At 36.6% G+C, this 72089-nt stretch overlaps 5 protein-coding genes across 7 annotated transcripts; 4 read left to right on the top strand and 1 right to left on the bottom strand.

Moving 5' to 3' along the window:
- Nucleotides 1–22590: 22590 nt before the first annotated feature.
- LOC132602437 (uncharacterized) lies at nt 22591–23985 on the top strand. Its single transcript, XM_060315290.1, has one exon. The coding sequence runs from the start codon at nt 22921–22923 to the stop codon at nt 23644–23646; it is 726 nt and encodes a 241-aa protein (XP_060171273.1). The 5' UTR covers nt 22591–22920; the 3' UTR covers nt 23647–23985.
- Nucleotides 23986–24558: 573 nt separating this feature from the next.
- LOC132602436 (uncharacterized) lies at nt 24559–28382 on the top strand. Of its 3 annotated transcripts, XM_060315288.1 has the most exons (9): nt 24560–24935; nt 25312–25426; nt 25577–25658; nt 25761–25806; nt 26205–26259; nt 26357–26454; nt 27029–27083; nt 27185–27275; nt 27397–28382. In XM_060315288.1, exons 1-9 carry the CDS (start codon nt 24597–24599, stop codon nt 27398–27400), a joined length of 885 nt encoding a protein of 294 aa, XP_060171271.1. In that variant the 5' UTR covers nt 24560–24596; the 3' UTR covers nt 27401–28382. The 3 variants fall into 3 exon arrangements, with proteins under 3 accessions (XP_060171270.1, XP_060171271.1, XP_060171272.1); XM_060315287.1 differs by having other exon boundaries at nt 24559–24935; nt 27185–28379; XM_060315289.1 differs by lacking the exons at nt 27029–27083; nt 27397–28382 and having other exon boundaries at nt 24561–24935; nt 27185–27288.
- Nucleotides 28383–29616: 1234 nt separating this feature from the next.
- LOC132601750 (uncharacterized) lies at nt 29617–30616 on the top strand. Its single transcript, XM_060314816.1, has 2 exons — nt 29617–29955; nt 30539–30616. The coding sequence occupies exons 1-2, from the start codon at nt 29617–29619 to the stop codon at nt 30614–30616; spliced, it is 417 nt and encodes a 138-aa protein (XP_060170799.1).
- Nucleotides 30617–45853: 15237 nt separating this feature from the next.
- LOC132602435 (uncharacterized) lies at nt 45854–48090 on the top strand. The gene is made up of 6 exons (XM_060315286.1): nt 45854–46215; nt 46621–46735; nt 46932–47013; nt 47105–47150; nt 47467–47560; nt 47669–48090. The coding sequence occupies exons 1-6, from the start codon at nt 45877–45879 to the stop codon at nt 47851–47853; spliced, it is 861 nt and encodes a 286-aa protein (XP_060171269.1). The 5' UTR covers nt 45854–45876; the 3' UTR covers nt 47854–48090.
- Nucleotides 48091–49376: 1286 nt separating this feature from the next.
- LOC132602434 (1-aminocyclopropane-1-carboxylate synthase-like) lies at nt 49377–52007 on the bottom strand. Its single transcript, XM_060315285.1, has 4 exons — nt 51836–52007; nt 51365–51496; nt 51096–51256; nt 49377–50446 (listed from the first exon to the last, which is right to left on the bottom strand). The coding sequence occupies exons 1-4, from the start codon at nt 52004–52006 to the stop codon at nt 49519–49521; spliced, it is 1392 nt and encodes a 463-aa protein (XP_060171268.1). The 5' UTR covers nt 52007; the 3' UTR covers nt 49377–49518.
- Between the last annotated feature and the right edge of the window lie 20082 nt (nt 52008–72089).

Below are 72089 nucleotides of genomic sequence, written 5' to 3'. Positions count from 1 at the left end.
TTACTATAATGTACTAAACTATATTTTGAGCCATACGTACCACTTTGAGAACATCTTTGTGAAATGAACTTCCGTACTAACAAATTATTCGACTACTTTGACTAATGAGATGACTTATGATGTAATCAAGTTTTGAAAAACTATTTTGTATACAAATTGCATTGTTTGCTCACGACTCCGCTCGTGCCCTTATTATGACTTCGTTCACCGGTTCCCGGGCCGGTTATGATTCGTGCGCATTATGATAAATTCGGCCGTATGCTGTGTTACGGTTCCCGAGACCTCGCCATAGGGCCGGGTTCCGTTTGGTGTTATGCTGTGATATGGCTGGTGATATGATATGCTGACATGTGGGTGTTCGGGGATGTACGGAGATTTGAACCTTCTGGTGTTATGCTGTGTGTGGCACCAGTGTCGGAGTGGTGACCACGTTCCTGAGCTCTGCATGATTTTGTTTGCATTATGTATATATGATTTTGATATAGATTATGATATACTGTTCAATATTCCCTCTTTTGTATCCTGTTTATTTTCAGTTGTGGCTCATATTTCTGTACTCTATGCTTTACATACTCAGTACATCTTTCGTACTGACCCCCTTTCTTCGGGGGGCTGCGTTTCATGCCCGCAGGTACAGACACTGGTGATCCACCACTGTAGGCTCCACTTTTTGCTATTTCGGAGTACTCCCTTTTGATCCGGAGTCCACTTTTGGTACATATATCTTTTGCTATGTATATATTTTTTTTTGTATATCTGACTATTTGGGTACGGCGGGGCCCTGTCCCGTCATATGATTCTGTCGGTATGTTTAGAGGTCTGTGGACATGTTTGTGGGTTAGGGTCTTTCTGTATGGATATGTGTATATGTTGTTTGGGCGATCCCATACGCCGAGGCGGCCGGTCCGCATATGTTTATACGTTGCTTTGTTAGCCCTGTGTGGCCTTTGTTGGTGTTTGCTGTGTACAGGGTTATTCTGGATAGTCCGAAAAACAAAGGAAACTCTGCTCAAATTTTTCTGGAAATTATCTAAATTTAGAATTTAGCCTTGTTGGCTTCTGCTACATACTTGAATGCATTTGATAGAGGGGTTTGGGTGCCCAGATCGGGCACTAGTCACGGCCTACGGGGTTGGGTCGTGACAGTCCTAGACTGGAGGATCACCAAACTGTGTGTCTGTACCTGCGGGCATGAAACGCAGCCCCCGAAGAAAGGGGGTCAGTACGAAATATGTACTGAGTATGCAAAGCAGAATGTACAGAAAGCAAATCTGAGATATAAACGAAATGGAAGTATCAAACATAAGTGCAAATCCAACATATCAAAATTTGTTTACTTTCAAAAACATGTAAGTCATGCATCGGGTACAGAAGAATATGGTCGCCCACCCGTCGATGGCGCCATAACACAGCATAACACCAGAAAGTCTCAAATCTCCGTATCCCCGTCATATATCACGTCACAACATAACGCCATACACAGCATAACACCACAATATAGGTGGAACCCGACCCTCTTTTGCGAGTAGCTCGGTGAACCATAAACACAGCATAACTCGGGAGTATATCACAATGCGCAGGACAACAGAACCGGCCCGGGACTCGGCGAAGGGATAACAGAATGCACGAGTAGAGTCGTGAGTAGTCATATGCACAAAATTATTATCACAAACTCAAACATAAGTAAAAATGATCATATTCGAAATTGGAATAATAGTCATACCAAATTCTTTCAAAAGTTCTCCGAATCGCACAAGGAAAGTCGCGGGACCCACGAACGGGTATTGACCCGAGTCGGGCCCGCCTATGGAAATCATACTCATTATACATCATGCAAACTCTTATGGAAATGTTGGAACAATCAGAGCCTTTATGCGAAAGATAACGTACAATAAACCTTAAATCAGCCCCTACCATTCCAACATCATTTTTGAGTCATTAAATGCTCAATTCCAACTAAAATTCATAACGACGACAATTAAAACGCTAAGCGATAGTAATGCGATCTTCGACATATTATAGGACTCACATTCGTCCACACTACACATATACATATGTTAATGGTCCTCATATATAAAGATTGCATTAAATGCACCAAGTTCTCCAAATCAGTCCACACATTTATCATATCAAACTTGGGACATTAAACTCTCATTTCCAACATAAAAGTCATCACAATAACCATTACGACGCTAAGCGATATTAATTCATTCTTTGCCACACATTGGGACCATGTATACGGCCACACCCACATCTGTACATATACACATTTAGATGGTTCTAGTCTATCTCTTCACCCTACAACAATCAACAAGCTACAAGGAACTAATTTATCAACTCAATCACACAACACACTCATACCCCTCACACGGCCCACATACCAAACACAAGACCCAACTTCAACATTCCATATTTCATGATTTTTATCCATTTTAGCATACTACAATACACATACAACATTTATAACTCAAAAACAAGATTAGAACTCACCTTTCTTCTTCAATCCACCAATAGGCTAGGGTTTGCAAATCTCTTAAATGAAAGACTTGATCGCTCCAACGATGCTTCCACGTTACTTAGGGACCTCTAATTAGTGGGTTAACACCAAGGAAATAATTTTTGAGAAGCTAAAAATGGGGGTTGGTTTTCTCCCTCTTTGGCCGAGAGCCTCTATGGCTTCAACTCTTGCTCCTCTTTTTTTTTTTTCTAAGTGTTAAGTGAAGAGAAAGAATGCTTGGTCCTCTTTTAATTCTATAAGTGGTGTCCAAGTGTTCATGGCCCACACAATGTGTTGGACCATTTAAAATTGGCCACACAATGTGTGGGACCACTTAAGGCTACACGGCCACAAGCCCCTTGAGTGCAAGGTTTTTTTAAATTCCAAATTCTATGAATTGTGGTCCCAAATTTTTTCTAAGTGTTCAATACCAACAATTTCATATATAACTTATGTCTCAAAATAAAATCAGTTGGTCAAAAGTCCCGACTTCAAATCCCGGATTAGTCTTGGCCTTAAATTATCATAGTTAATCCGGGTTGTCCCAATGTATAAAAATACGGGACGTAACATTTCAAGTGACGAAGTATTAATTGAGGTCCAAGTAACGTGCTGTTGTGGTTATAGTATTGTCTTGCGGCGGAATTGGCTTGGATTCAAGGTGAATATTGGAGATATTATCATCCTAACAAGGAAAAGGTATGAATCTCTCCTTATTGGTATTAATTTCGGCTTCTTTATGAAAATAAAGTTATTAAATAGTCGTATCACAAGTTGGTTAGTTGAGAAATTTAGAAAACATCGTGTGGGATGTTTTAGATTATATATTGGTATGGATAATGGTGTTGATGATGTTGGTATAGTTGTTGTTGATTGGTTGTTGATATTACGATTTCGGGCTAGACATATAAACGGGGGAGATGCTGCTCGAATTTCGGCAGATTATAAATGGATTTATTTGAAGGACTAAGACAAGCGTATAACGATGAGTCTAACGATCGTGTGAATCCTCTTAAATGTAGACTCACGAATTCGGACGATTAAGTGTGGATAACTGGAGGTTGAACAGGTATGTTAAGGCTAGTCCCTTTCTTCTAAAGGCATGATTCCTTTCTTATGGATCCAATAGATGTTTTCCAAATGTCCCATGATCCCTTTATGTGAATCCATAAATGTTTTCCAAGAATATTCTTATTCCCAAAAGCTAGAAATTCATGATCCATAGAGTTTATGATTCAAAGGCATGACTTCTTTCTTGATAATCCATAAATAGTTTTCAAAATGTCCCTATTTTCCGAGTCAAAGATTTATGATTCTATAAGCTTTTATGACAACAACAACGGACATGTTTTTACAATATGAATGACGATGTTAAAGATGAGAATGTTTCTATGATGATTATGATGATGATGATTTTAATTCTAGAAATTCCAAAGCTTATGATGTTAATACTATTATGAGATTATGTAGATTATTTCATGATTTTTTCTCGATTTTATTCATTGTTGTTGATCTCACCTTATAATAATTGTTCCTTCAAGGTGAGATATAGCGATGATGATAATTCCATAATGAAAATCGGAGGTTACCGACCTTACGTCACTCCGAAGTATTTACAGCTTTTATTTAGCTCTCATGCATACTTATTATATATATATATCTATATATATATATATATGTATGTATGTATGTATTTTACTACACCGAGCCGCGCTATAGTCGGCCGGGTACGGCACCTATTGTGCAACCACTGATCAGTTGGTATTACACACCGAGTCCCGAAAGGGTCGGGTACGTTACACACCGAGTCCTGAAAAGGCCGGGTACGTTATGATGATGATATTATATATATGTATGTAAGAAAAGGTTTTTTTTTAAAGGCTAAGCATGCATGGCATCCGCCTTATGAGGCATCCAGATGTAAAGGTTATCTCTTTTATTCCATGTTACCTTTCATGTCTATATTATGTTGTTATTCATGCCTTACATACTCAGTACATTATTCGTACTGACGTCCCTTCTTGTGGACGCTGCGCTCATGCCCGCAGGTAGACAGGGAGACGGATCAGACCCGTAGGTCTTCTATCAGCGGAGTCTCAGGAGCACTCCACTTTCTTCGGAGCTGCAGTCTATTTGGTATTGTCCTTATGATCATTTGTATTTCATGTAGAGGCTCGTAGACATGTGTGTACAGTTAGATGTTTTGTAGCTCCACCGGTTCATATTATGGTATAATATATTGGCGGCCTTGTCGGCCTTATTTGAGCTCTTGATACTTTATTGTTAGCCTTGTCGGCTTTATGATATACGCTGTATTGTGACGACCTTGTCGGTCCGCATATGTACATATGTGCTGAATGACTGGATATTCCTATGTTGGGCCTCTTCTGCGTGCAGGTGTTTTTTTTTTTTTTTTTTAAGTTATGGTTATAATGTTCAAAGTAACGAATAAGTCAGGTTGTTCCCGGCCTACGGGTCGGAGCCCGTCATACTTCTGGTAGGGGTGTGACCAGTGGCGGACCTAGTAAGAGCCCAGGGGGTTCATCCGAACCCCCTTCGGCAAAAAATTGCACTGTATATACAAGGTGAAAATTATTTTTTATGCATATATAGTAGACGTTGAACCCCCTTAGCTTCTTCATTTATGACTTCTTTATATTTTTGAACCCCCTTGGCATAAATCCTGGCTCCGCCACTGGGTGTGACATACCCTTATAAAGATATGTACAAATAATACTTAATACTTATCAATTAGAGGATATGCAGATTTTACTTTTTCATATTATGCTAGCTGTCATGGGTGGCGGATGGATTGCATAATGAGGTTTCACATAATTTTTAATGACTATGATAAATTTATTGAGAAGCCATGTCATAGTTAAAATTTTGGTTCTCAAGGGGCAACAAAAGTTATAATTAATTTTCCAACCTCAAAAGGAATAAATAAATTAACTATATTTTGAGTAGAGGATGAGACAATAACTTAACATTTGTTTTATACTTATAATGCAGGATTCACGAGGGTTAAAGTTTTTTGAGAATCTCATTGACAATTTTTCGTGCTCTTATATTTCCAGGAGCAAGGTTGCAGGATCAGTGAGTACAAGATTATTCACATTTAAATATTGTTATTGAAATGTCAAAAAAGAATAATAGGGAACTGTCAATATGAATATTTGATATATTATAAGGACCGCATAAGAAAAATGCTATACCAATCAGTTGATTGTTTATAGCTACAAATCATAATAGTAATCGGCGATCAAGTCATTCGAAATGTGCTCACTATTCATTTTTCAACTTGTACTTTCCTTTCAAATTTTCAATTACTCATCGATTACATATTTTGATATTATCTATATTGTTTTCAAAAGCTTTGTACGGATTATCATGAGACACACGTGCAATGTACGTGTCCAAAAACTAGTATCATTATACATATACGATTATTTATGGGTTAAGAATATGATTATTTATTTTTGAGATTAAATTGTGATACTAGAAGTTGGATGGGGGATATTCGAATAGAATTAATTGGATTAATATACTCAAATTCTGTCAGGTAGGTCTGCATGTGTAGCAGTGCAGTGTGCACAATAGGAGATGTATTGTTCTAGGTCGCCCTTCCCATTAGTCCGTTATAGCTTTGGTGGCTACTAGTCAGTAGACAATCAATCTACTAGGACTAAAGCTTCAAATAACCTAAACAGAGTACTGGTAATTCGTCACATTATGCTATGATGGTGTTTATAATCATATCTTGCAATTGTTGAATCGAAGATGCTATAGAAGCATATTTGTTTGTGTTTTGAGTATTCAATGACTTGTCAGGGAGATTCACTTGCGAGAGCAATGGATTAGGGACAAATTGGCAGTATCGATAATAAATGACTGAAATTATGACATAGCTATTACAGGTGTTTTCTAGCCATGTCATAACATATGTGTGATCAAAAAAGTTTTTCATAAGAGTGAAACGCGAAGTTTAAAGTTAATTGTTTTCAAACATAGAAATGTGACGTTCTTTTAGGGAATGGACTAATACGGAAATAGCACAAACCAAATTGGAATGAAGGGGGTACCATTTTTATGCTATCCAGTAAGTATTGAATCTAGCTATTACAGGTGTTTTCTAGGTACTATAAATTCTGATGCTCCGAGGGGATATCTTCGTGATCAAGGTGCAACATCATCAATTTAGCTCGTCAACTGGTTGGTTAATTCCAACGATAGGGAGAATAAGAGTATTTTTTCTGCAACAATTACTTTTTGATCTGGAGTGATTTGTTTGAAGGAATTAAGATTTTGATCATAATGATATATAGAGCAAAATGGTTACACATGATTCATGTAGTCGATTCCATCTTTTGTTGGGATCGAGGTATAAATCATTGATACCAATGATAGCTCATAATTTACAGTTCAATAAAAGGAGAATAAGAAACTGAACAATCAATATCTTTAGCCTTGAGGTTTTCCTAATGGAATGGTGTTATGGTGATGATTTGAAGAGGTTCCCGATAGCATGGAAGTAATGGAGTGGAAAGTGTTTATGGGAATCGCGATTTTATCTGCCCTCTTCTTGGTAAAGGGCTTGTGCTCCTCGAACTCTCAGTTTCTGCTGCAGTTACTCTAGTCATTTCCTGATTCACTATTTAAGGCCAAATGATATAATTATTGGTGCTTTAATGACACTGATGCAATTTTTGAATTTGGAAAAGGCTCAGTATACGAATTGTTGCTTTAGTTTAAGGAAGTTTGGTGCTTTATATTGCAGAGACTAGACTGAAAACTGAGGAAGGGAAAACAGTGATCTGGATGAATTTAATTATGAATGTGGTTTTTAACAATTGCTTAGTTTTTAACTTGTGGGCAAATAGAATTTGTCTGGTTATTTATTTACTCCTTGTTTATACTTGTTCTAGTGTTAATATTATATAAAGGTTTCTAAGTTTAATTGAACTTGTTGTTTTTATTATACATACATGAAAATATTTAAAATGTACGCATCTAATAAGATCACACTCATTCTGAATACGATGACACTAAATTCTTGATCCACCTGTATGTACAAGCTTGATAGGTATACGGAGGTTGTTTTTGTATGCCTTGTGGCGCATCATATGTACACAAAGCATGCGACATACACTAAGAATAATGTAGCTAACATTTGGCGGTTCTGGACTTTCCAGACACTTTTGACAACTAGCCTTATCAATTTTAAGCAAGAATTTGATAGCTTTAGGAGCAGTTCTTCATTTTATATGTCTGACATAAGATGAAGACGGCATAGCCAAGAAGCTTCATACCAGTTATCACCAAAGAATTGTTATTTTGGATTTCAAATAGCAACCTGAATTTTCTTAGCCATGGAGACCTTTTTTGGTGGATCTTCAATTTGAGAGGTAGAGTCAAAAGTGGTTTAAGTATTTACCTGTGGAAGAGAGCTCTCTTCAATTAAATTGCTATTGTATACACTATACGGTAATTTCAACGATGTGCAGTCATCAATTTTCCAACCCTGGATTAAAGGCTTGCAGACAGTAAGTGTACATCAGCGGTAAACACTTACATATCCAGTGTTTACATCAATTTAATAAATATATAACACGTGTTAGTACACAATTTTATTGCTAGACTATAGTTAATTAATACTTAAAGTGTGTGTTAAAACCTGTCATGTATCTATTGGATTGGTGTAAACACCGAGTCCAGATAAGTTTTTACCCATTTCTTCTCTATTTTAACCACGTCTTTAATTTGAAGAGTAAATAATCTTTTTTGCTTTCTCCATAGTGATAGTGCCACCAGCATTAGTTAAGAATCTTTTCTGTTGCATTCAGCGAATGATTGGTTGCCAAAATTTGTATACCTAAATAATTAATTGGTTGACAAATTAATAACGTTGATTTATATAATTCTTCCAGCTGCATAGATATATAAATTAATCATTCAAATAGAAAACGTTACATCTGTTCTATTCTGCTGAATTCAGGGAATAAATTTTAGCTGTCATGCCTCCTCATTGTATTGCCTATTCAAGAACATGCTTAACAAAATTGTCTGCTTGTCATTAGTCGACTTAATACCCTGCCAACAGATGAAAAAAATCCGATTTTAATAATGTAATTTCTGTTTCCTTCTCTTCTTCTCTTACTATTGTATTATTCAAAATCTAAAATATAATTGGATGACCAAGCTTTTATGCTTCATATACTCTTAACTCATAGTTTATGGAGATTCAAAGCACTAGTAATAACTTGTTCATTTCGATAAAAGTTGCGTATAAGCTTCATCGTAATTATCAGGATGGAGACTAAGATAAAAGATATTGCAGTTGCTGCATTGTTTTTTTTAACAAAAAGAGGAAGGGAAGAAGGCCAATTCCAAAAAGAGGGCAAATCAAAATAAAGATAGCAGCAATGACGTTGCACGCCATGATTGTCGCTGCTGCAGCTAGACGTTCAAGTTTCTGCTACAGATCATCCCAAGATTGGAGCGTTCAAGACGGTTCTGTTTAAAAGACTTTAAGTGTCCTTAATGTTGATTATGTTGGGTGTGCGAACAAAGTACCACATTGATAGCTGAAAATAAAAGGGAGTTATTTATAAGGAGTTGGATACTCTTAATGATGTGAGGCCTTTTGGAGAAAACCGTGCAAGCTTGGCCCAAAGCGGACAATATCACATCATGTTAAGAGTATCTTTGCGCGGTTTTATCCTAACAACGGGTATCAGAGCCAATGGCCACGTGGAACTTAGTTCGAGAGGGGAGATTGTTGGGCGTGCGAACAAAGTACCACATTGGTAGCTGAAAACAAAAAGTAGCTACTTATAAGATGTTGGATACTCTTAATGATGTGAGGCCTTTTGGGGAAAACCGTGCGGGCTTAGCCTAAAGCGGACAATATCACATTATCTTTGGGCCGTTTTAGCCCAAGAACTGGTATCAGAGCCAATAGTTTGGCGGGACGAGTATGAAGGTGGAGGAGTGTGGTGTGGGGCTCGGCTTAGTGCCTTTGCCTGTCTATGGGCCGGTTTACAACCTTTGCCCGCAGCTTTGAAGACGCATGCACAGCCTTTGGGCTTGGAGTTGGATACTCTTAATGATGTGAGGCCTTTTGGAGAAAACCGTGGGTTTGGCCCAAAGCGGACAATATCACATCATGTTAAGAATATCTTTGGGCCGTTTTATCCCACCAGATTACTTTGTACTTATGATTTGTTACTCAGAGAGAGATTTAGATGGTTGGTTCTGCTGATTCAATTGAACCTATTGCTTTCGTTTGGAACTATTTATACGCACAAAAATTTACTGACAAATTTAAGGCCACGAAGATTTTCACCTTTAGAGCTAGGCAGAATGTTAAAGACTTATGGTACAAACGCATAGTTGTTGAATTTTCCCACATGCATCAAGTGGGGATGTGGATATTTGGTCTCTTTATATGGTAATGGGCAATTCTCATCTCATAAGCTAGCTTTTGATGGATCGAGTCCCATGATTCTCTTTTTTTTTTTTTTAAATAACGAAGTATTGATTGTGCCCCTTTTGTTTAGCTATCTGACTGTTCTTTAGTTAGTGAAGTTTCTCTGTATCTATTTGAGTTTAACCAACACAGAAACTCGAGCAAAATATTTGCACTCTACGTCCATTCTTGTAAGGAAAGTCAGAATTTGAAGTTACACTTTTTTATTATTATGTTATTTTGGTCTCTCTTATTATTATTTTTTTTTATCAGGAATAAACATGAGTTAGAGAGTGAAAAATAAGGTAACTGACATGATACAATCAGTTGAATTGGGCTCCTCTCCATTTCTCTTCTCTCCATTTTTCCCAACTTCTATCTTGGATTAGAGAAACATGACATGAATTAGAATTAATGGTCAAGATTTACTTGACTAAAACAAAGTTCTAACCATGATTACGTAATTAATAACTTATCCATTAATATATTAGAATATTTTTATCTCTCTAGCTATTTTACTTTTCCTACCCAGTAAAATATCTTTTCTGATTTACCCAATTATGTTTTGCCACTTAATTTTTTCCCCCTAATAGACCCATTATTCAATTGGTGATATTTTCCATTTTTTTCAATTATGATGCTTACTAATTCACATAATATAGACCCCATTATTCAATTGGTAATTGTATATTTCCGAAAGAATTGTCTATATTCTGGAAAATATCACCATTAAAAAGTTGTCATGATTGAAAAAACAAAAAGACGGAATATTAAAATAGGAAGAGAGAGAAAATATTTTAATATATTTATGGATAAATTATTAATTATATAAATTATGGTTAGGACCTTGTTTTAGTCAATTAAATCTTAGTCATTAATTCTAACCCATGTCATCTAAGGTAGAACTTGGGGAAAATGGAGAGGAGCCCAATCCCAACCAATTAAACTATAATAATGATGTGAAGATTTTTTTAAACAATCACTGTCAGATACATTCGATCTTAAATTAAAGGTTTGAATACATATCGACAACCTCCACTAATTATATACATCAAGATCAACTGGAATATGCATGAGGCTTTACGTTTATTGAGGTTAATATGTATATCTAAAGAATGTGACATATTTTAAGTGGTCAATCGATCCACATAATAGGTGCTTGAGAACATGCGTAAAACTGTTTTTAAAAATTTGAGCCGGGAGTGCCTAATAAGATATTTCCTGAGATGCTAAGAACTTCAGGTGCTCAATTGAAACATGCCTTAGTTCAAGTATCTAAATATAAAATTTAATGACAAGCTTAACGGGCGGTCGATGTATTTTGCATAAATTGTTCTTAATAGGACTAATACTTTTTTTTTTTTTTTTGCGTGGATTGCATTTTAAAGGCACTAGTCTTTAATTTTTGCCCCTCAAAATGTTGGTCTTTAATTTTTGTCATTCTCCTAGTACCCCGAGGTTCGAAGTTCGAACTCTTCGAACTTCGGCTTAGTATAAAAAAAAAATGCAAGGCAGATTTTCGTAGCAAATTAGGCCTATTCGGGCAAAAGTTAGGCTTTAAGGCATAGTTTTGCAAAATTCCAATTGAGTAAAAAAAACTGTCTTAATGCAAGGTAGTGTTTTGTCTTATGCATGAAAGCAAAACTCTGCCTTAAGATAGAGTTTGACTTATGCCTGAAGGAAAAACTCTGCCTTGGGAATCCCAAACTCTATCTTGCAATGTTTTTTTAAATTTTTGATTGAGTGGGGATTCTAACCCGAAACCCAGAGTTTTATGCGAAGGAGAAAAATTAAAGACCAGCAATTTGAGGGCCAAAAATTAAAGATCACCCCCCAATAAGGCTCAATAGTGCAAATTGCCCAATACTTTTTGAATTAGGAACATTTTTTTTGTGCGGATTGGCCTTCTTTTGGGGTGGTCTTTAATTTTTGTCCCTCAAATTGGTGGTCTTTAATTTTTGCCCTTCGCCTAATACCTTGAGGTTCTGGGTTCGAATCCCAACTCAGTAAAAAAAAAATTTAAAAAAAAAGGAATTTCGCAAGGCAAAGGTTTGGATTCACAGGGTAGAATTTTGAAAGCAATAAGGCTGAGTTTTACTCAAAACTCTACACTAAGGCATAAATTGTCTGCAAAGTTTGCCCTAAGGTAGAGTTTTTCAGGCAAACTATGCCCGATGAAGCAGAGTTTGTAGGCAACCTCTGCCTAGCGATTTTTTTAAAAAAAATTTGCCTGAGCAGGGGTTCAAACCCCAAACCCTGAAGTTTTAGGCGAAGGACAAAAGTTAAATACTTTCATTTTGATGGACAAAAATTAAAGACCACCCCAAAATAAGGGCATTACTGTGAATTGCCCAATTAGGAAACCTTCACTTCTATGGCCCAATTCTTCATTTTATCAACTGCTTTATGGGTTAGGGCCTATCTTTAATTAGGAACAAAGATAGGCCCTAACCCATAAGATCTTAGGTGTTTGTTTCGTTTTAATTTTGAGATAATTACGCAAAAGTACAACCCACAACACTACATTGCACCTATAATAGTTAAGTTTTTAAGTTTTCAGTCGCATAGCCATTATTTTCTTATAACAACGTTCAGAAATTCGATATACAACATTACATAAAACTCTGATTTTTTATGCAATAGTGTTTAAAAACTCGATACACAAAATTGTATACCCAGTATACAAACATTATACAAAATTATAAGATTTGTTTATACACTCATATACACTATTATGCAACATTATACACAGTTATAACAGGTGTTTATACACTAGTATACACCAAAAACTGACTTCGTCTTCTTCCTCGTGCCTCTTCTGAAATTTAACTCAAATCCAGCTCAAATCTACTCTAAACACTTCAAATTTAAGTTTTGAACTCCTCTTGATGTTTAGAATAAATCGGAATAACACCCAATCCAAATAACTAACAAACTCGAAAAACCCAAATCTAAAATTTAAAATTCTAATTCAAATCTACTCCAAATTACTTCACATTTAAATTTTGAATCCGTTTAAAACTTGTAACCAGTTGTGGAATATGGCGGCGTCGGATCTGATAGCTCTATGGTGATAGAGCCTCTGTAGAAGAAAGTAAATTGGAAAAAGAGGATGATGGTCAAAAACAAGTGAAAGAGAGGAGGTGGCACTGCTGGTGAGGGCCAATCTGCGTAAGATTTTAAAATACATGTCAATTTTGATAGCATTGTTATTTCAATTATATGTTTTTAGATTTGGGTTTTTCTAGGGCCATTCAAGGTTTTTAATGTTGGCACTATAGTGTCACGCCCTGAACCATGGCCTGGACGTGACTCGGTGCCTGACTGCATGTGACCGAGCGAACCACATGGCTTGCTGAATCTTCATGATACATAACATATGCGGAATATAACGTGAATGCATAATGAGCCTTTATAAAACATGGTAAGTCATAATACTTAATAAAATACATGTTTAAGCATGAGTGAGCCAAAATGGCTATACGACTCCAAATGTCTGACATGACATAACTGACTTGTCTAGTCTATGAAACCTCTATCATGAGTCTGACTGAAAAACATACTTACTGGGACAAGGCCCCCAGCATACCTTTAGATGCATAATTAATCATAAAACAAAAGTTGACTAAACCCCGAATGAGATGGGGCTCACCAATAAGCTGATACGAATGTTGTCCTACTGAGCAGATGTGTCGTCCTGTATATCAGTACCTGCATCGTGAAAAGCAGGCCCCCGAGCAATAAAAGGGGACGTCAGCACATTGAATGTACTGGTATGTGAAGCAACTGAAAGAAATAACATGGGACAGGGAATAACATGATAAGAACTGGAACTGAAAACCTGGACATGAACATGAGCATGAGTACATATGTATATATATAACATTAGTAAAAACATGATAAGTAGGGAGAGCAATAACTTATAACCGATCCATGGTCTGGTGCTTGCGTCCCGCCAGCAGAACACTCAGTCCTTGCCAGGGAACATGAGATTTGATAAAATATGAAAGGATCCAATCATTATGAGAGATCGTCCGGAACATGGGTGGAGCGATCCTCATCCTACGGTGGCTACGTAGTTTCAGGCTATCTGAAGCCCTCCTCGGTAATTAATGCAACTCCCAAAACATGAACAGGAAAAATAGTGGCACTTGCTGCCCATGGTATATCATGAATCATAACTTGCTTGTACATAGTGTTCATGAATCATAACTTGCTTGTACATGGTTTTCATGAATCATAACTTGCTTGTACATGGTTTTCATGAATCATAACTTGCTTGTACATGGTTTTCATAGTCTTGCAAAACATGTTTTTCGTTCATGAGTAATAACAATAGTTCGAAATCATATATATATACTTGTCTTGAAAACATGCTTGTAACTTGCTGGATGAAATCATAAAGTTTCATATAAACATAATGAGAACACATGAGGAAGAATTCATGATTCATGGATTAAGCTAGGATTTCCTAATAACCGTAATGGAAGATTAGGAATGCAATAATGAATATAGATACAAAATTCATGCACATAAATACATAATTACGGGCTACCAATATGTTGGGTTTAATGCCCTAGTATTTGAATTTCATGGATTTTACGAAACGGATCATAGGGAAAGAACATAGAGATTCCCACATGTGGATGGAAGTTCTACATACCTTGACTTCCTGCTTTTGAGTGTATCACAATGTCCTTCAATCCCTTCAACTTTAATCTATAGCAATACAGGTCATAGGGACTCTATATTAGCAACAATATCCATGTTTTGTTCATCTAAGCATTTTATCAAACACTTGGTGGGCATGAAGCTCCACAACCTTCATTAATGGTGTTTTCTTCCCCCAATCCCCATTCTATTACTTCTAGCTGATTCTACAATCTCAATTAGATGTAATTGACATCATTCTTCATCACCCATATGAATACAACAATCCCAAGTCAACAATCCAAAAACCCTAGCATAGTTCATATAATTCTCTTTATCAAACCCATTTACTATTCTCCCAAGAACTTATCAACACTTTAATCATCATGAAATATCATAAAACTTACCTTGGTTATTGTAGGAATAAGCCTTGAGTTGAAATACTTCACTTGAACAAAACCCTAGTTCCACCTTCTATGTAATTTCTTGACTTTAATGGATTTGATGTGTTTCTCACACTTAGTTTTGTGGATTGATGAAGTGGATCTTTAGTTTCACTTGGATTCTTGCATATGAAGTGTTTGGATGGCTCTAGAGAACCCTTGAGTCGTGTAGGAGAAATGGGAATGAAAAAAATGGGTTTGGGTCTCTTATTAGCATCTTAAAATCTGACCCATCGGGCAATTCTACGCCCATTTTTACGTTCCGTATAATGGTTTTACGGACCGTATAACTCACCGTAAAACCATTTCAGTGATTTGGACATTCTGTGCTCATTTTACGGTGGGTTTTACGTCCCGTATAATGGTTTTACGGTCCGTATAACTTACCGTAAAACCATTCCAGTGATTTGGACATTCTGTGCTCATTTTACGGTGGTCTGAGTCAATTTTACGGACCGTATAATGGTTTTACGGACCGTATAATTGAACCGTAAAATTGCCTAGCAAAATATGGTTTTCTGTGACTATTTTACGCTGGCTTGAGTCAATTTTACGGACCGTATAATTGTTTTACGGACCGTAAAATTGAACCGTAAAACTGACCCTCAAAATATCATTCTCTGTGACCATTTGACGGACCGTATAAATATTTTACGGACCGTCAAAATGTTTTACGGACCGTCAAATGGTCCGTCAAAATTCTTCTGCTCGGACAGTCTGTCGTATAATGGGCATAACTCTTTGTACAGATGTCCGTTTGAGGCCCATAATATACCGTTGGAAAGATATTTCAAAGGGCTACAACTTTCATCAAGAAAGGTTTCCCAAATTCCAAATTAATAATGGGGTTATGGTCGTTGGAAGTAAGGCCATCTATAAACTCACTTGCAAACATGCCCCGTAGAGTGGTTTTCAACTTTGTTTTGCCCAAAGACTCTTCTCAAGTCTTGATTGGGTTTCAAACACCATTTATACACTACTAAAATTGGGTTCATTATACCCCCATCTTATAATACAAATCTTAACCCGAATGCACGAGGTGTTACAATATCTCCCCCTTGGGATCATTCGTCCTCGAATGATGGGTCTTGGTTAAGGATATGGCTGGACATAACTTGAATATATGAACGTGAAGAAACATGACATGGAACATGGAAATCTGACATGACGTAGTTTCATGAAAACATCCGTCCCCAAACATGAGACATGAATAGCGAATACCTGAACTCGAACGTGAAATGTGAGGCATGAATACATAAGGGACATTATAACTCTTCTCCGAAATGTCATTGAGCCATCAATAATTCGATACTCGTAATTCTTTCCCGACATACAACATATACCTTGCTTTCCTTAACAACTTTCGTCCCATACCTCAAATGTCTTTGAAATCTCATTTAGAATCATTAAATATTACTTCTTACTTGTCAACATGTCGTATACGTCATACCCTTCGTGGGTCTATTCGTGGTATGCTAACAGGAAAATTTCCAAGGTGTAACATTCTCCCCCTCTGTTGGAACATTCGTCCTCAAATGTTAATATTCAGGATTCTACAAAAATTTCGCCAGAGTTTCCCCTGTAATATGGCACTACCAACCTGTCACAACAGCCCATAATATCATTGCCTCACAGGGCTACATCATAATAGCACTGCAAATTGGCCACACACGACCAAAAACATGAAAAGAAAGCTTACATACCTCAAAATCTTGGGCTTCATCATAAATCTCTTCTGCGGGCTGAAACAAGTATGGTACATGGATTTCATATCCTCCTCGGCTTCCCATGTAGCTTCCTTAACTTTCTAACTCCTCCACAGGACTTTCACTGAGGCTACTTCCTTAGTTCTCAACTTGCGAACTTGACGATCAAGAATGGCTACGGGGATCTCCTCATAGGTGAGGCCATCCTTATCTATTAGAGTATTAGCAGGAAAAACCAACGATGGGTCTCCTACACACTTCCTCAACATGAATACATGAAACACTGGGTGTACAGCGGCCAAATCTTGTGGCAACTCAAGTTCATAAGCTACTAGTCCGATCTTTCGTAGAATTTTGTAAGGTCCAATATATCTGGGGCTGAGTTTTCCTTTCTTGCCAAATCTCATGACACCCTTCATGGGTGAGACTTTAAGGAACACCCAATCATCTATTGAAAAATTTAAGTCCCTTCGCCTCACATCTGTGTAAGACTTCTGGTGACTCTGAGCCGTTTTCAAACGCTCCTGTATTAACTTAACTTTCCCCATAACCTGGTAAACCCAAATCCGATCTTAACAACTCTGTTTCACCAACTTCGAATCAACCAATTGGTGATCTACACCTTTGCTCAAAAGGGTTTCAAACAGTGTTATCCCAATACTAGCATGGTAGTTATTTTTGTAAGTAAACTCAATAAGAGGCGGGTGGTCATCCCAATTACCATTGAAATCAAGGACACATGGTTACTGAACTGAATGAATACATGACTACTAAACTGCTGAGATACTAAATTGAATGTCTATTGAACTGACTGAAGACTGGCTGACTGAATACTGAGCTAACTGAATACTGGATTAGCTGAATACTGAGCTGGCATGAATACGTGAGTACTGGAATGATATCTGAGTACTAAGCTGACATAAATATCTGAGTATTGAACTAACATGAATATCATAACATGAGATCTGAATAGCGAATCTGTCTGACCATTTGTCTGAGGATGAAAAGTTGTGCTAAGGTTCACCTCCGTACCCAATCCTTTCTGAAAGGATTTTCAGAAGTTCGCTGTGAATTGAGCACCAAAATCTAAAATAATGGACACTAGGGTCCCATATAATCCGGAAATTTCATTAACATATGACTTGGCATAATCTTCTTGTTCAATCTGTGGTCTTAACTGGCAAGAAGTGCGCTGACTTCGTAAGTCTGTCCACAATCACCCAAATTAAATCATGCCTCCTAGGTGAACGAGGTAGACCTGATACAAATCCCATACTGATCATTTCCCATTTCCAGACAGGAATATCAACATTCTGAGCCAAGCCACCAGGCTTCTGGTGTTCGGCCTTCGCCTGCTGACAAGTCGGGCACTTAGCTACAAAATCTGCCACATCTTTCTTCATATCGTTCCACCAGTAAATCCCATTGATATCATGATACACCTTAGTGGAACCTGGGTAAATGGAATACCTAGAGTTGTGAGCTTCTAACATGATTCGCTCTCTGAGCCCATCAACATCTGGAACGCATAATCTGCCTCGATATCTCAAGGTACCATTATCTCCCTCCTGTTCAAAAGCTAAGGCTTTCTATTCGTGGAGCCCCTCTTTCATCTGCAGCAAGTAGGAATCACCAAACTGCTTCTCTCTAACTTCAATGACCAAGCAAGAATGCCATGTTCTGGGCAATAACTCCACCCACTTCGGAGTCTGAAAGTCGAATTCCTAGCTTGGAGAAGTAGTGAAATTCTTTCACCTCAGTTCTCTTGTCTGCCTAAATCATGAGTTGTACTTCCCATACTTGATTTTTTTTTTTTTGAGATACTTCCTAAAATACTCATAGTACGGTTGTGCGCTAAGTCTTTTACGAGCACCTTAAAGATTAGAGTCTTGTGCAATGGCACTACCCTTATGACACATAACTGGGCATGATCTTATAGCTTTTCTGTGATCGCCTAATCGATAGTAATTGAACTTTACACGATTCGTTCGACAATCATTCTACTCACTTCGGGTTTCCTCTAAGATGAGGCATATTCCTTATGGAGACTATCTCATTATGCCAACTTAACTGAACTGAGGTTCTTCATATCTCATACTAACCATTCAGGTCTTCAATTATCTCATTGGACTTACTAGCGATTTATGCATCTCCCCCTTAGACCAAGGCTAACATCTTATACTTATAAATTCTTCTCATTTTGATGGGATTGCAATTAACATTCCTTATCTTCTGCAATTTCTTTGTACTCTACAACACTGACGATTTTTTTTTTTTTGACTCACATCTGAGCAATTTCTCATGGGGAAAAACTATATTTACTTACATGAACGGGTTGCTACTGTATTCATAACTGGCATACTCCATCTTAACGACTTAACTCTGCTCACACTGTAAATATTAGGACAACCCCTTTTTGACAACTCTTCAAGGCTATTCTTCTGTAGTTTGCTCTTTTACGGCTTAGCTGATTTCTTCTTCCACTAATCACTCTACTCTGAACTTAAATTAATCCCTTGGTTTCTAACACACATTCGGATGTATCCGAACTGTCACCCACTTAAGGTGTTCATCTGAATAGGAATTCAAATCATATTTCTCAAAGTCAGCCGTACTCGTAACTTAGTCAAATATTATTATTACTGTTGACATGGCTTTTCCAGACATATTACAAACTTATATCTCATTCTCCTTCTATTTCTAGGAAAATTTTGGTAGAGTTTCCTCTATATTTCTTACTATCCCAAAACCTACACGCAGGAAATACCAACAGTGCCTCACAAGGCCAACATATATACATATATCATATCATATCGTAGCCACACAGAGCTCCCAATTTCGACAACAGTATAAAAATGATAAACTTACCTCATATGTCCAACTCAAACTGTACCTGTTACACTTTCCTGTTTATTTTCCCTTTAAATCTTTAACTGCAGATGGAGTGGGTCCTGATGACTTCCGGTAGAAAACTGTCTACCACTACTCCCTTGAGATCCTCCATGATTTACCTTTTTCCTGTTGACTTAGCTCTATATATATTTTTTTTTTATTTCTCTGGTATCCTCTCCCTGTTGTATTCCATTCTCCTTTCTCAAGAACATCATTATCATTCAATAAACCATTCATTCCACTACACCCTTCTCGGGCAACTTACATTGTATTCCACTTTCAATAGCACTTGAAGTCTCATTCGTTACCAGTAAGTACTGCACAATTGTACTCCCTATGGGTAAACATCCTTACTTGGACCTTAAATTTTCTGTTCATCTCCTGCGCATTCGAAACGTACGTAATTCGAGAGGAAGAGAAGTTTCTTATTGCTCTAAGCTTCATGGCACGATCTAGAGTAGAAAGAAATGAGACAATCCTGAATGTCTTGGTGATCAACTGTTTATATGTGTGGCGCGCACACACATATAAAAGTGACCCCACTGGACACGGTTTCATAGACTCCCTAAGACTCTTGAACCTAGGCTCTGATACCAAGCTTTGTCATAGTCTTGCAAAACATGTTTTTCGTTCATGAGTAATAACAATAGTTCGAAATCATATATATATATACTTGTCTTGAAAACATGCTTGTTACTTGCTGGATGAAATCATAAAGTTTCATATAAACATAATGAGAACACATGAGGAAGAATTCATGATTCATGGATTAAGCTAGGATTTCCTAATAACCGTAATGGAAGATTAGGAATGCAATAACGAATATAGATACAAAATTCATGCACATAAATACATAATTACGGGCTACCAATATGTTGGGTTTAATGCCCTAGTATTTGAACTTCATGGATTTTACGAAACGGATCATAGGGAAAGAACATAGAGATTCCCACATGTGGATGGAAGTTCTACATACCTTGACTTCCTGCTTTTGAGTGTATCACAATGTCCTTCAATCCCTTCAACTTTAATCTATAGCAATACAGGTCATAGGGACTCTATATTAGCAACAATATCCATGTTTTGTTCATCTAAGCATTTTATCAAACACTTGGTGGGCATGAAGCTCCACAACCTTCATTAATGGTGTTTTCTTCCCCCAATCCCCATTCTATTACTTCTAGCTGATTCTACAATCTCAATTAGATGTAATTGACATCATTCTTCATCACCCATATGAATACAACAATCCCAAGTCAACAATCCAAAAACCCTAGCATAGTTCATATAATTCTCTTTATCAAACCCATTTACTATTCTCCCAAGAACTTATCAACACTTTAATCATCATGAAATATCATAAAACTTACCTTGGTTATTGTAGGAATAAGCCTTGAGTTGAAATACTTCACTTGAACAAAACCCTAGTTCCACCTTCTATGTAATTTCTTGACTTTAATGGATTTGATGTGTTTCTCACACTTAGTTTTGTGGATTGATGAAGTGGATCTTTAGTTTCACTTGGATTCTTGCATATGAAGTGTTTGGATGGCTCTAGAGAACCCTTATGTCGTGTAGGAGAAATGGGAATGAAAAAAATGGGTTTGGGTCTCTTATTAGCATCTTAAAATCTGACCCATCGGGCAATTCTACGCCCATTTTTACGTTCCGTATAATGGTTTTACGGACCGTATAACTCACCGTAAAACCATTTCAGTGATTTGGACATTCTGTGCTCATTTTACGATGGGTTTTACGTCCCGTATAATGGTTTTACGGTCCGTATAACTTACCGTAAAACCATTCCAGTGATTTGGACATTCTGTGCTCATTTTACGGTGGTCTGAGTCAATTTTACGGACCGTATAATGGTTTTACGGACCGTATAATTGAACCGTAAAATTGCCCAGCAAAATATGGTTTTCTGTGACTATTTTACGCTGGCTTGAGTCAATTTTACGGACCGTATAATTGTTTTACGGACCGTAAAATTGAACCGTAAAACTGACCCTCAAAATATCATTCTCTGTGACCATTTGACGGACCGTATAAATATTTTACGGACCGTCAAAATGTTTTACGGACCGTCAAATGGTCCGTCAAAATTCTTCTGCTCGGACAGTCTGTCGTATAATGGGCATAACTCTTTGTACAGATGTCCGTTTGAGGCCCATAATATACCGTTGGAAAGATATTTCAAAGGGCTACAACTTTCATCAAGAAAGTTTTCCCAAATTCCAAATTAATAATGGGGTTATGGTCGTTGGAAGTAAGGCCATCTATAAACTCACTTGCAAACATGCCCCGTAGAGTGGTTTTCAACTTTGTTTTGCCCAAAGACTCTTCTCAAGTCTTGATTGGGTTTCAAACACCATTTATACACTACTAAAATTGGGTTCATTATACCCCCATCTTATAATACAAATCTTAACCCGAATGCACGAGGTGTTACATATAGCTTCTTCCGGTACCATAGATCTTCCCCCGGTGGCAGTGATGCTGACTCATCTGAAGTCTCATCCATCGTGACACGTGTCTCGACCACATTGGTACAGCTGAATCCTTTATATTTTACCCAATACAATATTTATATATAATTTTAAAACGCTATAGTATATATGAATTTTTTGTACTCTTGGAATATAGAGCCTGTTTGGATTGACTTATAAGTTGCTTATAAGTTGTTTTCAGCTTTTTTTAGTGTTTGGCTGGCCAGCTTAAAGCCATTTTGTGCATAAAATATGTCCAAAAAAATAATTAGGCTCGTTTGGCTTAACTTATTTAAAGCAGCTTATAAGCCAAAAAAAAAAAAAGTTAGCCTACCCCAATTTTTTTTTTTTTTTTTTTTTGCTTATAAGCTGTTTCCAGCTTATAAACTGCTTATTTTAAGCCCATCCAAACAAGCTCATAGTCGTGTGCAGAGCTTTCAATACGAAGGGTAACAATCATCCAAAGAAGCTGTTAAAGTAAATAACGTAAAGTGAAAAGATGAAAACATGTAGTAGTATGTTTTTCTAATCCTAGTATCCTATATGCACTAAACAATTACATATTTATTTCTAATTAATTGTTACCAAAAGCGTGAAACTGCAATACTCCATCCTGGCAAAGGAAAGCTCATAAATCCCATTTCATATCAAATTAGGCTTCTAAATTTGATCCATATCATACTTGGTCAAGAATTTCTTCTCCTATAAATTAATTAGCAATGAAGCACATTGTATTTGCAAAGTAAACCTAAACTTCTCATAACAGTCTTCCAATATGAGAAACCACAGTCAATTTGTTTTTTCCTGCATTGTTAACCAACTTTCACAAAAACAAAAATTATCAAAGAATGCTCATCAATCGTCTTCTTCTTTACCCCTTTTAAACATTATCTCATCCTTACGGATTCGACATGGTAGTTGGTATATACCATCTTCATATAATTTAACACAACCACAAGTACTCTACCGTCGTCGAGTGCAAACCCTATCGAATAATATCTATTTCACCCCTTCTATTCTCATGTCCGACGTCAAATTCTACCTTGAAATTTCAAAACTATTTGGGAATTGGAACGCGGTGTATCAAGATCAACGTGATGCGATAGTGGAAAGTACAATGACACAAGTGCGTAGTATCGCTGAGTCTAACAAGGGTCATCACGGAGTGTTGGAATTATCTGTGGATGTAAAATTGGAGTACGACCATGTTTTTGATTATAGGATTGTGTTTCCAGAAGAGCATGGTATGGTGCCAGCTAGTAAATCATCCCTGCAGTTATTACAGAAGATGGAGATTGATGAAAAAAATACCAAGGACGAATGTATAGTGTGTTTAGAGGAGCTTGTGACGAAGGAATCTGATCATGAAATACTTAGCATGCCTTGTTCTCATATGTTCCATGGAGAGTGTATCACCAAGTGGCTCGAGACAAGCCATTATTGCCCTATTTGTCGCTATGAGATGCCCAAGGAGAAAGAAGATCAGACTTGTGCCAGTTGAACAAACAACCAATTAAATTTTACAACCTATCGTAGTGTGTGTTTTCGGAGCGGCACGTATGCAAGAATTGGTACCGATAAATAGTTTTAGAAAATCTTTTGAGATAATGCATATGTGTAGAAATAGTAGGAAACAATAGTTGATATGATTCCATGGGATTTCTTTATTATACAATATCATAAACTCTTAGTTGTTTTTAATGCTTTAATTTTTATGGATGCGATATCACATTGTTTTGATATTTTGATTTGAAAATTTCTAGTTTGCGCTCGGTTCCACATAGTAGTAAACACTAAGGAACATTACGGTTTAAGTATAAAATTTTACCTACTTATACTCTTTTATGAGAAGGCATTTTATCTCCAACATCATAGCATTATAATTAAGACCACTAAACTAAGACAAATATCTATGCCTCACTCCCAAACAAGGTAAGATCGACTTAATGAATTCTCGCTCATTTTAGTTCATAGCATTATATGAAGTGTCAAACATATTATTTGAATGCTTTAAAGAAGTGGGAAAGAAAAATAAAGACGGAAAACCTCTGTTTTTACCCTACAATGTCATAGACCTGCCCTGAATAGAGGCAGATCAAGAATATTAAAACTTAATGTGTTTGACTTTTAGAATCTTACGATTGAATCTATTGCACTTTTCAGAATTATGGGTTCGACATCTAATTGTTACCTAAATACATATACTCAGTGTCGAAAATGGTCAGGGTCAACCCGTAGCAAACATGTTACATCGACCTCTGTTGAAGATTGCAACATGTTTAACACCAAAGAATCATATTCTGAGTTTACCCTAATTTTAAAGCAAGGCACAGAACATTTATTGACACCAATATATTAAGAAAGCACTTCAGTGATTCCTTTTCTCCCTGCCAAGGCATTGCATCTATAAATTATTTGATCTTTCTGCAATGCCGCTATATATCTGTTAACATGGCACTTTCAGGTCAAATTGTCTCGCAAAGTTTATTGTCCACACCAGATTTTAGGAGTCGCCAAAGCATTCTGCTATTGAAAACTCCAAATGCAAAAATCACCAAACTAAATGAACAAAAACTCAAAATAGGAAGTATCAGGAGCAGACAGAGGTCCTTGATCGCGCATTCAATGGTCAATCCTGAAATTGGCAAACGTTCACTTTCACCATCCGACACAATCGAAACATTCTACGCCAGCATAAATAACAAGGACCCGAACCAACTGTCCTTGCTCATATCTGAAGATTGTTTCTTTGATGATTTCTCATTCCCTCAATCATTTCAAGGGAGAAAGGTTTGCTATTTTTTTCGCTAAGGGTGTTCAAGATACAATATATATGTATAAAAAGTGATTTTTGACCTATATATGCAATATAATTTTCTATATACATAGTATAATTTTCGGAGAAAGGTTGTTCCGCGGAGGCAATCCAGAATTTTGAGTTATGGGTTCTGGATTCTCGAAAAAGCAGTTTATCGATTTCTATATAGAATATTTATATGGAGTATATATTAAGTGAATTTCATAACACAAATAATTTCTTTTTGGCTAAAGCTACTGGATTCTATCGAATCCGTAACTAGAACTCTAGCTCTACCCCTGGTGTTCAATTGACCATCCTTCTGTCTATGTGCCTGACTCTTCAACTCCCTTTTGCAAATTTACGCAGGAGGCTTTAAAATTTCTGGAACAACTAACCACGAGCATGCGCCAAGACGCAGAATTAAGCATAGATAACATTTATGAAGGTGTTGATCTTACAGCAATTGTAAAATGGCATTTAGGTAAATAGAACCTTTTAAAGTGAATTACAATTGCATTTTTTAACTTAATGAGTCATTATCATATCCAGGTACTTCAATTAATTATAACTGATTTCTAAATTTTTATAGCTTAAATGCCCAAACTGAAAGAGCATATACTTGTTATTACAGAGTGGAAGAAGAAAGAAGTTCCCTTCACAAGAGGTTGCAGTTACTATGAATTATCAAGAGATGGAGAACAACTACTCATTAAGTAAAATAATCCACACCTATCAAATAAGTCATTTTAAATATAATTTAAGCCTCCTACTTATCAGCACAAGCATAAATATTGATGAACAAATAACGTTTGCAGGAATGCTCAAGTTATTTCAGAATCATCTATGATACCAAGAATTTTGGTATGTCTATAACCTTTTTTTTTTTTTTTTTTTTTTTTTTTTTAACATTGGCAAATAGAATCCTCAATTCTCGAAGAGTTACTCACTACTAAAAAATCACTTTTTACCCACTGAAATTTTCCACCGAAAAATATTTGGTGGCTACTTACACCGAATGTTGGTGGGAAAAAAAACTAAATAATAGTGTTTTCACATAGAAAAATCAGAAAATTTCCCAGCATTTCAATGGAAACCTGTTTTCCACCATGTATTTTTCCAGTGAGCTGGTTCGATGGGAATGAGATGGAAAAATTATGTTTTATAACACAAATTTTCATTGAATGTCGGTGGGATAAACATCTGTTTCTAGTAGGGACTGTTCCATTAACACGCCTTTTCGTTGTCCTGTCAAAAAACAGGCGGTGTTCAATATGGTAACTTCAGTATTTGACGACGTCCCTAAGGCTGCTAGGAGTATGTCAATCTTTTTTTGTTACATTTTAAACTATAACAAATTAAAAAGGAAAAGAAAACTCTCACGGGGCATGAATTTTGTTTTTTCCCTTTGCAGGGTTTCTAAAGAACCACCAAGATACAGTTCAAATGTTACTAAACGTTTGCAGGAATGCTCAAGTTATTTCAGAATCATCTATGCTACCAAGAATTTTGGTATGTCTATAATCTGTTTACTTAACATTGGCAAATAGAATCCTTAATTCTCGAAAAGTTACTCACTACTAAAAAACCACTATTTACCTACCGAAATTTCCCACCAAAAAATGTTTGGTCGAGTGGAAAAACCCTAAATAATACTCGCTCTGTCCCAATTTGAGTATCTTAGTTTGACTAGACAAGAAGTTTAAGAAATAAAGAAATACTTTTGAATTTTATGGTTCTGAATTAAAGATGTATATAATGTAAAAAAATGTCCTTTAAATCTTGTGGTTATTAACTTACCAGGTAGAATATTTGAATTGTCAGCACTCTTTTTGGGACAGACTAAAAAGAAAAATAAGACACTTAAAATGGAACGGAGGGGGCAGTGAAAGAAAAAATAAGTTTCTCAATTATTCAATGAGAACTGTTTCCCACCATGTTTTCCCATGGTGGTTCGATAGGAATGAGGTGGAAAAATTATGTTTTATAACACAAATTTCTCACTGAATGCCGATGGAAAAAATCTCAATTTCTAGTTGTGACAATTTCATTAACACGCCTTTTTTTTTATCCTGTCAAAAAACAGATGGCGCTCAATATGGTAACTTCAGTATTTGACGACTTTCCTGAGGCTGCTAGGAGTATGTCAATCTTCTTCTTTTTTTCACATTTTAAAATTGAATAAATTAAGAAGGAAAAGAAAATTCTCACAGGGCTTGAATTTTGTTTTTTTCCCTTGCAGGGTTTCTAAAGAACCACCAAGATACAGTTCAAATGTTACTAAATACTTACAAGATTGTTCTGCAACCATTCATCAGTCCAATTCTTGCATGGTACAAAAAGTTGTGGACATTAGCAATCACCTTTGTTGGACTCATAAACAAGTTTTATTTATTTATTTATTTTTTATTTTATTTTTTTTATTATTTTTTTTTATTATTTTTTATAAACAAGTTAGTGCAGTTCATTATGAAGAATTTCAAAGAGTAGAACAGAGTCACAGAGAAAATCCTAAGCCCGGTCCAGTACTATATAAATGCCATAGCTAATTGATCTAACCAAATTCCCCAAGAACCCAAGTTTGAGAATTTTGGCTATTCTTAAGCTTGTGGGTATGAATTGTTCAGCGCATGGGTGACATTAACGAGTGATTTGAATGCGTGATTTACTTGTGACGTCAAATTCACAAATTCAGGATTTTGTCATGGAATTTGACTCGTGGAACTTGAAACTTTTTACAATACTTCCTCTGTTCCAATTTATGTGACACTTTTCCTCTTTTAGTCTGTCTAGAAAGAGAGACATATTTCAGTATTCAGTAACTACTTTGCTTTAAACTTTCTATTCTACTTTAATATGTTAATTTATATAGCCGCACAATATAGATGGATTATTTTAGACTACAAGCTTTTTTTAAAAAAAAAAAAATCATTCTTACATTCATGCCTAGTCAGATACTATCAAATAAATTGGGATGGAAGGAATAATTATTTTAAAATACAAGGCCAAAAAGGAGCTAGTGAATGCTATTTTCATCGAAGTCATAATCGTTATGGCTTGAGAGTGAGAATCTAATCTCTGTATGTGATTTCTCTAAAAAGCTAATATGTCAAATGTTAGACAAAACTCACGTAAAGAGTATTTCAAAAAGTTGTTTTGTGACTTTGTACATGTAGGGACAAGCATATGTGGTACGATCTGTAATGATCTAAAATAAGGAAGCGTATTCCTATTATCTAGCCTAACAACAAAAAGAGAAGAGGAAGAATGGAGTGGGCGCTGGGAACAGAATCTCCAAAAAGACAAAGCAAAGAGCTTTAATTAATCTCATTATATATATATATATATATATATATATATATATACGATTATTTATGGATTAAGAATATGATTATTTATTTTTGAGATTAAATTGTGATACTGCAACTTGGATGTGGGATATTCGAATAGAATTGATTGGATTAATATACTCAAATTCTATGAGGTAGGTCAACATGTGTAGCCGTGCACAATAGGAGATGTATTGTTCTAGGTCGCCCTTCCTATTAGTCTGTTATAGCTTTGGTGGCTAATAGTAGTAGACAATCTATCTACTTGGAATAAAGCTTCAAATAACCTAAACAGAGTTCCGGTGATTCGTCACATTATGCTATGATGGTGTTTATAATCATGTCTTGCCAATTGTTGAATGGAAGATGCTATAGAAGCATACTTGTTTGTTTTGAGTATTCAATGACTTGTCAGGGAGATTCACTTGCGAGAGCAATGGATTAGGGAAAATTGGCAGTATCGATAATAAATGACTGAAATCATGACATAGCTATTACAGGTGTTTTCTAGCCATGTCATAACATATGTGTGATCAAAAACGTTTGTCATTGAGTGAAATGCGAAGTTTAAAGTTAATTGTTTTTCCAACGTAGAAATATGACGTTCAGGGAATGGACTAATACGGAAATAGCACAAACCAAATTGGAATGAAGGGGCCAGGGTACCATTTTTATGCAATCCAGTAAGTAGTGAATCTGGCTATTACAGGTGTTTTCTAGGTACTATAATTCTGAAGCTCCGAGGGAATATCTTTGTGATCAAGGTGCTGCATCACCAATTTAGCACGTCTACTGGCTGGTTAATTCCAACGATAGGGAGAATAATTACTTTTTCTGCAACAATTACTTTTTGATCTGGAGTAATTTGTTTGAAGGAATTAAGATTTTGATCATAATGATATACAGAGCAAAATGGTTACACATGATTCATAAAGTCGATTCCATCTTTTTTTGGGATCGAGGCATAAATCATTGATACTAATGATAGCTCATAATTTACAGTTCAATAAAACTTTAAAAGGAGAATAAGAGATTGAACAATCACTATCATTAGCCTTTAGGCTTTCCTAATGGAATGGTGTTGATGGTGATGATTTGAAGAAGTTCTCGATAGCATGGAAGCAATAGAGTGGAAAGCGTTTACATCCACCTCTGTTGAAGATTGCAACATGTTTAACACCAAAGAGTCATATTCTGAATTACCCTAATTTTAAAGCAAGGCACAGAACATTAATTTACACCAATATATTAAGAAAGGCACTTCAGTGATTCCTTTTCTCCCTGCCAAGGCGTTGCATCTATAAATTATTTGATCTTTCTGCAATGCTGCTATATATCCTTTAACATGGCACTTTCAGGTCAAATTGTCTCGCAAAGTTTATCGTCCACGCCAGATTTTAGGAGTCGCCAAAGCATTCCGCTATTGAAAACTCCAAATGCAAAAATCACCAAACTAAATGAACAAAAATTCAAAATAGGAAGTATCAGGAGCAGACAGAGGTTCTTGATAGCGCATTCCATGGTCAATCCTGAAATTGGCAAACGTTCACTTTCACCATCCAACAGAATCGAAACATTCTACGCCAGCATAAATAACAAGGACCTGAACCAACTGTCCTTGCTCATATCTGAAGATTGTTTCTTTGATGATTTCTCATTCCCTCAATCATTTCAAGGGAGAAAGGTTTGCTATATTTTTCGCTAAGCGTGTTCAAGATAAAATATATATGTATAAAGTGATTTTTGACCTATATATGCAATATAACTTTCTATATACATAGTATAATTTCGGAGGAAGGTTGCTCCACGGAGGCAATCCAGAATTTTGATGGGTTCTGGATTCTCAAAAAAGCAGTTTATCGATTTCTATATAGAATATTTATATGGTGTATATATTAAGTGAATTTGTTAACACAAATAATTTCTTTTTGGCTAGAGCTACTGGATTATATCGAATCCGTAACTAGAACTCTAGCTCTACCCCTGTTGTTCAATTGACCATCCTTCTGTCTATGTACCTGACTCTTCAACTCCCTTTTGCAAATTTACGCAGGAGGCTTTAAAATTTCTGGAACAACTTGTTAGAATATATGTCAATATATTTTGTTTAGTGTATATTTGCTATTTATGTACTTTGTATATTTAGCTCCTTAATTGTAGGTAATTAGCTCCTAGTTGATAGCCTTACCTTACGTAGCTTAGCTTGTATATATCACTGTTGATATGCTGGTTAATGGGCAAGGAAATAACTTCTTTCATGGTATCAGATTTCTAGGGAAAGATCTTCACTCTTCCGCACCCTAGCCGCTTCTCTTCCTGTTGCATTCTTTCATCTCCTTCGCTAAATTCTCCATCTCCATGGGTGACTCAAAGTCCTCTTTTCACCCTGCTCTTGCTGTTTCGAACATCAAAAATCTTGTTCCCATCACTCTTGAGATGGAGAACGTTCAATATGCGACATGGGCGGAGCTTTTCAAAATTTTCACGCAAGATCTCATAAGGTACTTGATTATATTATTCCTCCGGCTTCGGGCAAGGAGAAAACTCCTAAGTCCGAGGAGGAGAAGGAACTGTGGTCGACTCTCGATGCTACGGTTCTTCAATGGATTTACGCCACTATCTCTCATGATCTGTTACACACAATTCTTGAACCCGACACCACGGCAATGGAGGCTTGGAATAGGTTGCGTGATATATTCCAAGATAACAAACACTCCCGTGCCGTTACACTTGAGTATGATTTCACTCACACAGAAATAGAGAATTTCCCAAATGTCTCTGCTTATTGTCAACATCTCAAGTCGTTGTCGAATCAACTTAAGAACGCCGGCTCTCCGGTGGACAATAGCCGGCTGGTTCTCCAATTGGTTTCGGGCCTCACCGAGTCATACAAAGGGGTGGCCACACTAATTCGTCAAAGTGACCCTTTGCCTCAATTTTATCAAGCCCGATCAATGCTCGTTCTTGAAGAAGGCGACTCAGACCTCCTCTTCTGCCATGGTGGCCCGGGACTCGAATGATTCTCAAGAGAATGTTGATCAACATTCAACCCACCGTAATAATTATGGTGGGAAACGGCAACAACACTAAAGCAATTCTGGGAAGAATCGTTCCTCTTCCGGTGATCGTGGCGGCGGCAAAGGGAGTTCTAGTGGTAGCTCCGGTGGTGGGGGCAAAGGTGGCGGCAACAACAAGTGGAACGGTGGCCAGCAGCGAGCCCCAAATCAGTGGCCGTCACAGCAGTGGCCTAGGCCATGGATGCAGTGGGCAATTCCAACATGCCCATTTCCCGCTGGTCCGTGGGCCAGGCCTAATTTCCAACAAGGCCAACGCCAGCAACCTGGTATTCTTGGGCCTAGACCGCAGCAGGACTATTCGGCTACTGGACCGACCCCAACTGATATAGAGGCGGCAATGCACACCCTCGGCATTACTCCTCCGGATCCAAACTGGTACATGGACACCAGTGCCACGTCTCATATGACATCCGGGCAAGGTAATCTCACGTCTTATTTTAATTTGAGCAATAATCGTGGTATAACTGTTGGTAATGGTCAGTCTATTCCAATTCGTGGTTATGGTCATACACAATTAGAGTCTCCCCATCCTCCCTTAGCTCTTAAAAATGTCCTCCATGCCCCTCACCTTATCAAAAATTTAGTGTCAGTTAGAAAGTTTACAACTGATAACTCTGTTTCAATTGAATTTGATCCGTTTGGGTTTTCTGTGAAGGATTTTCAGACTGGGATGCGTCTAATGAGATGTGAGAGTCGGGGCACGCTCTATCCCATCCCATCACCAAGCCACATGTGTCTTCTCATTCTACTTTTGCTGCTTTAGCTCCTTCCTTATGGCATAAGCGTTTGGGTCACCCGGGATCTAATATTTTGAGTTCTCTTAGGAAGAATAAATTTATTGAATGTAATAAAACTGGAGATTCTAGTATTTGTCATTCATGTCCTCTTGGGAAACATATTAAATTGCCTTTTCTTTCTTCAAATTCTACTACTATTATGCCATTTGATATTGTTCATACTGATCTTTGGACATCGCCTGTTTTGAGTTCTTCTGGTCATAGATATTATATCTTATTGTTGGATGATTTTTCTAATTTTTTATGGACTTTTCCATTGTCTAATAAATCCGATGCTTATTCCACCTTCTTAGATTTTAGAATTTTCATCCGAACTCAATTTGAACGGGAAATAAAGAACATACAATGTGATAATGGTAGGGAATTTGATAATGGGCCTTTTTGGGATTTTTGTAAAAAGCATAGTCTTTCTTTCCGTTTGTCTTGTCCTCACACTTCTCCTCAAAATGAAAAAGCCGAAAGAAAAATTCGTACGATTAACAATGTTGTTCGTACTTTATTTGCACATGCTTCTTTACCCCCCTCATTTTGGCATCATGCTTTGCAAATGGCAACTTACCTTCTCAATATTCTTCCCCATAAACTATTGAACTATCAATCCCCTCTTCGGATTCTTTATCAAAAGGACCCGACCTATTCTCATCTTCGGGTTTTTGAGTGTTTATGTTATCCTCCATTTCCTTCAACTACCATAAACAAACTCCAACCCCGCTCAACTCTTTGAGTTTTTTTGGGATACCCGTCTAATCACCGGGGATATAAATTCTATGACTTGTCTTCTCGGAAAATCATCATAAGTCGTCATGTGATTTTTGATGAAACACAATTCCCGTTTGCAAAGTTGCATACTCCCCAAAATAACACATATAGTTTCTTCGATGATGGATTATCACCCTCTTTAATCCATTATTTTTCTACTGCTCAAAATGAAACTCCACAAAATGGCCCAAACACTGAGCCCACTCCCACCTGCCCAAACCGGACCCATTTCTGAGTCAGACCCCCCTCCTGCCAGCCCAAGCCCAGTGACGCAAGCCCCTACTAGCGTCCATATTTCTCCAGCTGGGCTGCCGGCCTCACGCCCTCCCTTCCCAGCAGGGCCGTATGCCTCAAGCCCATTACAGGCCTCTACCCTTTTTCCTAGCAGCCCATCTCCTCAAAATCTTCCAATCCCAACTCCTCAAATTCGCCCACCTCCTCAGCCTGCTGTTACACGCAGCCAAAATGGGATTTTTAAGCCCAAAAAGAACTTCAATCTTCTTTCCACAGTCTCTAAATCCCCGCTTCCCCGTAACCCAGTGTCGGCCCTTCGTGACCTGAATTGGAAAAAGGCTATGGATGCCGAATATGATGCTCTTATTAAAAACAAGACGTGGGAGTTGGTGCCCCGTCCATCTGATGTTAATGTAATTCGGTCTATGTGGATTTTTGCTCATAAAGAAAAATCTGATGGTTCTTTTGAGAGGCATAAAGCCAGTCTTGTAGGTGATGGAAAAACTCAACAGGTTGGAGTGGATTGTGGTGACACTTTTAGCCGGTTGGTCAAACCGGCTACTATTCGCACAGTTCTCAGCCTGGCTTTATCTAAAGCTTGGCCAATTCATCAACTTGACGTCAAGAATGCTTTCTTACATGGTGAACTTAAGGAGACTGTCTACATGCATCAGCCTATGGGGTTTCGGGATCCTGAAAAACCCAATCATGTGTGTTTGTTGAAGAAATCTCTTTATGGGCTTAAACAGGCTCTACGGGCTTGGTACAGGAAATTTGCTGATTATGTTCATACTCTCGGGTTTTATCACAGTACATCCGATCATTCTCTGTGTGTCTATCGGAAAGGTACATCTATGGCTTATCTTTTGTTATATGTGGACGATATTATTTTGACTGCTTCATCTGATGAGCTTCGTAAGTCTATCATTACTCTTCTTAGCTCGGAATTCGCTATGAAGGATTTGGGTGAGCTTAGCTATTTTTTGGGTATAGCTGTGACCCGTCATGCAGGTGGTCTATTTTTGTCACAGAAGAAGTATGCCATAGAGATTATTGATCGTGCCGGCATGTCTTTATGTAAGTCGTCACCTACTCCGGTTGATACTAAACCGAAGCTCAGTACTACTTCTAGCACACCGTTCGAGGATCCATCTCTCTATAGGAGCCTTGTTGGGGCCCTTCAGTGTCTCACTTTCACGAGACCCGACATTACATATGTCGTGCAACAGGTGTGCTTGTTCATGCATGACCCGAAGGATGAACATATGCACGCTCTCAAGCGCATTTTGCACTATATTCAGGGTACTCTTGATCATGGACTCCATCTTTATCTTTCTTCGACATCGACTCTTGTTTCTTAAACAGATGCAGATTGGGGTGAATGTCCAGATACCAGGCGGTCTACTTCTGGTTATTGTATTTTTCTTGGTAATAACTGTCACGACCCAACCCCGTAGGCCGTGACTAGTGCCCGAACTGGGCACCCGAACACACTCATCCAATCCGAATCACATACAGATAGCGTATACGGACACAAATATCACACGCTGTCTCACATTATATCAAACTATCTCAGACACATTTCAAACGCAACCAAATATGTACGTATATATCAAAACGCCGACAAGGCTATCAAATGGCGCAACGGCCCAAAACATATACAAATGCATGCCGACAAGGCTGCCATGGCAAATGGGATCATACAAACACACCTGTACAAAAGTAGGCGTAACCCACATACATGTCTACAGACCTCTAACAGACCAACCGAATCATATGACGGGACAGGGCCCCGCCGTACCCCTGAACAAATATATACATATGCAAAGAACGAATATATACCAAAATGTAGGCTCCGGAATAAGAGGAGCACTCCAAACAGCAGAAGAGGGTGTCCTAAACCGGTGGATCACCAAACTGTGCGTCTGTACCTGCGGGCATGAAACGCAGCCCCCGAAGAAAGGGGGTCAGAACGAGATATGTACTGAGTATGCAAAGCAGAAGATACAGAAAACAAATCTGAGGCATAAACGAAATAGGAGTACAGAAAATAAGCACAAACCCAACATATCAAAATGTTTACTTTCAAAATATAAGTCATGCATAAGGTACCGAAGAATATGGTCGCCCGCCCGTCGATGGCGCCATAACACAGCATAACACCAGAAGGTTTCAAATCTCTGTATCCCCGTCACATATCACAACACAACATAACGCCATACACAGCATAACACCCAATATAAGTGGAAACACAGCATAACACCGGAGTATATCAAATTGCGCACGACAACAGAACCGGCCCGGGACTCGGCGAAAGATATAACAGAACGCACGAGCAGAGTAGTGCGGAAACCAAATGCATATACATAATTAAATTCCAAGACTCAACAAATGAATACTCATATATACATATATTGAGGACGGAAAGCTCAAGGTAAGTAACGAGTCTGTCGGAATTAGTATATAAAAATATGAGCCTTTCTACAGCTTATGGAACAAACCAAACGAAGCCTTGAATTCATAAGCGGAAAATCCCCTCTTTACATCATACACAATAGATTAAATAAAACAAACAAAAGAAGACTCGGGCTAGTGGGCCCGCCTCGGGTCAAGTCTAGGTGGCGGAGGTAAATCATGAACATTCAACCTTATGAAGTCATCTAAGGAAGTTTCAAAGAGATTCGGTGACGTTTATGCGACTTTCGAATATTCGATCACTTTTCCAACTAAACATAAATATTGTAATTCAATTCTATTGAATGAATAGTACCAATTTCTAACTCGGTTTTCTAGGAATAGAATTACCCCCCGAGACTCAAATCTCTACTTAGTATAACTAAGACATGCCAAAAGAAGAGGAAGGATAGCTTTACATACCTTTTCCGCCTCCTATACGTCTCCAAAGTCAAGTCCCAAATTCGCCACAATCTACAATTTGGTCACATTTACCAATTGTGAGTTATGGCTTCTAAGAATTTACTTACATTCATATTTGTCTACCGAAATTTCGGCAGCACCTCCCCTATAAATCCAACATCCCGAGAATTTGCTCGGCCAAAAATATCAACAACAACAACACCACAATACCAACAATCATCAACAAGCATCACAAAATACATTATAACATAACTATTCTTCCTTTTTACATAATTCAACAACTTCCATTCCAACTCCACAATTTCAAACTAATATCAACATTTCCATATTCATTTACTAATTCGACGTCATTCAATCACAATTCAATAACGTTTCAAGCAATGCTCATAGATTCAAGCGTTCCCGCCAATCCCATATTCCATCCAAAATCTCCACAATTTTAATAAAACTACCAAATCACATTGTCTCCTTCATAATTCAATATAAAAAACAATAACTCACATTCTAACATCTTACTTTCACAATTATATGAAAATCATATAAAAATCACATAAGTTCCCATAACAACGTACAATCAATTTCCATGCTAACTCAAATCGTTAAATCTTTATTTACGTCATACATACCATAACGACGCAACTACCCAACTAAATAAACTCCACTCCAACTTTCCCTCCACCACACCATGGCTCACGGCCATGTTACACACACACACACACACACACACATCACAACTCTATCCTTCTCATCCATTCCAATCATTTCAACATATATGCTTATTCCATAATACAAAAGAGTGGAATCCTTACCTACCCACACCCACATATATTCGGCCATATGCTTACACACACACCCATCAAGCAAACTTCCATTTTAGCATACTACAACATGCATACAACATTTATAACACATAAAACATGATTAATTCTTACCTTTCTTCTTCAACTCCACACTTGCCTAGGGTTTGCAATTGGCACAACGAATAGTTGGATAACCCAAACAACACTCCCACGCTACTTAGGGACCTCCAATCAGTGGGTTTGCACCAAAGAAATATTTTTGGAGTGGCTAAAATTGGATTTGGTTTTCCATGGTTCTTGGCCGTGAGTTGTTGAAGTTCTTCTTCAACTTCTTGATTTTTTGTTAAGTGTTGAATGAGAAAAGATGACTTAGAAGTCATCTTTTAAGCTCCCACATTAATTCTCCAAGTGTCCATGGCCCACACATGTGTTGGACCAATTAAAATTGGCCACAACAATGTGTGGGACCAAGCTTAATGCCACACGGCCACAAGGCTTTTTTTTGTGCAAGATTTCAACTTCCAATTATATGAATTTTGGTCCCAATTTTTCCTAAGTTTTTCATGCCAACAATTTCATGTACAACTTATGTCTCAAAATAAAATCGAAGGTCAAAAAGCCCCGACTTCAAACCCCGGAATAGTCTTGGCCCTAACTTATTATAGTTAATCCGGGTTGTCCCAAAGTATAAAAATACGGGACATAACAATAACTTGATCTCTTGGTCAGCTAAACGACAAGCAACCTTGTCCCGGTCTAGTGCAGAAGTTGAGTACCGAGGGGTAGCCAATGTGGTTTCAGAATCTTGATGGTTGCGGAATCTACTTTTGGAACTTCACTGTCCTATCCAGAAGGCTACATTGGTTTATTGTGATAATATTAGTGCGATATATCTTGCCAGGAATCCTGTTCAACATCAACGCACTAAACACATTGAAATGGATATTCATTTTGTTCGCGAAAAGGTTGCTCGTGGACAGGTTCGAGTGCTACATGTCTCATCCCGTTATCAGATTGCAGATATATCTACCAAGGGTCTCCCTTTGGTATTATTTGAGGATTTTCGGGACAGTCTAAGCGTTCGACGACCTCCCGCTTCGACTGCGGGAGAGTGTTAGAATATATGTCAATATATTTTGTTTAATGTATATTTGCTATTTATGTACTTTGTATATTTAACTCCTTAATTGTAGGTAATTAGGTCCTAGTTGATAGCCTTACCTTACGTAGCTTAGCTTGTATATATCACTGTTGATATGCTGGTTAATGGGCAAGGAAATACCTTCTTTCACAACTAACCATGAGCATGGGCCAAGACACAGAATTAAGCATAGATAACATTTATGAAGGTGTTGATCTTACAGCAATAGTAAAATGGCATTTAGGTATATAGTACCTTTTAAAGTGAACTACAATTGCATTTTTTAACTTAAGGAGTCATTATCATATCCAGGTACTTCAATTAATTATAACTGATTTCTAAATATTTATAGCTTAAATGCCCAAACTGAAAGAGCATATACTTGTTATTACAGAGTGGAAGAAGAAGGAAGTTCCCTTCACAAGAGGTTGCAGTTACTATGAATTATCAAGAGATGGAGAACAACTACTCATTAAGTAAAATAATCCACACCTATCAAATAAGTCATTTTAAATTTAGTTTAAGCCTCTTACTTTATCAGCACGAGCATAAATATTGATGAACAAATAATGTTTGCAGGAATGCTCAAGTTATTTCACAATCATCTATGATACCAAGAATTTTGGTATGTCTATAACCTGTTTTTTTAACATTGGCGAATAGAATCCTTAATTCTCGAAGAGTTACTCACTGCTAAAAAAAACACTTTTTACCCACTGAAATTTCCCACCGAAAAATGTTTGGTGGCTACTTACACCGCTGGTTGGTGGGGAAAAAACTAAAAAATAGTGTTTTCACACAGAAAAATCAGAAAGTTTCCCAGCGTTTCAATGGGAATCTGTTTTCCACCATGTATTTTCCCAGTGAGCTCGTTCGATGGGAATGAGGTTTATGTTTTATAACACAAATTTTCACTGAATGTCGGTGGGATAAACCTCTGTTTCTAATAGTGACTATTTCATTAACACGCCTTTTCCTTGTCCTGTCAAAAAACAGGCGGTGTTCAATATGGTAACTTCAGTATTTGACGACATCCCTAAGGCTGCTAGGAGTATGTCAATCTTTTTTTGTTACATTTTAAACTACAATAAATTAAAAAGGAAAAGAAAATTCTCACTGGGCATGAATTTTGTTTTTTCCCTTTGCAGGGTTTCTAAAGAACCACCAAGATACAGTTCAAATGTTATTAAATAGGGAAAAGGGCCTGATTTATCCCTCTACTTTGGGAAAATGTTCATATTTACCCCCGTTATACTATCAGCCCATTTATACCCCTACCGTTACAATAGTTAAAACATTTGCTCCTATTTTTAACCCCATGTCCCTGATAGTATAACAGGGGGGTAAATATGAACATTTTCCCAAAGTAGAGGGGTAAATCAGGCCCTTTTCCCTTTGATTGCCGATTCTTCTATTTTTAAATAACGTTGCAGGTTTCCTAACTAGTTCTGATTTGCTAAAAGAACAATATACACAATAATTTATTGTTACGTCCCATATTTTTATACATTGGGACAACCCGGATTAACTATGATAATGTAAACCCTAGCCTTCTTGTGGATTGAAGAAGAAAGGTGAGTTCTAATCTTGTTTATGTGTTATAAATGTTGTATGCATATTATAGTATGTCAATATGGATGAAAAATCATGAAATGTAGTATGTTGGAAGTTGGGTCGTGTATGGTGTGTGAAGTTGTGTAAATGGGTGTTGTGACTAAGTGATGAATTAACTCTATTTAGTATGTTGATTGTTGTAGGGTGAAGAAATGAATGAGAACTATCGATGTATGTATATAGGTGGGTATGTAGCCGTGTATATAGCCTCCAATTTGTAGCAAAGAATGAATTAATATCGCTTAGCGTCGAAATGGTTGTTGTGATGACTTTTATGTTTGAAATGAGAGTTTAATGTCCCAAAATTTATATGGTAAATGTGCGGACTGATTTGGAGAATTTGGTGCACTTAATGTAATCTTTATTTATGAGGACCATCAACATATGTATATGTGTAGTGTGGACGAATGTGGGTCATATAATATGTCGAAGACCGCATTAATATCGCTTAGCGTTTTAGTTGTCGTCGTTATGAATTCTAGTCGGAAATGAGCATTTTAATGTCTCAAGATTGATGTTGAGATTGTGTGGGCTGATTTGATGCTTGTTGTGCGTTTGACGTAATTTGTATATTTATGAAAATAATATCGTTATGTTGTGAATTGTCAATACAAATCATAAATTGAAAATGAGAAATGTGAAAAAAGAGGCTGCTCTCGGCTAGGGGACTGTTTTCGGTCCAATTGGGAGAAAATTATTGGATTGTTGAAAAAAAAAATTGTGAATTATTTAGAATGCTCTTGAATATTGTTGGTAAGGATTCGGGTTAATAATTGATTGTATGAGCGATATTGTGGCTTGAATGTAAGCCGCTGAATTGAATATTATGAATGTTGTTGAATGTTGTGAAAGAAAGTTATTAATGTAATATTGCCCTTCGGATTGGTTATTGGAGTTGCTAGGTTGGTTGTTGTGGTTGTTGTTGTTGATTTTGAGCGAGTTAAATTCTCGGGTTGGCCTATTTTCAGGGGAAATGCTGCCGAATTTTCTGTAGAATTTAGAGTTAGTTGGAATAAATAATTGCTTAAGTGCCTATGGTTAATATTGGATATTCGTTGGCATATTTGTAGACCTTGGGGAGCCCGAGGCGTAGTTTGGGATTAACTTTAGATTGGCTAGCTTGGAGTGCGTACGAGGTATGTAAAGCAACCTTCCTTCTTTTGGCATGCCTTAGTTTTACATAGGCTAGATTAGAGCCTTAAGGGAATTCCAAATTCGAAATCCGAGCATGATATGATCGTTATATAATTCTTGGCACTCTTATGTATGGTTTGATGAAATATGAACCTTCATGTATTTGAAATAATCGTCTTCCGAACTTTGTATGGAAAGGTTTCACTTTAAAGAATTTCGTAAATTTTGAATGACATATCTTTCACATAAAGACTCGGATTGCTTTGATATTTTCGTATGAGTTTGCATGGCTCATGATGAGTATGTTTTCCATAGGCGGGCCCGACTCGGGTCAATACCCTTCCGTGGGTCCCGCGACTTTCCCTTATGTAATTTGGAGAACTTTTGAAAGAAATTGTTATGTCTATTATTTCGATTTTCAATTATGATCACTTTACTTATGTTTGAATTCATGATAATGATTTTATGCATATGACTACTCACGACTCTACTCGTGCATTCTGTTATCCCTTCGCCGAGTCCCGGGCCGGTTCTGTTGTCGTGCGCACTTTGATATACTCCGGAGTTATGCTGTGTTTATGGTTCACCGAGCTACTCGCCAAAGAGGGTCGGGTTCCTCTTATATTTGGTGCTATGCTGTGTATGGTGTTGTGGTGTGTACGGCGTTATGCTGTGTTATGATATGCGACGGGGATTCGGAGATTTGAAACCTTTCTGGTGTTATGTTGTGTTATGGCGCCATCGACAGGCGGGCGACCATATTCTTCTGTACCCTATGCATGACTTACATATTTTGAAACTAAACATTTTGATATGATTGGATTTGTACTTATGTTCGGTACTTCTATTTTGTTTCTGTCTCAGATTTGTTTTCTGTATCTTCTGCTTTGCATATTCAGTACATATTTCGTACTGACCCCCTCTCTTCGGGGGCTGCGTTTCATGCCCGCAGGTACAGACGCACAGTTTGGTGATCCACCCGTCTAGGACACCCTCTTCTGCTATTTGGAGTGCTCTTCTCATTTCAGAGCATATATTTTTGTATACATTTTGTTTATTGTGTATGTATATATTTGCTCAGGGGTACGGCGGGGCCCTGTCCCGCCATATGTTTCTGTTGGTCTGTTTAGAGGTTTGTAGACGTATTTGTGGGTGTGTGTGCCTACTTCTGTACAGGTGTGTTTGTATGATCCCACTCGTTATGGCAGCCTTGTCGGCGTGCATTCTGTATATGTTTTGGGCCGTTGTGCCATTTGATAGCCTTGTCGGCTTTTGATACATTTGATAGCCTTGTCGGCTTTTTGACATATATATATATCCGCATACGGTTGCGTTGAGGTGTGTTTGAACAGTTTGATATAGTTTGAGACGGCATATAGTATTTATGGTCGTATATGCTATTTGTGTGTGATTCGATTGAATAAGTACGTCAGGGTGCCCAATTAGGGCGCCAGTCACGGCCTACGGGGTTGGATCGTGACATTTATGCAAAAGTAAGACATTGCTTCATCCAAAAGAAGGTTTTACAATGGACATATTATAACAACAATTTATCCAAACGAGGGCATTACATTACATTACATTCATCCAAACAAAGGCATTTAAAACAACTTCATGATAATATTTTTCAAGTTACACCAAAAACATAAATACTAGTCTCGTAAGGGCAATCACTTCATCATTGGAGCTGTAATGAAACCCACGAAAAGTGCCGTTGAAACTATAATTACCATCCACATCTTTGTTACTTTGTCTTCCAAAGTTGACACTTTAATCACTTCAGAATGACTTATTGCCTCCAAATTGGCTACTTTTTTCCTCAAATTGGATGAATGTAATGTAATGCCCTTGTTTGGATAAATTGTTATAATATGTCCATTGTAAAACCTTCTTTTGGATGAAGCAATGTCTTACTTTTGCATAAAATTATTGTGTATATTGTTCTTTTAGCAAATCAGAACTAGTTAGGAAACGTGCAACGTTATCTAAAAATAGAAGAATCAGCAATTAAAGGGAAAAGGGCCTGATTTACCCCTCTACTTTGGGAAAAGGTTCATATTTACCCCCCGTTATACTATCAGGGACAGAGGGTTAAAAATAGGGGCAAATGTTTCAACTATTATAACGGTAGAAGTATAAATGGGCTGATAGTATAACGGGAGGTAAATATGAACCTTTTCCCAAAGTAGAGGGGTAAATCAAGCCCTTTTCCCTATTAAATATCTACAAGATTGTTATGCAACCATTCATAAGTCCAATTCTTGCATGGTACACAAAGTTGTGGACATTTGCAATCACCTTTGTTGGACTCACAAACAAGTTAGTGCAGTTCATTATAGGGTAAATATCTCAAAAGGTCATTGAACTTTGAGAAATTATGTAGTAAAGTCATTAAGCTTTGCTACATATCAATAAAATCACTCAACTTTGGCCTATTATCTCATAAAATCACTCAACTACATGTCATCAAAAAAATCTGACATGGCAATATTAATTAATTATTTTATGCCATGTAAACTTGGGTCACACAATAAAATAAAATAAATTCATATCTTTGCATACGGATTGACCCTCATCCAAAGTACAACTTTAGAACAAACTTTTTAAAAAAAAAAAGTAATGCCACATAAATCAAAATGGAGAGACTATAAAACAATAGCTTTAATTCAGCGCACAATAGCAAAGCCACACTGGACCGCAAGTCCTAAGGGTGGTCAGTTGAATTTCTTATCTAAGAAATTATAGTGTGCATATGTGAATTATTTTGTTATGTATATTTATCGATTGTTGAATTTCATTAACACAAAGAAAACTTCTAACGTAATGCAAAAAGGATTCAATGAATATTTATGTATGTTTTGACCAATTCATCTACCATGACCCTTTGATAAAGATATGGATTTATTTTATTTTATTGTGGGGCCCACATCTACATGACATAAAATAATTTATTAATATTTCCATGTCAGATGTTTTTGATGACATATGTAGTTGAGTGATTTTATGAGATAATAGGTCAAAGTTGAGTGATTTTATTGATATGTAGCAAAGTTCAATGACTTTACTACATAATTTCTCAAAGTTCAATGACCTTTTGAGATATTTACCCGTTCATTATAAAGAATTTCAGAGAGCAGAACTGAGTTAGAGAGCAAGTTCAATATTAGCCACAGCTACTTGATTTGGGTTTCACCAGCATGATGATTTGATTGCCTTCTTGGGGGTCATTGTACCAACTTTATCAACATTATTTACAACTGTTGTTTTGTCGGTAAAATAAAGTTGTTATGTAAATTGGTTTTGATTTTATGTAAAAAATAATATCGAAAAAACGAACCAAATATAGTTACATACATACATATATATATATGAGCAGGGGTAGTTTAGTCAATTAACATATTTTTTTCTTGGAGTGAGTAGTTTCTTAAGGGCTGTGTAAATGATTAAGTGGACTCTTTTTTTGATCCAGGGGAGTATATCCGATCCATATCATACTTGGTCAAGAATTTCTTCTTCTATAAATTAAGTAACAATGAAGCACATTGTATTTCCAAATTAACCTACACTTCTCATAATAGTCTTCCAATATGCGAAACCACAGTCAATTTGTTTTTTCCTGCATTGTTAACCAACTTTCACAAAAAAAAAAAAAAAAAAAAAAAAACATCAAAGAAAGCTCATCAATCATCTTCTTCTTTATCCCTTTTAAACATTAGCTCATCCTTATGGATTCGACATGGTAGTTGGTATATACCATCTTCATATAGTTTAACACAACCACGTATAAGTGCTCTACCGTCGTCGAGTGCAAACCCTATCGAATCATATCTCACTCCTTCTGTTCTCATGGCCAACGGCAGATTCTACCTGGAAATTTCAACACTATTTGGGAATTGGAACGCAGTGTATCAAGATCAACGTGACGCTATAGAGGAAAGTACAATGAGGCAGGTGCTTAGTATCGCTGAGTTAAACAAGGGTCATCATGGAGTGTTGGAATTATCTGTGGATGTAAAATTGGTATACTGCCATGTTTTTGATGATAGGATTTTGTTTCCGGAAGATCATGGTATGGTGCCAGCTAGTAATTAAGTTCTCCATGCAGTTATTAAAGAAGATGGAGATTGATGAACAAAATACCAAGCACGAATATATAGTGTGTCTAGAGGAGCTTGTGACGAAGGAACACTTTAGAACATTACAGTTGAGTATAAAAGTTTGCCGACTCTTTATAGTACTCTTTTATAGGAGAAGGTATTTTGTCTCAAACATCATAGCATTATACGACCAGCCAAACAACAAGAAATATATATTCCTCACTCTCAAACAAGTTAAGATCAACTTTATGAATTTTCACTGATTATGCTTGCTCATTTAAGATCATAGCATTATATGATGAACCAAATATAAGATTTAAATAAAAAGAACTAATCATTTTTTGACAACTCATAAAGATCTAGCTTGGTCTCCTAATTTCTATCAACACCCTAAGTAAACACTCATACTAAGTGTTAATTTGAGGAATATTTAGGTGTTACACATTAAAAAAAATTGATTCATTTTGAGACTGCTTCAAAGGATAATTAGATAATATCCCATTCGACTCGAAGCAAGTGACCAGGCCAATTCCATGTACTCTTTGGAAAAAAAAGTTTATGTCTGGTAACTAATGAATTTAAAGATGAGAAAATTATAGTAGTTACTAATGATATAAATCGCACAGTTCTCAAGATTAAAGAAGGGAAACCTCTGTTTTTATTGTACATTGTCATAGACCTAATAGAGACAGATCAAGAATATTAAAGCTTGATAGTTCAATTTTTAAAATATTATTATTGAAACTATTGCACTTTTCAGAATTATAGGTTCGAAATTCTAATATTTGTTGAAATTTTAGTAATTGTTACCTAAATATATAAACACTCAGTGTCAAAAATGGTAGGGTCCACCCGTAGCAAATATGTTACATCCGCCTCTGTTAAATGAAGATTGCAACATGTTTTACACCAAAGAGTCATATTCTGAGTTTACCTTAATTTTAAAGCAAGGCACAGAACATTTATTTACACCATATATTAAGAAAGGCACTTCAGTGATTCCTTTTCTCCCTGCCAAGGCATTGCATCTATAAATTATTTGATCTTTTTGCAATGCTGCTATATATCTGCTAACATGGCACTTTCAGGTCAAATTGTCTGGCAAAGTTTATCGTCCACGCCAGATTTTAGGAGTAGCCAAAGCATTCTGCAATTGAAAGCTAGGAACGCCAAAAACACCAAACTATATGAACAAAATTTCAAAATAGGAAGTATCAGGAGCAAACAGAGGTCCTTAATCGCGCATTCGATGCTCAATCCAGAAATTGGCAAACATTCATTTTCACCATCAAACACAATTGAAAAATTCTACACCAGCATAAACGACAAGGACCTGAACCAACTGGCCTTGCTCATATCTGAAGATTGTTTCTTTGATGATTTCTCATTCCCTCAACCATTTCAGGGAAGAAAGGTTTGCCCTTTATCTTTTTCTATCAATAACATGAATTACAGTCTTAATCCAAGTTGCAATTTACGAATTTTGTAAAAGGTGTTTAGGATTTAATATATACATATAAAAGGTGAAATTTAACCTACCCCTTTATACACAGTATAATTTTTCGACGAAAGGCGTTCAATAGAGGCCGGTCCACAATTTTGAGTTTATGAATTCTGATTTTTACAGAAGGTAGATTATTGGATCCTGGATAAATTGTTTATACATATTGTGGATTTTTTGTTTTGGCTAAAGCCACTGAGTTCTGCCGGAATCGTAACTAGAACTGTACCCTTGGTGTCCAATTGACCACCCTTCGGTCTATGTGGCTCCGCTACGGCTTAATCCGTTTATTCAACTTGCTTTTGCAACTTTATGCAGGAGGCTTTAAAGTTTCTGGAGCAACTAACCACAAGCATGGGCCAAAACACAGAGTTAAGCATAGACAACATTTATGAAGGTGTTGATCTGACAGCAATAGTTAACTGGCATTTAGGTAATCACTACTTTCTAAAGTGAATTATACTTGCATTTTCTTAAGTGATCATTATCATAAGTCATAACCAAAGACTGCGTAAATGGATCGATGACGACAAGTGTCCAGTGATGGCTAAATTTAATTATAATTGACTCGTTTCTAGAAATATATAGCGTAAACACCCAAATTGAAAGTGTATACTTTGTTATTGCAGAGTGGAAGAGGAAGGAAGTTCCCTTCACAAGAGGTTGCAGCTACTATGAATTATCAAGAGATGGAGAACAAATACTCATTAAGTAAATAATCTACACTTATCAAGAGCCATTTTAAGTTTAATCCTTTTTATCAGCACAAGCATAAATATTGATGAAGAAATAATGTATGCAGGAATGCTCAAGTCATTACTGAATCATCTATGAAACCAAAAATTTTGGTATGTCGATCACCATTTCTTTTTTTCTATATATAGTCAAACCTCTCTATAAATATTTTTTGGCTGCTATAACGAAATGTCGTTATAGAGAACATCTAACATAATGTAACATGAAAAATCAGTTCTAAAAAAAACTTGAGCGTTACAGCGAAATGTTTTTATAGATGATGATTGTTATAAAGAGGTCTGACTGTAACTAGATAACTTTAACTGTTTTACATTGGCAAATGGAATCCTTAATTGTTGATCAGTTACTGTTTCATTAACACATCCTTCTTCTTTTTTTGTACCTCTTTTCTTGCCTGGCAAAAAACAGGCATTGTTCAATATGGTTGCTTCAATTAAGTTACCAGGTTCAAAAAAAGATATGGTAACTTCAATTTATGATAACTTTCCTGAGACCGCCAAGAGTATGTCAATTTTTTGATTTCTAGTCACATCTTAAAATTAAATAAATTAAGAAGGAAAGAAAAATTCTCACAGGGCATGATTTTTCTTTTATGTTTTTTGCCTTGCAGGGTTTGTAAACAATGACCAAGTTAAATATCAACTGTTACTAAATACTTTCAAGGTTGTTCTGCAACCATATATAAGTTCAATTCTGGCATGGTACAAAAAGTTGTGGACCTTCATTGTCACCTTTGTTGGATTGATAAACAAGTTAGTGCAGTCCATTATAAAAAAAATCAGAGAGCAGAACTAAGTTAGAGAGCAAGTTCAATATTAGCCAGCTACTTCATTTGGATTTCAAACCAGCATGATCATTTAATTGCCTTCTTTGGGGTCATTGTATTGTAATTTGTACCAACTGTATCAACATTTACAACTTTTTTCTTTCTTGTCAGTAAAATAAAGTATATCAAATTTGTTTTTGTTTTTTTTCTAAATTAAAGGAAGCATGTGTAAAATTTCAGATGGATTCATGGTTTGAATTTGCTCATTGATGGCATAACTGAAGTTCTAATTTGCCTTGCAAGAATTGTCCTGCAAATCATCATATAATGACTGAAACAGGAATATTTCTATAGGGAACACTCATCTTGAGAAGCAGAGGCGGATCTATAACTTAAGTCTTCATGAGTTTAATCTTTAAGATATTTAGCATTGAATTCATTATGTTTTTAAAAGGGATAAGGCATTGAAACACACATAAACTATGGCTAAATTACCAACTACACACTTAAGCTATGTATGACCCCATGAAATTATTTTCTTCGTATTATTTACCATTCAGTAATTATTTGGTAAAAGAAAAAGGTTAAATCGCAACATGTGCAAACACGCGCTTGAAGTTTGGATGGTCACCTAATATAAATTTGTGACCAGGGGCGGATGCAACTTTAAAGTATCGGGTTCATCTGAACTCCGTACTTTCTTTGCGGAGTACAAATTTATGTATAGAAATTCACTAAAATAGTGTAATAAATTGTACAGAGTAGATATGAACCCATAACATCAAAATATAGGGGGTTCAATACGAAGAACATTAGAAGTTGAACCCATAAAATTTAAATTCTGGATCCGCCTATGTTTGTGATGGAGAGTGCTTTAGTCCAGATACAGCGAACTTAGCTAATAGTGAATTCAGTTACTCCGTATTTAGCAGCGTAATAATAAGTTCTACCCTTTTTTAAAGTGGATACAGACAAGTCTCACCATACAAAGATAGGGCTACCGCCTACCAATCTTGCTAAATTTATGAGTTAAATTATATCTACCCATAGTGTAAGAAAATATTTGTCTAATTAGATTATATATAAGATAATTATGGGTAAATATCTATATAAATATTAACGGGTAACTTGTTTTATAAAAATAGTAAGCAGCCTTTTATAATAGATTAATTGAACTACACTAATCGTGTAAATTTTCTTTACACTATCAGTGTATATAACTTAAAGTTTAAATGTTAAAAGGGCACCAAAGACTAACAACGCGAATATTTCTAACGGCAATAAAAGCTTTAAAGTTAACAACAATAAAGATATCTTACCGATCCAATTGATTTTTTTCTAAATAAAGCCTGGACTATTTTTTTAGTCGAACAAACCATAAATTATTCTACTTGAATTATTCTAATTGATAATGACTCAAGTGCTCCTTAATTCAAAGAGGAAACAAAAACAAAAAGAGAAACGCCATTTTTAATTTGGTGCAATTTTTCATTCAGATGATGGTTGATAAATTGTTTAAACTGTGAAGTCAACTACTCAAAGTATTCATTCATTGCAACAGTCATTGATGTAAATTACATGAGCAATTCTTCCTACTCTTATTACACAAATGATGATAACATTTTTGTTTTCCTTTTTAAGTCCTAGCCTTGACCAAAGGTTAAGATATAGGAGAATTCGGAGAGGTCATAAAATCATCCAATCCTAAATGATAAACTGATCTCCAATTTACTCCTGCATTGCAATTTCTTAACTCCTCTTTCATTATTCCCTTTGTGTTGAAGCACAAAATTCTTAATCCTCTTTAATGCAACCCTCATAGTCTCATCATCCATATTAGCAAAACAAACTCTAAACCAACCCGGCTCCGAACAATGAAAAGAACAACCTGGTGAAACATTTAGTTTAACTTCATTAATAATTATTCTCCAAAGTTCAATCTCACTTTCAAATGTATTTTCCTTAAGTAACCTTCTCAAATCCATCCAACAAAACAAGCCAGCGTTACTTTTCAACGTGTTAATTCCCACTTGTTCAAGTCCCTTAGTGAATGCCCCGTGTCTTTTTCCTAGCCTTTCACGACTCTCGCCAATGAATTTCTCAACGAACGTCTCGTCCGATAGCATGTTGGATATTAAAAACTGTGTTTGAGTTGAAACGAGCCCGAAACTCGACATTTTTCGGGCACAATTCATTACAACGTCATTGTACGAGTAAATAATCCCGACCCTGAATCCAGGAAACCCTAAATCCTTCGATAGGCTATACACGATATGGATTAAATCACGGTCACATTCGACATCTTCGTCCATTATTACTTCAGAAATGCTGATAAAATTTGGTTTGTTGAAGACTGTTGCAGCATATATTTCGTCGCATACGAGGTGGATGTTTTTCTCGTTTATGAATCTTATTGTGTCTTCTAATGTTTCCTTGTCTAAGATTGTGCCAAGTGGATTTGATGGATTGTTTAAAAGCAAACCTTTTATTGTGATATTGGATTCTTGAGCTTTGTTGTATGCATCTTCTAAAGCTTTTCTTGTGACCTTGAAATCGTTAGCGCTTTCACAAATTACAGGAAAAAGTTGCACCCCAGTTCTCCACCTCAAGTCTCTGTCAAATCTGCAAATAAAAATTTTGAAAATACTTTAGTAATTGTTTGATTTTTTTAGGGGTTCTAAAAGACAATTTACAAAACCATGCATTTACTCACTCCGTCCTAGTAATTCGTTTGAAGGTATTTGACTAGACACAAATTGAAGAAAAGAAGCAAAACTTTTGCAAGAAAATTAAATATGCCTAAAATAGAAAAGGTATCCTCAGACCTTTTTTCAGGCATACGGCAAGTAAGAAAAATTATATCCAGATATAAATGGGTGTCAATCTTTGATTCTTTTCTAAATGCAACAAAAAGAAAAGACCGTCGAATAAATTAAGATGGAGCAAACGCTATCTCTTACGATACTATTATTTCCAATATCCATAGATGTTTTTGCTTATTACTTTACTAACAAATATATAGGTTTTTTCTAATTACTCTTCCTTGTGTGGTACAATCCTAAAACTAGGGTTTGAGGTGAATAACTAAGAAGTTTAACTTATATAAAATGGCAGCATACAAAAATTAAATACTGTCAGGTCAGTTTTATCTGTTGTAACATATAAACTGCTATATTTTCAAAATTATAAATCGCACATTTCTTGGGGAGTTATGATATCTTTATATAATTTATAAGCTCATATCTAGTTATGATAAATGAGATAGTTTTACCCAGGATAATAGGGTGTTGGAACGAGAAAAGCCTCTTCAGGATCAGCCAAGCAAAATGCCAGTAATTCATGAGCTCCTGTTGCCCCTCCGCTCATTACTATGCGGTCCGCCTCAAATGTTACTCGATTTCCTCTCACTTTCTCCATGAACTTTGCAACAGCCTGCACATATATATCCACATACACACAACACTGGTGAAATAATGAAACAAGAAAAGTAGATAGGAATATATAATTTCGGTTATTAATGTTTTAGGTTCTAGTTCATACACTTCGGAATTCTGGCAAACCATGATAGTCTTGATAAATTGCAATTTCTTTGAATTCCTCAGCTCCTCCAGCTGTACAAATGGAGGCTTTTTGATTGTTCACCACCCATTCTTGGATTAAATCGAAGCAAAGCTGCAACAACATCAACAAAAATATATATAAACCTAAGTTTCTAGCAAGGCAATTGCAGCAATGTTTGACTGAGCACAAACTTAAAAAAAAAAAAATGACTTTCGACATACCAAAAGTTTCTTTAGAACTCGTGGTTTAAAACATAATACAATATGTATATGGCTATAAGCGAATATCAGTAAGGATAAATAGAAAGCTTAAAGTTTAAGAAATTTATATATAAAAGATGTCATTTTTTAATAATGAAACAAACTAAAAAGGAAAGAAAATCATGTAGTACGTCGTCTTGCGGAAGGAGAAAAGAGACAAGCGTTGATAATTTAATTTTCTTGTTGTTACCTGATTCTCTGCAAGACCCATCTGAATAACCCCATCAGGATTTTGGGTAAGATGAAAAGGATCAATTTCATAAGCCTTCCAGCCATCAAAATAAGCCGAGTTTTCACCATGCCCATCATTAGTTGCTACCTTAGAAAGCAGCTCATGGTTGATGCTTGAAATAAAACCCATCTTCTCAATGAAGTACGTGTAGATAGCTAATTAATTAATTTTCTAGAGTACTGCTAATCCCTTAGTAGTTTTCAATTTATGGATTGGTATCTTATAAGTTGTAGTAGTCTCTTATATATAGTAGTTCAAAGCTCTTTTGTTTAAGTGGTAAAGAAGGAAAAGGACAATTTTGGGATATGGTGCGCGGCTACGGCTTACTATGTAATACAGCGTGTTAATAGCGCACTACTTATGGACTGGCCATGGCCCCCCATCTTTCCCTAATCGCCCTAGCTAGTTTAATTTCCTTCCTACCAAATACAAGTACAATTGAGTCTAACTTATAGGAGTATATATATTAGCAGAGTAATTTTTCTATTATCAGGTCATCGAAAGAATAGTTATAGAAAAACATTGTTAGATTGTAGGGATTTGTAAATCTTTGAAATAAGACACATTACCTGCTATACATTTATAATAGGTAAAAGTGATCGACTTGATCACGATGATTGTATATATATATATATAATTTTAATTCATCTAACATAAGGAGATGTCGTGTTATTCGGGGTCGCTTTTTACAAAGATTTAACTTATATATACACTAACAACATAAATTATTTGTTACCATTAGTATAATTCACCTGTACTACTAGGTTATATATATATATATATATATATATATATATATATATATATATATATATTTTCCATGTTGCTGATCCAAAAAGCTTATTATAAATTGTTATTTGCGGATTGCTTTTAAGATGATCTAGTAGTGTAAAAACATTTTACTATATATACAAAATAAACTCTTTTAAAAACTGTTATATCTGATCACAATCATGTGGGATCGTGTCTTCATGGTTTTAATTAAATGCAAAAGCATAAATGGATTGATAAAAACTTACCCGTAATTGGTATTTATACTAAGTAAATGCATGACACGCGTGGACTTTTATTATTTAACTATAGTTAATTAGTATGTAATTTCTTATTAGAATATTAGTCATAAGAATGAGAGCTCTTCTCAGCTAAGGGTGGAATGGCGAAGGGATCGAAAACTGGAAGGAGAGGACGTGGAAATCAGGCATCACAACCATCAACCGTATTTGTTAGATAAGTTGTTCCACAATCGGAAGATGCAAAGAAGGTTCGTAGTCTCAATGTTCTACAGGGAGTCACTCTGTTAGCTTTACAGCCTAACAACGCCGATGGGCTCAAGGGCGCAGAGTCTCTCACCGAAATCATGGGTTGATGAAATGGAGGAACTAACACAATTGATACAGGTACGCCCAAATCTGAAAACCCCAATTCGACATCGAGCAATAGAGTAGGACCAATCTGTGTACTGAGGGATTGGAGTTGGAAAATGCTGAAGAAGGTGGAGGAAATGTCAAAATTACTATGGAGGATATTAAGGAAGAGGTCGAATATTGGCAAACAGTAATGGTATGCTAAGTACTAGGCTCTAACTGTAACACCTCGTAGCTTCGGGCGAAAGTTTGACTCATAAGATGATAATATAATGGAACCAATATGAGGGTTATAGGAAGTGTTTTGAAAACCAATTAAGTCATAAGAAATGTCTTTGGGCAAAGAAAAGTTGTAAGCCACTCTACGGGGCATGTTTGCAAGTGAGTTTATAGAAGGTCTTACTTCCAACGACCATAACCCCTCTATTAATTTGGAATTTTGGAAAACTTCCTTGATGAAAGTTGTATCCCTTTGAAATATCTTTCCAACGGTATATTATGGTTCTTGAACAGAGCTTCGTACAAAGAGTTATGCCTATTTTACCGAACGCTGTGCAGAACCGACATCTGCCGCTTGTGAGGGCGCGTACGGGCGCGTGCAATGGCCCTGCGCAGTACGCCGATCGAACAAAAACCCCTACACTGACTAATGATCTGAGTATGGTCGTGCGCTGCATGTGCGTCGCGCGACCATCGCATAACAGGGTCAGTTTCGGGTCAAAAGTCGGGTTTACGCGTTTTAAGCTATATTTAGGACTTGGGGTTTATTTCCCCAGCCCCCCCCCCCCCCCCCTCAGTCACGAAAATGCTCTCTAAACTCATAGAGAACAAGTCCCAAACCTCAAGATCTTCCAAGGTAAATTTTTATCATGATTCTAGGTTGAATTTAAATCCCTTTCTAACTTGAGTAAACTCTTCTAATCCATAGAGTTAGGATTGGAACATTATTGTTGGATGTGGAAACCCTAGAACCCGAATTCAAGAGGATTGGACTTCAAAAAGGTAATGTTTCTACTCTCTAAACATTTATAGTTGTGAATTGATGAGTTCTTGGGAGAATAGTAAATGGGTTTGATAAAGAGGATTATATGAACTATGCTAGAGTTTTGGATTGTTGACTTGGGATTGTTGTATTCGTGTGGGTGATGAAGAATGATGTTGATTACACCTAAATGAGATTATAGAATCACCTAGAAGTAATAGAATGGGAATTGGGTGAAGAAATCACTATTAATGAAGACTGTGGAGCTTTATGCCCACTAAGTGTTTGATAAAATGCTTAGATGACCAAAGCATGAATATTATTGCTAATATAGAATCCCTTTGACTTGTATTGATATAGATCAAAGTTGAAAGGGTTGACGAACATTGTATTACGCTCAAAGGCTGGAATTAAGGTATGTGAGGCTAACTATCTACGTTAGGGAATGTTCATGATTCTCCCTACGCCTCATTCTTCATACTTGTCAGCAATTTGACTCAGAATATAGTTAGCCCTAATTTCATGATATGATATAGAATTGTTATCTTCTAGGGTTGCAGTTACAGAATTCGTTCATGGTTGTCACTTTGAACATCATGAACTCAGCACGTAATCTTTATAGACTTATGCATTGTTATCACATGAGTCTCAGTCAGTGTATAACCAGTTATTTGCATGAGTCCCATAAACAGAAACAGTTATCATGCTATCAGCTATAGCCAGTCTCAGTTTTGTAAATTGTTAATGTTGAACACCTGTATCTGTATTTTTGGGCCCTAGGCCACAGTTTATGCATACATATTGCTTGGGCCAGAGGCCACAGTTTTTGTGCACATTATTTAGGCCCCAGGCCACAGTTATATTTACAGTTTTACAGGTGATTCTTCATCCAGAACAGGGAGTACTTCAGCTTCTTGCTTTCCTGTTTAGTTCAGTTTCAGTTTCAGTATTTTATTGCTTCAGTTGCTTTACATACCAGTACAATTCAAATGTGTTGATGTCCCTTTTTATTGCTTGGGGCCTGCATCTCGCGATGCAGGCAACGATATACAGGTTGACGACCCAGCTATTTAGGAGTGCACGTATCAGCTACTGGTGAGCCCCAAATTCCTTCGGGGCGTTGTCAGCTATCTAGTTATTTCAGTTTATAGACAGCTCTATTATTCAGTACTCTTAGAGGCTTCATAGACACAGTTCAGACAATCAGATATTTATTATGTTAGCCTTGTTGGCAATCGTTTAGTTGTTTGGTTTAGCCATGTTGGCTACTTTCAGATATGTTCAGATTGTCTAAGTATTTCCGCATTATGATATTTCAGTGAGAATTTTAGTTAATCAGCATGTGTTAGTTTTATTTTATAAATTAGTTATGTTTTAGTATCACATGTTGATTCAGCCAGCCAGTTGGTTCGCTCGGTCACATACAGTCAGGCACCGGGTGCCGTGTTATGTCCAGGCCCAGGTTCGGGGCGTGACACTAACCCACCCCTAAATGTAAGTGAAGGATATTTCAAACGTATCTGGGGGCCTTGGGGGATAGATAAGGTAGCTCGGACGAATAAAGGGGCTTTTCTCGTGAGATTTTACACAGTGGAAAGCAAATACAAGGTAGTAAAAGATGGAGTAGTGATGTTTGACAAAAAGACAGTGGTGATCAAGCCATGGGCACTTAATGTGGAAATGAGCAAAGTAATGATAGAAAATGTTCCAATTTTGGTGAGACTGGTTGGATTAGATCTCAAATACTGGGAGCAGGAAGCTCTGGCTAAGAGAGCAAGGCTGATTAGAAAACCTATTAAGGCAGACAGTGCAACTAAAATGAAGGATAGGCTCATGTATGCTAGGGTGCTTGTAGAGGTGCCATTGAACCAGACCTATCCTCACTACGTCATGTTTGAAAAATGAAAGAAGGGAAGTTATTGAACAAGAAGTATCTTAAGAATGGAAGCGAGTGTTATGCTCTCACTATAAGAGCTTTGGACATCATCTGATGTCTGTATAAAGATGCTCAAAGAACAAGAAATCTTAAAGAAGTTGGGTATGTAGAAGGAGAAAGAAGCAGCACCAATTGCAGCTGAGTTCAAACAGGTGCCTCATATGGATACAAAGAAGAAAGTTGTAGAGGTGCCTCAATAGAAAATAGTGACACCAAATGCTTTTGCTGCTCTTGAGGAGCCAATACTGGAAACAAATAGTAACACAATGCAACAGACTGACATTGCAGGCACTAGTACAAGGATGGATGTGGTTAAGGACAATGCAGAAATACAGAATGTGGATCAGGTCAGTGCTAGAATGAAACAAAATGGAAAGGACAAGGCAAAAGGAGCTACTTCTTCCCCAAAGAAAGATGTTGTTGTTAAGGTCCCAAGTATTGGGAGGGGTAGGGGAAACCCCCCTCCTAATGGATAGAATTGGCTTTTGGAACACCAGAGGCCTGAATAGACCTGAGAAGCAAAGGGAAATTAACATATTTTTGCACAACAACAGAATTGGTCTATTTGGGCTTCTGGAAACAAAGGTTAAGAGGCAGAAAGCACAAAATGTTGCCCTTATCCTTTGCAATGATTGGTCCTTTACAACAAACCTGTCCCACCACCTTGGTGGGAGAATATGGGTAGTATGGAAATTGTAAACTTATCATGGGAACATTATTAAAATTACTTCTCAGGTGATCCATTGTGCAGTGTAACATAGAGGAAATAGTGTCCAGTTTAATGTGACAATGGTTTATAGATATAATGATCAGGCCTTGAGAAGAGAATTGTGGCAAGACATTTTTTATATACATAGCCAGAATCAAGGGGCCTGGGCAGTGATGGGGGATTACAACTGTGTGTTGAATGGGGATGCGAGGCTAGGCAGGCCAGAGTCAGTTGCAAAGACTAGAGATTTTAGACAATGTGTTGGTGCTTGTAGTTTGTAGGAGTTGAAGTCATCTGGATCATTTTTCACCTGGAATAATAAGCAAGAGACTGAACATAGGGTTCATAGCAGAAATGACAGAGTTTTAGTCAATTTGGAGTGGATTACCACTCTTCCTACTTTTGAAGTTCACGTTGGAAATCAGGGACTGTATGACCGTTGTCCTGCATTCATTAACTGTGATACTGGGAACATTAAGGCTCCGCATAGTGGAGTCTAGCACCACACATCAAAGACAAGGTGAAGGCTAGTTAGGAGAAACTGAGCAGGGGAAGTAAAATGTACCAGTTGGTTGGCAAACTAAACAGGCTTAAAGCTGTATTGAAGGAGATCAACAGAACCAACTTTAGTGAGGTTGAACTTAGCATTGAAAGAGCAGTTGAGAAACTCCATGAATGCCAAACAAAATTCTAAGTTGATCCAAGTAATAAATAACTGATTACTGAGGAATGTGAACTGGCCAAGGAGTACTCAAGATGGCACTTGGCAAGATCAAAATTCCTTCAGCAGAAGCGCAAAATACATTGGATGAATTATGGTGACATGAATACCAAATTCTTCCATAGTGTATTAAAGGCCAGAAGAAGTGCCAACAGGATTTTCACAATCAAAGACCTTAATGGCAACACCAAAACAGACATAGATGGAATTTCTACTGCCTTTATTGAATACTACAGTAAGTTTTTGGGTACTGAAAATGAGCATAGAGAGCATGTATGCAGCAGCACTATGAAGCAGGTGGCCTGTGCTATCAGGGAATCAGAGAGAACTACTGATTAGAGATATTGAAGTAACAGAAATCAAGAGGACATTGTGGATATAGCAAAGCACCTGGGCCTGGTGGATATGGAAGTTAATTTTTACGGATTCCTGGAGCATAGTGGAACAGGACCTTATAGCAGGGGTCATTCAGTTTTTCTCCTCAGATCAGATTCTCAGGGCATGGATAACTATTGTCATATCTCTGATCCCAAAATCTGACCCTGTTGAAGGTGTAAGGGATTTCAAACCAATAGACTGTTGTAACACAAATTAAAAAATCATTTCAAAAGACCTAACTAACATATTGAAAGAAGTAGTGCCTAGTGTAATTTCTGCAAACCAAAGTGCTTTTGTGGCAGGTAGGACAATAGTGCAAAATGTTTTGATATGCCAAGACCTGTTAAAAATGTACAATAGAAAATAATGTGCTAAGAGTTGTCTGATTAAGATTGATTTGAAGAAAGCATATGATTTTGTGGAGTGGGGATTTGTGGAAGAGATGCTGCATGTTTTGAATTTTCCTCCCAAATTCATGAAATGGACCATGAACTGCATAAGTACTACTCATTACTCTATATCAAGCAATGGGGAGTTATGTATGGATATATCCAAGGGAAAAGATGGTTGAGGCAAGGGGGATCCCGTCTCCCCCCCCCCCCCCCTCCTTTTATAATTCGCATGGAATATCTGACAAGGATAATGGGGGTTGTGGCCAACCATGAAGGGTTTTCAGTTTCATACTAAGTGACAGAGCCTAAAGTTGAATCATCTGTGTTTTGCAAATGATATATTTTTGTTTTGTAAAGGTGAATTCAGGTTTGTGCACTTATTGCTCAAAGGTTTATTGACATTTTTAAATGCTTCAAGGCTTACCACTAATCCATCAAAATCCAACATATTCAGTGAAAACATGGCTCCTCAACAACTCGATGATTTGTGTGAATTATCAGGATATTCAAAGGGTATCTTACTGTGAGGTATTGATTGATAAGTTGACTGCAAGAGTAAGAAGCTGGGGGACTAGACACTTATCTTATGCTGGTAGAACTCTTCTGGTGAACTCAGTGTTATTGCATATTCATAGTTATTGGGCTTCCATATTCATACTGCCAAAGCAAGTATTGAAGGGAATCACTGCCATTTGTAGAAACTTCTTATGGGATGGTAAAGTCAATACTACTAAATCTCCATTAGTTGCATGAGATTTAGTATGCAGATCCAAGAAGGAAGGGGGATTGGGGCTAACTGAATGCATAGCTTGGAAAGAGGCTGCTGTAGCCAAATATACTTGGAACATAGTCCAAAAAGCTGATAATTTGTGGGTTCGGTGGGTTAATCATGTTTATACCAAGGATAAAATCTGGTCTGATTATATACCCCTAAATGATTGTTGTTGGTATTGAAAAAAATTAGGCAAGATCAGGGACATCTTTGCTCCTAGATATGTGCAACGGGGCTGGCTTAAACCTTCAGGAAAGTACACTATTGCGAGTGGATATAGGTGGAGAAGAGGTGAAATTGAGCAATGGCCATGGTATAGATGGGTGTGGAGCAAAGGGACTATCTCAAAACACAGCTTTGTCTGTTGGTTGGCACTACTCAATAGACTGCTAATTAAGGACAGGTTGCTTAAAATGGGAATTATCCAGGATGATCAATGTTTGCTTTGTGGTTCAAGTGCTGAAACTATCACTACAAGAAAAAACATATTTGGCAACAAAATTATTTTTGTTGTGTTATGAACTATTTAACTAGTTGTTGTTTGGATGTATTATTAGAAGTGTAACTTGTACCACTTGTTCATAAAGTGTAAATGCAACTTGCACTTGTTAGTTGTATCATAGTTGTAGCTTAGTTGTAGCAAATTGTAAATAAACTTGCACAAGTTGCACAAGTTGTATGTTGATGATTGAGAGGCAAAACTCTTCTATAAATGGAGACCTTTGCCTTCTCATTTGAAAGAACACCAAGAAAAGATGATAATATAATCTCCCCCTCCTCTCTACAAAGTTATTAGTTTGCTTCTCTTACATATTTGCAATTATATATAGTTTCATAACACGTTATCAGCACGAGCCTCTGTCACCTTGAGCATTTCCTTTAAAAAGATGCTAAGATGTTATCATTAACGTCATTTAATGTTGATGATATGGTGGCTTTATAAGATTATTTGGAACTGTTCCAGCAAGCTAGAGCCATGATCTTCGTAAGGCAAGTAGTACCAATTTGTTATAATTATAAAATTCTATTGTTTATACAGTGGCTAGAAAGGAGTGGTATTCCTTTAACATACTGGTTACGTTCTATATTAACAAAATAATGTGATTCCATGAGTGGCAGAAACTAAGAAAAGGATTAGAGAATTCTCAACATTTTGCACTTATATGTATTTGATCGTTACTAATTATGTGGTTAAGATGAGTAAGTGAAAGTCTACAACAATATAACAAATGGAATTGCCATCATTAAGAGTTTGAGATAAAAGGTTAGTATTTCCTTTATACATATGTATTTTGTCTTTTGCTGCTAATGGCAATTGATACCGCAAATTCGTAATTGGAGTTGTGTAATTCTCTACATTATAAGTATATTTCAATTTGCTCCTGAAATAGCAATATCGTAACAAGATTATAAAGTGAATAATATGATAGATCCACTTAATATTCAGCAAATTTTTACAAGAAATATGTGATCACCAGAAGTGATAATATTTTTCAAGTCTCGTTATGACTACATTCATTTATGCAAACCACCAAAAGTGGTAATATTTTCATAGGCTTGTTTTGGCTACAACTGAAGATATGTTAGAGAAAAATTCTCTACATATTGTATGTATGCCTAGATTTGCTCCTGAAGTAGCAATCTTAAAGGAGGTTCTAAGCTCTCATTATTTGATATGATTAAGCCATGTTCAAATATGTTCCATTCATGAAGAATGAGAACTTTTGATAAATGTTACAAATACAACTCTATTCTCTGAAGTGCATGTAACAATATGTAGTAAAGCTTATAAATATACACGTGCTCTTGGTTTTGAAGAAATCACGACTCACCTCCAGAAGAGGTAGAATAATTGAGAAGAAATTCGAATATTCTATGCTTTGCTCCCGAAGTAGTAAACACATAAATCTGCTCCTGAAGTAGCAAAACTTTGAACTCTACTCCGGAAGTTGTAAACTCCGAGCTCTACTCCCCAAGTAGTAGAATTTTGAAATTTACTCTTGAAGTAGTAAATGACTCCGAGATCTACTCCTGAAGTAGTAAGACCTTGAATTTACTCTCGAAGTAGTAAACATTTAAACTTTACTCCCGAAGTGGTAAAACTTTAAACATTACTCCTGAAGCAGAAAGAATTGTCAAAATATCTGACAAATATTTTGAAGCAATGTCTTCTTGTGCTTGAGCAAAATAACGAGCTATTGATGAACGTCTTATTGCAAGCACATTTGAATAATCAGGATTCATTTCCCGAAGTGAATGAAAAACTACCACAACCTATCTCCTTGTCACGACCCAACCCCGTGGGCCGTGACTAGTGCCCGAGCTAGACACTCATACACACTTACTTACCAAATCAGCGTATCAACGACTTATCCATATCCAACATATACTGATTATTACAGATATTAAGGGTAGATGTTATCTTAAGCGGTTGCACATATCGAACACATCATCCAACGCATATGCATAAGTATATATATATATATATATATACACACGAGCCGTTAAGGCTGTCATAGCAAATTGTACCGCTTAGACGCAAATCACAGACATAACAGAACGATGACGACCCATGACCCACATGTATGTCTACAGGCCTCTAACAAACATAACAGAACCATATGACGGGACAGGGCCCCGCCGTACCCCTGAAATAGTCATATATACATAAATATGTACAACAGCAAGATCTGTACCAAAAGTGTGGGCTCCGGAACAAGGGAGCACTTCAACACAGCAAGATGGATGTCCTAAGCTGGCGGACCACTCACACGCGCGTCTGTACCTGCGGGCATGAAACGCATCCCCCGAAGAAAGGGGGTCAGTACGGAATATGTACTGAGTATGTAAGGCATGAAATACAAAAAACAGAATCATAACCGGAATAACAGTACAGAACTAGGTACACCGTCCATAATGCCAAGATGTTTACCTTCCAGACACAAATCATGTATACCGAAGTCGTATGTCAGAAAAAGTACAGAAAATAAATGAATCGTCCAGAGTGCCAAAAGAGCTCACTTTCCGGACACGGATCATGCATGACAGAATCATATATCATATATCATATATGCATATAGCGTGTCCCGGCCCTCCCGTGAGGGACGCGGTAAATCATATATCATGTAAGCATATAACGTGCCCCGGCCCTCGGTGAGGGACGCGGTGAATCATGTATCATGTAAGCATATAACGTGCCCCGGCCCTCGGTGAGGGACGCGGTGAATCATGTATCAGGTATGTCAATATCGTGTATCATATATGCATGTAACGTGTGTTGACACCCAATTTTGTCCCTCCTTTATTTAATTTTATTTACTCGGGCTTTCTAAATTTACTGACGAGCTAAATATTTTATTTTCACTATTCTATCTTTTATTACTATTATTTTCGCTACTTTTTATTTTCAACATTACGAGCATTACTTTATCACAAATTTTAAATGTTCGTCATCGTTTCATTTTCGGGTTCGGAATCGTGAAATTAATTACAAGACAACACTTTGTTAAATCCTTATTTTTTTTCTACATAATAATTATTAATTGTCTCTATATAGTGTATATTGTACTAGTTATTAAATTACAAGCCCAACAATAATTAAATAAAGGAGGAAGGATCAACAACTTTCAGCCAAATTAATGGCCCAAAATACAAATACAATATCCAGCCCACAAAATCATTTCGGATCAAACACCAGCCCATACCCATTATCTACACTAACACACCAGCCCATTACCCTTTCCACTTACCCGACCAGCCCACTTAATTAATTACCCGATCCAGCCCACTCTAACACCCGACCCGGCCCACGTCGTCCTTATCACTCCCAACCCTAACCTCTTCAACAACTACAGTCGCACCTCTTACCTCTTTCTCCTCCCCCTCCCCTTCTTTTTCTTCTTCCTCTCTCCTCCACCTCCCACGCTCCTCCCTGTCGTCTCCACTCTCCCCTGTCCCCCACGTTCTCTGCCACCTCCACACTCACCTGTCCCCCACGCCTATCTCTCCCACGCTCCCTCCATTCGCTACACCCCGCTCCTCTTCCTCTTCCTCTTCCATTTAAAACCCTAATCACAATCCTATAAAAGGGGATGGGATGAGCAAGAAACAAAAAAAAAACAAGGATCTGGAACCACAAAATCCCCTACAAAACACAAGTTTCAATCATAAAAGATCGCCTTACTCGAAAAAAAAAAAAAAATAGCCAACAATTACTCTATCTTTTGGTTGGAAACTTTTGTTACTTTAATCGGGTTCTTCGAGTTTGAGCATAAATCCGTGACCGTCGACACCCACTTCACTACACCCACAAAAGGTCAGCATGTTCTTTTCTTTTCAAATCGGAAGTTCCGAATATGTTCGCATGTTTGTTTCGTTTTGGTTGAATCTTAGTTTATGACTTGCAGTATCGAGCATGTTCAGGATTGGTTAGTTTGATTTTGGTCTTAATGATTCTCGTATGTTCGTGTCTTAATTTAGTTCGGGTTTTTGCAGTCTAGAAGTTGATAGAATCTATTTGTTTATGTCTTAACTTTAGCTTAGTTCAATTTCCGTTTTTGTTGTAGTTTGCAATTCTTATTTAGTTATGTATGTGGCATGTTCTGTTAGGGAGTTGCTTATGATAGGCATTAACATATTTAGATATAATTCTTGCCTTAATATGTACTAGAAATCAAATTGGTTATTCTGCTATCATACTTATATGGAAATCTGACTTAGCTGTTCAAATGATTGACTTAGAATGACTGTTTGAGTACTGGTTTAGACTATGTGAGTTGTTTGACATAACGGTCCCTAGACTAGGAGACTATGTGAAATATTATTTGGATTATGTGCACTCTTAATGTGATCAGTGATGCTTAATGATCTAAAGAACCTCGGATGATTGTTGTGATGACTTTGTTTAGAATTATGATAGCTCGAGTACTTTGACCACAGAATTTTGATGACACAATTTAGGTAAACTGAGGTGCTCATGAGGAATTTAGTTTATAAGGCTTGGTTTTCTCTTGTTCTTAAATACCCTGACCTGAGACTTATATATTGTTCTTAGCCTGAAACTTCCTACTTCATTTATCATGTTGATTTGTATGAACTATTGCGGAGATAAATAAGGAAGTTTGATTAGGATAAGACCAAATCTAGTAAAGTCTAAGCCTGCTTGTAAAGGTCTCATAATGTGACTAGGTTGTTTGGAGATGACTAAATAAGGCTTAACTGGTATCAAAGCATGTGCTAGTTTATCTTAGTATGTCTGCATCTGAGTCTAATAAGGTGAAAAGGTTTGAATGAGTTAGGTTATCATCCTAATGTGTATCATGTTTGAGCTTTCTACTGAAAAAAAGTGAAGAAAGAGAACCACTTAGGTTAACATGAACCTTGTATACACTAGTTGATTGAAAGAGTTGAGCCCTTAGAATTTGAATCAAAATCTGAATGATTGACTTGGAACTTATATGTGAGCATGAATATCCAGTTGTCTCTTTATATGTATGCTTGTGTACTATTTTATAGCTCATCTAATGTTGGTATTCTGCTTCTGAGAATCTGCAAAATGGACTCATAATTAAGCATTTTTTTTTACTGTTGTTTTGTGTGTGTCTCTCCCTCTTCTTGAATGGCATTGGTTTCTTTCAGAATGTATAGTTGTTTCATGTTTTAAGATCTAAGACAAGGTGCCATAATCTGAATACTTATTGTAAATCACTTATAGTCTCTTCTAAAGTAAGTTGAATCAGTAAAAACCTACTTGCAAATGACTATTCTTAAATTGCTTTGAGTTTATAGCTAAATTCTGATGATTAGCCTATATGACCTAATGTTGTTGCTTGATTGTTTAGTAACTTCCACCTCTGAGAATGCCCTGCCTACATGTCTGATTATTGTATCTTGACCACTCAAACTGCATATGTATATGTTGGAAGGGACTTAAGCATAACTCGACTTGACTGAGTACCTATATATGTTTGCAATAACTTGCGGAGCAAAAAAAAAATGACCTAAAGAACCTTGTACCATGTATCCCCAACCTGTTCGTGCCTATTTGCCTATTTGTGCAACACCTTATCTGAAATAACTCTTCACATGCCTCTAGTCATTACATAATACTTTGCCAAGACCTCTGTGTGATTCTGTTTCGGGCTGGGCAGTATGTTTATAATCTTGCTAACTAGTCCGGAATTCTGGGTCTTAGAATGAAGATGGAGGGTTTTAGAGTTTGTTTTCTTTCAATACAAAATATGGTATCTATGAACTTCATTGGATAATCTGAGGGACTTGTACATGTTGGGGGTCTTATTTTGTTTGAAATGTGATCGAAATATTCCATGCAACACCTATGTAGATATGTCTGTACTTTTTACGAGAAAGTTGTCTTAAATCGATTGTGTGTAATGCATGTCTATATCATTTGTTCAAAAGGGGGATTTCAAGGTCTGCTCATCCGCTCACTTGTATTCGGCCTATTACTATTTTCTGGTCTCTCCCATTTTTAGTGGTCATATACTGCTTTCTGCCTATGTCTAAAGGCTGTCTTGCTTGTATATTGCAAAGAGTTCATATTTCGTAAGTTTAATGTTATTCATTGATCACATACTAATCTTTTTCTTTCGATTTATGCATGACCATCGCGTACGTGTCCAAGGGACTCGTCATTCTCTGCATTCGGTGTTGGGCCAAAGCCCAACAAAATCTCCTTCTCGAATCACCCCTGTTCGCAGCCAGATTAGAGAACAAAATCTGGGCCGAAGCCCAATAGCAACAGTAACGCGGCAGCAGCAGCAGTCCTTAAAATGGGCTGAGCTCATTTAACTTATTTGCTCCTCTAGTTTATTTTATTTTATTTTCGTGCATTTAATTTGTGTTGTATGACTAACACTTTTGTTTGTTTAATTTAGATGAACCTTAATAAATTAGTGGGTTTGGTTTAGTAAAGGGTAGTTAATTCTACAAACTATATTCATTTCTATTTATGTTCCAAACTATTTATAGTATTCATAACATTTATTTGAATGACTGATTTTTTAAATTAGCACGACCACATCAAGCTAAAAGAATCAAGATTTACTCTTTTTATCTTAGAACACTTGAAATACATATTTGTTAAAACATTAATATTAATCTTGCAATAACTTTACAAATACATTTTAATTTGCTAGTTGGCGTAATTCATATTCCGAATACATATGAACATTAGTCATTCCGTTCCTTTGGTTTATTTATAACTAAACTTTTTTTTATTCAATCACTACTTTTCTACAAGTTTTACTTTAAACAACATTTTACTTTTATCCATAACTTTAGCAATACTTTCAAGATATTTTCTTAAATATTTAAAAATACAATATTTACACTTAAGTCTAATTAATCATAAGTCCGGTCGGTTAACCATTGTTAATGGGTCTTAAAGGATGCCTAATATCTTCCCTTTAGACTAATTGAACCCTTACCTAGAATCTTAAGTTTCGCAGACTTTTAAAACAGAGTTAACTTTAAAATAACTTTAATAAACTTTAGGTGTCCTAATTCACCATAAATAACTAGGTGACGACTCCTTAAAATAAACAAAAATAGGAATCACCAATGTGTCGTACTTCTACTTTAACCCGGTTAAAATGGGGTATGACAACGTGCCCCGGCGCTCAGTGAGGGACGCGGTGAATCATGTATCATGTATGTCATTATCATGTATCATGTATGCATGTGACGTACCCCGGCCCTCTTTTGCGGAACGTGGTGAATAGAGTCATCATATGCCATCCTGGCCACCACCCCGTCATCATATCATCATGTCAACATATCATATATAACGTGCCCCGGTCCGCAAGTGAGAGGGACGCGGTGAACAATGCAGAGGAGTACGCACGAGAACATATCCTGGCCCGGGCTCAGTGAAATCCAAACTGAGGCTTGCACGAACAGAATAATGCGAAACCATATGCACATAAATCAAGGCTTGATAGATAAATATACTTACCGACTCCTGAAGGCTCAGAAACAAGTTTCGGGTCAATCCGACTTAGTATGAGAAAGTTACGAACGTTTGAAGTACAGAACCTTCTACGAGCATTTCAGAAGTCATTTTTAGAAAACCGAAGCAATAATCGTATCAAGTATCCTTCAGATATCGTATAGATCAGATCAAATATAACTTTTAGAGTCATATGTACATATCAAGTATATCAAAGACTCGATGGAATAGTCGGACGTGCTAGCATTTGAAGAAGCAAGACTTTAGTCATATCAATTATCTTTTGAATACCGTTGTGGATCAAATCAATATACCGACGCCATATATCATATATACATGTAAAAGATTCATGCATGCATACTCATAGAACATCATACAGTGTATTGCTGCGGAACGTGCAGCCCGATCCGTAAGTATAATATATTACTGCCGAGGAACGTTCGGCCCGATCCAAGACTGTATGCAGAAGTTAGAGACATTAATACTTACAGAATCATTTTAAGAATATGAACTCTTATACTTGGCTCATTATACAATTATGCAATAATCTCAACCATGCTAAGTATACTCATATCGGTAGGCCAATAAGAATCGTAGAAAAACTCGGAAACTTATCAATAGAGCTTCGGAATCATGGATACGTACCGAAACCATATGAAGTGACTTATGGAGATCAAAAATATTAGCCATCCTAGTGGCTCTAATATTAGGAATATCTTTGGAAACATACATATACATCATTTACTTGTTTCATAAAGATCATGCCAGAAGAAAGAAAGGGAAAGCCTTACATACCTCTCCCGCTTTCTACGCTAATCCGAACTTAAGTCTTTCGCTTCACAAGATCTACAACAATATTCATATATGTCAATCATTAGCCATAAACACTTAGAATCCAATTTTAAACCAACACTTTTTCTACAGAAATTTCGGCAGCATTTCCCCTATAAATACTACATCCCCGAGAATTTAACTCGGCTAAAAATACAACAACAAATCCGAGAATTTAACTCGGCCAAAATATCAACAACGATACCAACACTTATTCTAACAATATCCACAATCGATTCAAAACGCATTTCAACATTAACGACATTCTTTCTACAAACTTCAACGACATTCCACTTAAGTTCAATTCATATTTGCTTACATATTCAAGTACTAATCCGAAACCATTCAAACAATATTCAAGAACGCTTCAAACAATCCGCTCGACATTTCAAACGGCCAAACCAACATACTACCCGAAATCTTCCAAACTCAACAAGAACAATGACAACACATTTCTTTCTTTCAACTTCATGAATTACACCAACAATTCACACTATATTCAATTCACATTAACTTCTAAAACAAGTCTCCAACCATTACAAGTTCACTAGGATCATTAAACTCTCATTACCAACATGGAATCCATAACAACAACAACCAAAATACTAAGCAAAAATTGGTCCCTTAATTTACACAACACACACGGCCACACACATACATATACACGGCCACACCTAGCATCCATATTTTCATGATTTTCATTCATTTCCACATACTACAACATACACAACCATTCATAACATATAAAGGAGATTGAATTCTTACCTTTTCCACTTCTCTTCTCTCTTGGCTAAAGTTGCCTTTTGTAAGAATAGATGTTTTTCTTGCTCCAATAATCACTTCACTTTGCTAGGGACCTCCCAATTAGTAGGAAAATAATTTTTGAATAATTTTTTTTTTTTGTAACTCATGAAAAATTATTCTCCAAATTCCAACTTTGCCCTTAGCCTTCCTCCGTATTTCTATGAGCCATCTTGCAAGTTTCCCCTTTTTACCCCTAGCCTTTCTTAATTTTTCCACATCAAAATTTTTCATAGACAACTTGTGTGCTAAACAAAATCAAAACATAGCCTTGCTCTTGACTCTCCGCAATCATCTTAAATTATCCGAATGTACAAAATGCGAGATATAACACTCCTGGAGAGATAAAATACAAGGAATATACATTTTATTTGTGTGGTATGAAATTAAGACGTTGCAGCATGTACCTGTTGTACGTAGAAACATATTAAATAATTTTATCAAAGGATCATTGTAAGGCAAAAGGGAACATAATAGAATGCTTTCTACTATAACCACATTGATACATTATGGTTAGTTGTTATTGATTTCCTTGAAGGAAATAAATATTTAACGCATCTCTTCCTGAAGGATATGATTATTATGTTGTTGCCGCTTTGATACAAAATAATTAATGGATAATCTCCTTGAAGGAGATATTTGAAATACAGAAGTTTGGAGCTTAACATTTACTTTCATAATTTACAGTTTAAAATTGTGTTTAAATTTCCATTTGATTGTTGTTTTCCTTCATGACACCAGTAGTGTCTAGCCAAATTTTCTTTCGTGCTACCAGAAGTATTTAAAAATATTTGGTAGTGGAAACTAATGATCAAGGGCTCTAGAAAAGCTAATTGTTTATTTATAAGTATCATGACACCAGCAGATTCCAAATAGTATCTGATTATGGTAAATAAATTAAAGCCTCTCGGAGAGGATATATATAATAGCATCATTTGTTCTAGATCGTAATTGTTACGATCGGAACACAGATTATAGTAAACCTGAAGTTTACCAGCAATAAAATTGGTTATCATATTGAGACTACAAATGATTGGAAGATTGAATATCTTCAAGTTACTCCAAATAAGAAATACGTATGTGAAACGTTACCCGAGCATGTAAAGATCTCATGTACCGCAATAAACCAGAAGTTTATTGATATAAAATCTCATGCAATAGTAAATTAGAAGTTTACTAAACTAAATAGCACATATCATAGTAAACTTGGAGTACAGATAATTTTATCAATTGACATGACATGGCTGTACTGATTTGAAATTGATGTGCTAATTGAGTATTCAGTGAATATATTGAAGAACTAGAAGATTCTTCAAGATTTCTTTTGTGATTGCTTGTTCTCATGATAAGTTGATTACACCTGCTAATGTTGGGACTGAATCCCCTAAATTCTGGAAAATATAAAAGGTGAATATGGGCCCGTTCACCTGCAATGTGATGTATTAAATAGATGCATCTATGAGACAGTCACATGTGCGTTTATCGTCAACCGGCAATTTGGCATTTATAAAGTTGCTTGCTCAAAATAATTGAGTTAAAAGCACAATTTTCAGAATATGTAATCAAGACAATTCATCTTGATAATGCTGGTTTATATTCAAGATGGTTTGGCGTTGAATGCCTCCGATATGTAGCTAAACCATTACTTATGAGAACAAAGCTTCATGTGCTGGTTTGAGACATAATACATTGCATACAAAGGTACTTATATGCTTCAGACCAATAAATTATGATAAATTCTCCCCTACAATTGGTTCAAGATCAGGAATCAAATATTTCCATCTAATAGCTTTTGGTGTGTGGTATATGATTAATGAATCTAACACGTGCACACATATGGATTTTCCCAAATGAAATGGGGATATATGTTAGTTTATCTAACATGAGGGGGAGACAATAAGCAACTAAGAAACTTGTTGTGAATTATCATCAGTATGATCCTCATTCAAAAGATAATTCAACTCAAATGCTAGAAGCATTTGCTAACCCAAAATTAATCTCATATTTCAGCTGCAAATGCTCCTATTGACGTCCTTAATAGAGAAAGTCTACAACATGCATGAAGCATGGTAGAGGAATCGGTTCCAAATGTAGTAATCCTTGAAAAGGGGATGAGCAAATGATCATAATAAGGAGGCAATGTGCTCTTGAAGAGCCTCCGACATAACACTTCATGAAACCTTATGGGAGGTTCAGGTACCTGAAAATAATGAAGTGACGAGATCTCAGTAAGTTATGTCGAATTGCGAACCGATACAAAATTATATCTCGTCTACGATATCTTTGATACAATATGTCGTGCAATATTGTATAAGATTGTGAGGATCTGAGCTCTGTGTCTCTTAAAGCATGCCGACGTAGAAATAATTACCAAGTGATATGATACATCTTGGTAAGCGTAACGCTTATTGGACCTGCAGTCTAGACATCAGAAGATGTCATGCCATTTAACTACTAAATGGATGTTGTCACAATCTATATGTTTTACTTGATAAAATTCAAAAATTTCTGAATGATCCAAAATACTCGAAGCATATACAAGTTCTTGGGGAACTTGTTCATAATCCTTATATGAATTAAATCAGGTAAGGTGAATGTGTTTTAATAACCTTACTGAATATTCATAGACGAAGGGTACAAAGATGGCAATGTTTACCCTTGTCTTTTTATGATAATCAGAACCTTTCATATTATTGTACAAGTTGATGACTTAAATATTTCTGGAGCTCTTGAAGAGTTTCCAAAAGTAGTAAATTATCTGCTAAAATGAGAAAATTATATTGGTCCTGACGTACCATATATTTGATCAATTGATGCACTTATTTATCTTGCTATAACTATGAGCATGATATAATTTCTCTCCTTCATAGAGATATTGAAATAAGATTAATTGCATATTGTCAATGAAAGCCCTGACATGAATGTATTTATCCTAACAAATGTTGTCAAGTGTTTTGGATATATAGGACATTCATCTGATCAACATAAGAGTTCGATCCAGATATGTTATCTATTTGTATGAAGGATTACTGTCGTACCATGCTGTTTTACATGATAGTCAATCATAGAAGGATGACAGCAATTTATGAAGCAAGTCAAGAATGTACTTAGCGTGATTCCAACAATATTATATGGTGATGATGCAACTCTATCTAAGTAATGAAGATGCAAATGATCAACCAGTTCGTTAAATGATCATTTGACACATCTTATCGCAAAAGCTCAGCCAACCTCAAGATATGATAAGTTGGTTTATAAGATCGGAGTGTATCATCTTCAAGAGCTATGTAATGCTTTAATCAGGGGGAGTAAAATACGCGCTATACTCTTTTTCCCTTAGCCAAGGTTTTGTCACAT

The sequence above is a fragment of the Lycium barbarum genome, chromosome 7, assembly GCF_019175385.1.
Source record: "Lycium barbarum isolate Lr01 chromosome 7, ASM1917538v2, whole genome shotgun sequence".
NCBI classification, from domain to species: Eukaryota; Viridiplantae; Streptophyta; class Magnoliopsida; order Solanales; family Solanaceae; genus Lycium; species Lycium barbarum.
This window is presented reverse-complemented; position numbering and strand designations above follow the sequence as displayed.

Excerpts from the sequence above, each read along its gene's own strand:
- LOC132602437 (XM_060315290.1), top strand. The coding sequence starts at position 22,921 with ATGAGAAACCACAGTCAATTTGTTTTTTCCTGCATTGTTAACCAACTT.
- LOC132601750 (XM_060314816.1), top strand. The coding sequence starts at position 29,617 with ATGGCACTTTCAGGTCAAATTGTCTCGCAAAGTTTATCGTCCACGCCA. Across the intron at positions 29,956-30,538 it reads AATCATTTCAAGGGAGAAAG|ATTTCTAGGGAAAGATCTTC; the intron begins GTTTGCTATATT and ends TCATGGTATCAG.
- LOC132602436 (XM_060315287.1), top strand. The coding sequence starts at position 24,597 with ATGGCACTTTCAGGTCAAATTGTCTCGCAAAGTTTATTGTCCACACCA. Across the intron at positions 25,427-25,576 it reads AATTGTAAAATGGCATTTAG|AGTGGAAGAAGAAAGAAGTT; the intron begins GTAAATAGAACC and ends TTGTTATTACAG. Across the intron at positions 26,455-27,028 it reads CTATGCTACCAAGAATTTTG|ATGGCGCTCAATATGGTAAC; the intron begins GTATGTCTATAA and ends GTCAAAAAACAG.
- LOC132602434 (XM_060315285.1), bottom strand. The coding sequence starts at position 52,006 with ATGGGTTTTATTTCAAGCATCAACCATGAGCTGCTTTCTAAGGTAGCA. Across the intron at positions 51,257-51,364 it reads GTTTGCCAGAATTCCGAAGT|GCTGTTGCAAAGTTCATGGA; the intron begins GTATGAACTAGA and ends ATATATGTGCAG. Across the intron at positions 50,447-51,095 it reads CCAACACCCTATTATCCTGG|ATTTGACAGAGACTTGAGGT; the intron begins GTAAAACTATCT and ends TTTTATTTGCAG.
- LOC132602435 (XM_060315286.1), top strand. The coding sequence starts at position 45,877 with ATGGCACTTTCAGGTCAAATTGTCTGGCAAAGTTTATCGTCCACGCCA. Across the intron at positions 47,151-47,466 it reads CTATGAAACCAAAAATTTTG|GCATTGTTCAATATGGTTGC; the intron begins GTATGTCGATCA and ends GGCAAAAAACAG. Across the intron at positions 47,561-47,668 it reads CTTTCCTGAGACCGCCAAGA|GGTTTGTAAACAATGACCAA; the intron begins GTATGTCAATTT and ends TTTGCCTTGCAG.